The sequence below is a fragment of the Rhamphochromis longiceps genome, linkage group LG23 (assembly GCF_057381845.1).
Source record: "Rhamphochromis longiceps isolate RC_006_pf linkage group LG23, R_longiceps_female_GT1.1, whole genome shotgun sequence".
Lineage (NCBI taxonomy): Eukaryota > Metazoa > Chordata > Actinopteri > Cichliformes > Cichlidae > Rhamphochromis > Rhamphochromis longiceps.
In genome coordinates this window covers 25,772,316-25,843,459 of record NC_140578.1, presented here as the reverse complement: position 1 = coordinate 25,843,459, position 71,144 = coordinate 25,772,316, and the positions used below count along the sequence as shown (strand labels likewise).

The following is a 71,144-nucleotide window of genomic DNA, read 5'->3' as shown; positions in this document are numbered from 1 at the left end:
AGATTTCACAGCTGCTCTGTTCCCAACTTCTACTGTGTGACTGACAGCATTGAGTTTGAAATCCTCTTGTAACCACGTCTCTTAACAGGTGCCATTTATAGTCCTTATACACAGTAGGGTAATATTACGTTGAAGCACAGTACGTATCACTCCGCAAAGGCTCCTCGGTAGCCGTAATGCTCTGACAATCCATCAAGCGGTGCAGCACCATAGCTTACCAAAGTTGTACTAAAACATTTTTGACAGATTGCTGAGCGCTGTGTTCCACATAAAATCGGTTCGCGGCCATCAAGCACAAACAGAATTCATACATAAGGCGCGCTGTCAACTTTTGAGAAAATGCAAGGATTTTAGGCTGTGCAGCGCCTCTGGGCTGCATGGCGTTAGCGTGGTTAGCTCGTTAGCGTGGTTAGCTAGCTAACACGTTTACGGCGTCCAGCCCCACGCACGGCGATGTGCAGTAACTCGTTAACGGAGATTTGCCGTGTCCATCTTGTCGCTTCCTGCAGGTGAAGCGATGGGGGAGGAGGGGCGAGGCCGAGTAACGTTGCGTAAAGACAAAAGTGGACGAAAGAGAGGCAAACTTGCGGCTCCACAAGTATCCGATTGTTCAGTCTGACGTCACTAGCCGTGTCTGGGTCTAAACTCCGCTGCAGGTCCATATATCAAACGATCACTGTGGCATTACTGAGAGTTGAAAAACTGTCTAAAGTCTTCATCTTTAATAAAATGATCAGCGTTCTGCTCTACCAGGTGTAACAATTGAGTTTAACATCCAGGCATCCATGAAAACGGAATTTATGACATTTAACGGAGTTAGAAGTTAGCAGGAAGTTAGCTCGCTAGCTTCTATCTAAATACAATATAGCATGTCCTGACTGCGGGGTTTTGGAAACAAATTAAAACGTACAGCTCTGCTATCACTTCCAACATAAATGAAGACAGAAAACTAAACAGCAGTGACGTTTGTAGGGCTACTGAAGTTTGGCTAGCTGGTATATAATGATAATGACCGCTAGCGACACAGCTATGTTAGCATAATATAAACAAGCTAACTTTTTTTCCACTCGATAAAAGTTAACGTGAGTGTTCTCGGTGGTCAGGAACAAATGTAATCGCATGGCAGGATGCTGTAACAGGACCAAACTTCAGCCAGGAGAACAACTGAGATAATCCATCCACAATACGAGGTTAGTCATTCATATACTGCTGCATGGGCTGGGCGGTATACATCCTAAGGTTTTAAAAACTGAGCTTAAATAAATGATTAGCGGTAATAAAAGCTGAGGGAGGTCAACAGGGATCACTGACTGTTTTAGGAGCTTTTTGAGATCAAATCGAAGAAAATACATAACATTAAACATGTTAACAACACAAAAGCCATATTAAACGCAGACTACTTTAGACCCGGAAGTAGGATTCGTCGCGTCATCATTGAACAACCGGATAATTATAACGTAACATAGACTATATCGATATAAAGGATATTGTCACACCTTATATCTCGTATAAAAATATATCGATATTTTTTAAAAACTCGATATATCGCCCAGCCCTAGTGGTGAGCCTACTCAATGTAAATTACACACGAACAACATTAAGCTACTCACGCAGAGAAGAACGGCTGCTGCTGCCATCATCATCCGTCATCATTTCTGCTACACTGGCAGGGCTAGGGGCCAGGACTCTCCTCTTCGGGTTTTTGGGGGATGTTGCTAACTCCGGGTCCGATAACAGGCACCACACCCGCAGTAGATGTGCTCGGTGTGAGGTCTCGCAGCAAGCTATCAAATACGGCGCATTTCTCGGCTTTTAAAAAAAACGCTATGCGTCGCCAGGTGTTTCATCAGATTTGAGGTGTTACCTCCTTTGACAGTATCACAGTATCAGCTTAAAGCACTTGTTGCAGGCTGCTGAGTTTGCATCTTTTGCTGTGAAGTACAGCCAGACTTTTGACCGCTTCGCCCTGGGCGTTTTTAATCTGTAGCTCTGCTCTAAAAGAACGTACGTACTCTCCTCGGAAACGTAAAATGATTGGCTAGAATCTAAAGTGTATCACAGCTCAGGAAAAATAAAGCACCGAAATGTGCTTTTCGGTCTGGTTACTACCGTTTATGTCAGAACCGATACCGGTACCCATCCCTAATTACAGGACAGTCTAACTAAACTTTCTGTAATTTTACACAATTATGATGTAAAAACACCGACACGTGCAGTTGAAATTGCACTTCTTAGGAGGTTACTAGGGAATTATGAAAGCCCGAGGATGATTTCCTTATTTCTGTAACAAAAGCAGAGGGTAACTAAAATCAGTAAAATAAGATGACAGGGAATTATTGTCAATATAAAAATCGTATGAAATTAAGATAAATTGAAAATTAATACATAGTTCGGTAAAAGTGAATGAATCTTTTAACTATTAATTTGTAAACTCAGTAGTCGTCATTGCTCAGGGATGTTTTTGTTATGGACACAGTAACAATCAAAGATCTGAGAGACACTTTTGTAAATCCAGTTGTAAGAAATGGTCAATTTGTTGATCTCCAAGGGATTGTTCCCAAGTATTTGGAAAACACCCTTGCACACAGGCAATCCTTAAGTTACACTTACATACCAATTGGGATTCTACGGAGCCCCCCAGGGGACATGGGAGAAAAAAAAATTACGGAGGAAAAAAAAAAAATTAGGGAGAAAAAAAAAATTAAGACGGACTTTTGCGAGATCTCGCAATACTTATTGCGAGCGCTCGCAAAAGTATTGCGAGCGCTCGCAAAAGTATTGCGAGATCTCGCAATAAGTATTGCGAGCGCTCGCAAAAGTATTGCGAGCGCTCGCAATAAGTATTGCGAGATCTCGCAAAAGTCTGTACCATAGACCTCCAAATCAGCACTGAAACCTTAGAAACAACCACAGCGATGGAGGACACACACCCATTTGAGCGATTCATAGATTTTTACTTTGAGCTTGGACTAAACTATAAAGACATTAAAACTGTGCTTTGCATTAGACACAGTTTTCATATAAGCGAAAGACATCTGAAGAGAGTTCTTAGCGCAAGGGGACACACTCGCCACAAAGCGTACTCTGACCTGGCCGTCTTGGTTGAATTTATAGACAACCAATTGCAGTACTCTGGGCAGCTTCACGGATACCGATGGATGTACGCTAAATGCAGGGAACATGGACTACGCGTGAGGAAAGAGGATGTGCGCTTGGTTTTGAAGGAGCTGGATCCCCGAGGCGTCGCACTGAGGCAAGCAAGACGTTTCAGGCGGAGGAACTATTTTTCAAAAGGGCCGAATTTCATCTGGCACATGGACTCCTACGACAAACTGAAGCCATATGGCATCTGTATCAATGGTAGTATTGACGGTTTCTCGAGAAAAATAATCTGGCTTAATGCATACACAACAAATAGTAATCCGAAAATGATCGGGGGGTATTACATAAAAGCGGTGCAGCGTTTAAAGGGCTGCCCTAGAGTTGTGAGGGGCGATCTTGGAACTGAAAATGGCCATGTTAGAGGCTTTCAGCGTTTCCTTGTGCCCGTGGCTCCTAACGACACCCCTGAGAGTTACTTGGAGGGAGCAAGTACCGCCAATCAAAGGATTGAATACTGGTGGCGTTTTCTTCGCAGCCAGTGTCTGGAGTTCTGGTTATCCTTATTTGCAGACATCAGAGACAACGGGTACTTTGATGGTGGGTTTCTGGACAAAAACCTCCTTCAGTTTTGTTGCATGGGACTCATCCAGGTGAGTTAATAAAATCAAATCAAATCAAATCACTTTTTATTGTCACATCACATGTGCAGGCACACTGGCACAGCACATGCGAGTGAAATTCTTGTGTGCGAGCCCCACAAGCAACAGAGATGTGCAAACACAACAACACAAACGAGCAAAATACAAGAATGGCCAACCTGAAACTAATAAATATATGTACAATATATAATAGTGTATGCATTTCTGGATGTGTATACTAAATATTTTCCTACGTGTGTGTGTGTGTGTGTATACACATTTTTACAAATTAAATAGTAAAAAAAAATAAATAAATAAAAAAAAATAAAATAATAATAATAATAATAATAATAATAAAATATATAAAATATACAGAGTTGAATATGTGCAAAACAAGTGGCATTTATATACAGTGTGGAGTGCATAACGTTGAAGTTCCAGTAGTGAAGCTGAGGTGTCTATGACGTGTTCAGCAGTCTGATGGCCTGATGGAAGAAGCTGTCTCTCAGTCTGCTGGTACGGGACCGGATGCTGCAGAACCTCCTTCCTGATGGAAGCAGTCTGAACAGTTTATGGCTGGGGTGACTGGAGTCCTTGATGAAAATATGTTTTGTTGCGTGCCTGGATGCATGCGTGTGTGAGTGAGAGATAAAGGAAACTGAGGAAGTGAAACGTCTCCTGTACTCGTTTGTGGTGTTCCCATTATCACAAATGTGGAAGCCAACTGCTCAGCCTCTGTGTGGTGGTGGTGGTGGAGGACCCCCATCTTTTTTTTCGGGCCTCCGCTTTTTTTCTAGTGGCCATAACGGGTCACATTTGAGCATACAGAGTAAGCAAATATGTACTTGTAATGTGCTCAGATAATTTTAATAAGTGCTTACAGAAAGACAATTAATGTAGCCTCTAACTGCAATTGATTTACATAGGACAAACAGACCAAGCACTATGGCTCATAATACAATTACACCTTACCTGTTTGGACTATATTTTTATATTTCATTTTTACTTGCTGCCAGGAACGTTTGGGACCTGTTGGGTTGCACCTGCGCTCACATCATGTCACAAAATAAAATGTATAAAATAAAAAATAAAATATAATAAATAACGTGTTAAATGGGTGGAAATCCCTAGATCAATGTTTAAATTAACACTCACGCATTGACTCTGTCGGCTATGTTTTGCCATGCATGCTCCCTTTCTTTTGCAGCTGAGGCTGTGTTACTTTTTTTCTGCAAAATTTGCATGTTATCGGCATATGCTGCCATCAGAATTTCGGCCTCAAGCGCTGTAAAATACATTGACCGCGCCTTCTTTCCCTCCGTCTCCATGGTGACTCGCTTAATCTGTGCTCCACTAATAAGGGCTTTATGTATCCTCGTGCGCGTGCTTAACTTGGGGTTAAAGCAACTCCGCGTTGATTGAACTAATTGTTATCAGCCTTTCTGAAACCGAATATTCCGAGTTGGACAGTTCGGGGTTACTCAACCCTGAGTATTGTTTTTCACTTCCTGAAATAGGGCCCTGTACCAGGTTTAGGGAATGGAGAGACTTGCAGGAAGAAAGAGACAAGACAGGGAGAAGCGGGTGAGAGGAGCAGGGAGTAAATGAAATCAAAAATTGTGTAAATACTATAATTTAGGTTTAAGCAATCGGCCGCCTTAAGGAAGAGCTCAACAACCAAGACTACAGTAACATCTATGTTGTTTATGTTGACATGGCATATGAAATTTTCTTATCTATAATATTAACTATTTACAATTTGGAATTATTTCGATTGGGATATCAAAATAACTTACAAATACAAAATACAATGATCAGTGACATAAAACAAATTGATTATTATGAGGTGAGTAGATGAGCCAAGCAGGTAGTAATAAGACTAATAGTACTAATGTAAGATATCACAGCATAACAGTAACCGTAGTTAGTGTGTGAAACACTTGTACAGATGACATTAGGTAAAGTACATGATTACAAAAATGCACATGATTGTTTAAAAATAATAAATTGCATAAATCTAATAAACCTTCCTCTCAGTGAGTGAGTTGTCTCATCGTGATTTGCGTATATGTATATACGTACATGCGATCGCATTTCTTAAATTTCTGTATTCTTTTTAACAGGATGAGCTGGATGACACTGCACAGGTTTGGAATACACACTCCATCAGGCCATCAGCAAACATCAATATCCCCAGTGGTCGACCTAATGTAATGTATACATTACCTGAGCTCTACGGGACAAGAGACTTTCCTTTGCCCCACTGAAGAAGAACATGTTGAAATGTGTAAAACTGAGTGTGTTTTTCGACTGACCAAACCATGTGATATGAACTGTGCAATATCATCATGACTGAGTCCCATCTGACTCCACCAACAGACTCATATCAGGCTGTGAACTTGTACATGCATTTAAGAGAGAACATCATGGCATTAGTGTAAATTGCATACACTGCAGCAGAGAACATTACTCAAAATTGACCTGTGATATGTGCGAAAGCTAACTTCTGGATGTTAAACAGACTGTAAACTGTAAGCTTTCTAGTACACAGTCATTTATGAGAATATCTTATATAGAAATATTTATTGTTGTGTTCCAGGAGGGTCAGTGAACTAAAGTATAAAGGGGAGTCTCTGCCTGTTAATGATATTCTGAGTGTTCTTTAGCACAAAAACACTGTAATGTTCTGTCAAATGTTATCAAGTTCCATGTCTATGTGTATTACTTCGAATTACTTTAACTGTGTATTTGGCTTGATACATGGATCAAAACATAAGACACGTCTTAATTTAATGTGTTAGGAGTTTTAATGTACAGTGTTTAATCAGATAATGGTGGTTTATGTTGAGTATTTTGTAATAATTTTTAAATGGTGAGTTGGTTTTTATTTACACCATCTGTATTTGTTAATGATGGGAATGTTTAGTTGTTGATATTGGCTAGAATACTGTTTAAAATCGAAGAGATATGATATTATGCCTTGCTGCTTTATATATATTATAACGCCAACTGTCACATTGGCAGGCTACATGAAATGGTACTAAGGGGCATCATGATCTGAGAGGGGGCACCTTGGCATTTTTCTGAACTCCAGTTTCTCTGGCTAAAAATATAGTTATTTCATGTCATTTTTGCTTCTTTTTTTTTTTTAACTATTTATTCTGATTCCAGAAGAGCTTTAGTTTTTTAATGTTGGTTAAACAAAACTGAAAAAATAAAGAACTAAATAGAGACCTTTTGAACTCTTAGAATTTCTAATAGATATAAACATTCTTTTTTTGTCACTGAATTTATCTGAAGCTTATTTTATCAGCTGAATAACAAATTCTTTGCACCCACCTGTTCTGTTGATGAACAGCAATTTCATTCGAATGCTATTTTTGCAAAACTCACCACTTCTGAAAGGATGATGTGTTGTTGAACTACCGGACAAATAAACTGAAATCTAATCAATTTCTAATTATTTTTGGACTATGTAGTACAGACAACTAAAAAATTGCAAATGACAAAAGCATATCGACAACATCTGTGTATTGACTGCCTGTGTTCCCAGGCACTTTAATTTCAGAGAAAGGTAGACAGAAGTGCATAATCTGTCAAAAATGTAGCAATACTTTATAATTAACCATATATACTATTTAATCTAATTAGAAATCCTGGCCTACAATCTTGTTTATCCTAGAAACTGTTAAATCTGATTATCATTGCTTGTTAATTTGTAATTATATAAGACAGTATAAAGAATTGTGAATCATCTGTATGTCACATTATGGCAAAGTCCTTTCAAAAAAAAAAAAACTTGTGATGGCAATATGATTTTTAACAAAACAACTAGTAAACATTTTGGAAGCTAATCAAGGGAAAATAGGACTTATTGTTACAAGATGATGTTTATAGGCCACATCAGCTTTAAGAATTTGTAAACAGGGTCTTATCATTAACTTTCAATAACTTCTTTCGCAACCATAGTGACATTCTTTACTAATATTAATGGACTTTTCACCCTAAAATCAAATTTACAAATTTTTCTGTTTGCTAGCTGTAGTATTCCTTAATCCACATTGTTTTAGTGTGAGTTGCCCAATTTTCGAGATATTGACTGTACAAGCCTACCCCTCTCTTGTTTCACATGGTACTTAATGCTTAGTAGCAATGTCTTTATGTAGACCTTATGTAGCTTCATGTTGTTTTTCAACAAGGAAGAGATCTCTACAGCTAATATCTCCCAAAACTAGGCAACTCACGACAAAACATTCTAGATGGATAAACAGCAAGCCAATGTGTGTCACTGCGGGGTATGCAGGTGTGTTGAGAGAACGTACCCAAAAGCAGACAAGGAGAGAGAGAGGACAATCAACTTAAAACAAAAGCGAGCCTTTATTCTGGCTGATGGCTGGAGTAAAAGAAAATAATGACAATGTGTACAGCAAATTTTGATGTGATCTGTCCCTCTAACGCTAAACACAAACCTTGTTTTCAACAGAAGTTAAAGATGTGGTCATTTTCAAAGAATTTTAAACAATAAAGAGTCCTTGTGAAATCTGACCTAACATACAACTAAACCATCAGAAAATTAAATTTGTGACTGCTTGTTATACGGCTGAATATATCAAATGCTTCAATGACAAAATGAAACAAGACAGAATTTATGAACTCAAGGATAATCATACAAATAAAAATTACAGCTCTAACCATTAGTACACTCATCAAGTTCAAATGATGTCCATTTCAAAGTAATTGCTGGAAAGGACATTGTCGAACTCTGTGCGAAATTCAGGATAAGAACTGTAAGTGCATGGCACTTCAAGGGTAGCTCCACAGGTGTGAGCAACAGGCCTTCTGTTGAGCCCAGTTTCAGCATTAAAACACACCAAAATTTTGTCAACACATATCACAGAAGATCCTGTGCAGAAGCGCAGGATTTTTTCAGCTTTGGTTTCATCAGCGTTTTTAACATAACGCTGAAGATGGTTAAACGTTGTTTGTTCTCCGTGAGACAGCATGATTTTTGTTGCTTCAAATAGCTGCACTAGTCTTTTGCCTGTGGCCTTCTTTGTCTCATACAGAGATAACACACTTTCCTTGTCTGCCAGTTTCAGCTGCAGATGTGCCATGGGTGTGGAGAAGCAATCCATTATATACTTTGGCTCTTGGAGAATGGCCTTATGAGCCATTGTTTCAATGGCAGGCTGCATGTTGTTCTTAGGTGGTAGGAAGTGGGAACCCATCCTTGTAAAAAGGTCAAGCAGGTCCTCTTCATCATTTTCATCCATTGTGCCTTGGAGAGCCTTCTCAACAGCTGATCTCTCAACAGGAGGCAGATAGTTGAGAAACGATGCAATCAGAATGTCTACATCAACTGAGTCCATTCCGTGGATGCAGGCTAAAATGAAAGCCCTTGACAGCCTCACTGGAAAGACACCATGGTCTAGTAAGCCTTTCACCCATATCTGCCCAACTGCTTGCCATTCAGCCTCACTAAAGTCTGGCCTCAGCCTTGGAACTCGTTCATTTTCACCTTCACACTGTTCCAAAAATTGCTCCCAAAATGCAGTGTAAACCTCCCTTGACACCCCAGCATCATCAACAGCATTTTCATTTACAAAGTTCATCTTTAAAGTCACATTCAGAATGCGACTGTCCATAAATACAGCCAAAAGATCATCAACAACTTTTATCCTGCGAATTGATACATGTAGGGGGCTCTGTGGGTCTCCTGAATTTGATGGGGAAAGTTGGTTGCTTGAATCTAAACGCAAACCTTGTGCGATGAAATTCAGTCCATGGTCCTGAGTAAAAGACAAAACATGCACATTCCATAAGAAATGCAAATGAATTGTACAGATTACACAATATCAATGTTCTGAAAAAGTTTGAAATTTATTTGTCTAATTTTAGTGGGCTGTACATTCCCAAACCATGGTTGCACTGACAATTTATATATAACATTAACATTGTGGCCTGATGGATGTCCTTGTATGCCTCACAGAAAATTATACAAGTGTTCTTTACATGTATGAGAAGACTCACTTATGTGCAAAATAGGTAGAGAACACAATAGTGACACCAAAACAATGTCTCACTGCTGTGTTATGTAAATAATTTGATTTCAAGACTAAATTTCCTGTTTAATCTTATGTTAATGTAAAACACTGGAATTGTCTCTCAACTGACAATATCCTTTTAATTCAAATAGACCCACAAACTGCCATATCCTCAGAAAATAGCATGACATTTTTGGCATCTCTACAGTATGTAAAGGTAGGTGTTTATGGTTGCCTGAATTGATCCATCTTACCTGTGCAATCTGGGGTGCTTCCTCTTGTATTGACTGCATATGGGGTGTGGGCAAGCCATTAGCTGAAGACAATGGTAGCAGGAAACCATCCATAGGTAATCCATTTGTGTCGGCATTCTGAGAAGGAAGTATTGCATTAATTGACAACAGACACCTTAACCCTTCAAGATTAGAAGACTCTTCTTCAATCTTCTACCTTGGCCTATTCTAAGTCATGAATGTTCTTAAAAAGTCTGCAAAATATGTCAATAGGTCTTAAGAAATAGAACAAAAATACACCACTTTATTTTCAGCCTACATGTCTCACTTACAAGAGTAAAAAGACATATTACAGTGGAATTCCACAGGTTTTTATCAGATCTTGATGTACTTATTGCTACTTAAAATGTTGTATTACTGCTGCAAAAAAATCAAGTTTTAAACAAACAAGAGATGAATTCTGATTAATAGAAATTGAGCAATTCTTTCACAGTACTGTAAGTTATTTCTTTTAAGATCCAAAAGAATATTACAGAAAATAACACACATGCTTAAATTTTGTCCAAGCAGGAATGCATGATCAGCTTTTTTAAAATCAGAACTATGCAAGTTACTGAATTTGATTATTAATAAATTTCCATATTTTGTCACACTTGAACCATATCAACCACAACTGTCCATGGTCTTACCTGTCTGAGATCCTCACTGTTGACATAATTCAGGGTTATCACGACTGTGTCATCACCATCTGCTCTGACAAGATCCTCTTCAGGATTCCAACCGTATCCGCTTCGTCTATGTGTGGAAAACGACATTCCAAATCTTCTGGAAGTTTGGCCCAGGACTCTAGTTTGAAGGATTTGTTAGGAACTATACTGGTCAGATCAATAATTTCAGAGCAGTGGTCAGGGAAATCATGATCACTTGAGTCAGTCTGCTGCCGCTGTCCCACGACAGTGTTTTTAATGTCTGTTGGGGTTGAATGCATATGATGGGATTTTCCTGGACTTTGTGTTGTCACTGCCTCACAGAGTGATTTCAGTTTTTTTGGATTGGGTTCCATCTGGAAATTGTGAATCTGTGAACCAGAAAACAAACACAAGACACAAACGAAAATAATTCAATTATTTTTTCAGCAGCCAGTCATTTTGTACATGTTAATGAATACAAAGCTGTAAGTCTTTCACAGATGTATTAAATGTACCTTACCACACAAGTCAACAACAAATTCCTGGAATAATTTCATCCTTCAGAAGTGCAAATATTCGTAGATGTACATAAAGCACTTGAATAAGACAACTCTTTATTGCAGTTGCACAGTCAAACCTAGTACAATAGTACAACAAAATTAGAAAATGTCGCATGTTACCACCGAGCACTACTAAACACAACAAAATACAGTAACTTTAAAGTGATCATTATTTTTAATAATAACTTTCTTATTTTAACAAACCTGTTTGCCAGTGTCACTGTCAGATGAATCCCCATGTTCAAGTAGATCTGGGACAAAATCATCTGTCTCACTGTCAAATCCAAGTAATGTCACCGGTGAATCTTCTTCAGTTATGCTGACAGAAAAATCCTCTTCAGATGAGGACTGAACTGTTAACAGTGTTTCATCTTTCGTGCAAATGTAAAATCTCAGGAGCTTCAATTTGGTTTGTTCATAAAGTTTGCCAACAGTGTCATCTAAAGCAATCGGATTTTTTTTAAAATCACAGATATCAATGACAAAGTCTTCAACTCTCCCTTTTGGCGAGTACCCATCTGGAAAAAACAGGTCCTTTCCCATTTCCAAAATCTTAGCTACAGTTGTAGTTTTTTCCACAGTTGCATGTCTTGTTCCTCCACCATTTCTGGTTCTCACTTGACGGTATTCATTACTGCTTAAATGAAGCCATCCGATTTCTATTTTTCTGCAGGTCTTCTCTGCTGCAGTATTTCTCTGTCTTGCCATCCCTTCACTTTGCTTTTGGAACACACCTGATGAACCACACAGCACTCCTTTGGTTTTTGATCTTACTTTCCGTTAGGGCTGCTCAATTAATCGAATTTTAATCACGATTACGATCTGGGCTTTCAACGATCATTAAAAATGACTGAGCCGATTATTAGCCCCTCCCTCATTTATCCGCGACACCTTAAAGGCCGGTCCGTGAAAATATTGTCGGGCATAAACCGGTCCGTGGCGCAAAAAAGGGTGGAGACCGCTGATTAAGAAGACCCGAGGGAAGCTCGGAAAGCTAAGCAGAAGTTATTTGGAGAGGAGAGTGACTGCTGTTGGTTGAAAAGAGAGGTAAAAAAAAAAAAAAAAAAAACTTCAGTGGTGTTGCACACTATTTTATATTATTTTTTTTAAAGTCATTGTTAACCCTTTAAAGCCGGTCAGAGCAGCACGCTCCGTTTTGCGTAACTATTTTTAAATCCCTGTAGAACCTGAACCGTGTAAGCTAGCGCAATAATTTGTTTTGCATATGAAACCGGAGGAGTTGTACTTACATCTGATGCCATCAGCTTGTCCTCAGTCAGGGTTTCCTTCCACATAAAATTGCATAAAAAGCGCTTGCAGGAACAAAAACATAATATTCCAGAAACACGCTTTGCCGTTCCTATCAGCTGTTCGTAACACTTCCCACAGTGAAATGATGCACATGCTGTTTTCTTTGCAAATTTGCATCATAGGATTGTTTTTTGTTTTTCCTGCAGTATATAAAAATTGCTGTATCTCCAAAATAAAACTATGAAGACACTCAAAATAAATTTCCTGTGGTGGGAAACTATTTTTTGCAACTTTATTGTATTTAAAGTTTTGAGGGATAAACCTCTTAAATTTCTCCAAGTAGAAATATATGTAAAGAAAACAAAAGCGATTTTCAATTTTTTTTGTAGTTTATTGCACTTTTTTGCAATTTATGTAATTACTATGCACTTAATGCATACATATTATTAAAATATGGGCTATAACAGTTGTATTGATGTATAGCAACTTGAAATGCTCCCACAAATGGCACTACAGCATGTAAAAAAAATAATATAAGCTCTGGTGGACTTGGTTCTATAGTAGGTCTTAAAGGGTTAAATAAATATCGTCAAATAATCGTGATCTCAATTTCAGTGAAAATAATCGTGATTATCATTTTTGCCATAATCGAGCAGCCCTACTTTCCGTGCCGCAATTTTATCTCTTAGGTTCTGCAGAACAGTCTCTTTATCTGTGCTGTACTTAGTTTGTTGACAGAAGAACTGGACAGCTAGTCTGTCACCATATGTCCTTATGTATTTTGCCATTTGTCCATCAGTCATGACGGACAGCACTGCCTTATCCACCTGCAGACATAAAACATTAGAGAAATGGTATTAATATACTTTTACTCTAGGAAGCCACACTAGCACACATGGAATACTAACTGTATTAGAATAGAGTTCTTAATCACTGTTCATGATCATTATCAAAAGTTACTCTGTCAACTTCTGTCTTATTACTTTACTGTTGCTGTGTTAGTATTAGTATAGTAATAGTAGTAGATATTTATATATGTTGGGAGAAAACCCTGCAAAAATAAACCCAGGAGGAATAGAGACACAATGAGACAAAGTTACTTTTTTATGCTTAACGTGTACACGGGTGAGCTGCTGGAAACAACCCACAACCTTGGCATTTTTATAGGCACAAATCACAGAGACAGTGAGAACAGGATAAGAAAATAATAAACAGATAAAATAAACAACTCCATATATGGTGCTAGTCTTGTCAGCAGAGAGCTGGGAGAGATAAAACAATCTGAAACAATATGTCCCCGAAACAATATGTCTTTGCTGGGAAAGTCTAAAAAGACACTTCTAAACTAATCTAACCACAGACAAAGGGCATCTTTGTACATTTAAAAGAAGGTAAAGAAACATAGAATCATTTTTCCTGTAGCAATATACTACGTTACTAAAAAATATTTTGCTAGTAAGGTATAAGTAAGGTAAGTTCCACCAAGTATTTTGTGCCATGCTGTCCATGTTACCATGGTAATGGCACAGCCAGATAACAACATCCAAATTCATGGGCTGCAACCTCTTTTTTTTTTTTTTTTAAACTGTATTTATCACATTGTCCAAATTCATGGGCTGCATCCTCCTGAGGACGCTTTTGTAGACCGATTATGTCACAGCGATGCACCGAAGGCTATCCAATTTCGTAGACTCCTTTTTTTTTTATTTGTGTAACCCAGTGAGTTTACACGACTCAGTAATGCACTACAACATGTTATTGTTAATTGGGATTTATCATTACTCTGTTAATCACTGAGTTGATCAAAAATAAATCAATAATAAAAGATAAATACTATAAATATAAGAATAAAACCCAAAGAGTATATTTAACACCCCTACTGGTTAGGAAGGAACAAGCCCCGCCTTCCCCTGCTCTGTACCGTCACGTGCTCAGACACAGAGAGAGACGGAGGTGCACGAGACCATCACTGATTTTCACCGCCAAGCTTTTCGCTGGAAAATAACTATTAACTTGATAAATTGAGCAAATATCCATACCGGAGATCTGCATGGACCTTGGAGAAACGGACCTGATTTATTGTGAACATTTCGGACCTTGAAACCATCGCGGTGAGTCAGAAGCTGTTAAGCTAACCTTGAAGCTAAAAAGCTAACAAGAAGTTAACAGGGAATATAATGGCCCGATTTCAATGTTGTAGATCTGCGCGGGAGCGGATGAAGTGGACAAGATCCTCTCTGAGAGTTGAACAAGATCCTCTCTGAGAGTTGAACATTAGAAGTGTGCTGGTGAGTTAAACTGGGACTGGGCGAATCAGGCTAATTGAAAAGCTAACTAGCCTAATGCTCATAGCTGTAGCTGACCACGTTTTCACTGTGGGAGAACACACGGGGTTTCTCACTGAGTTCAGCCATTTTGAGCACTCAGCTTGTGTGCTGATGATGTTCTAGTATTACTTGTTGAATATTAAATGCACTAAAATTAGATGATGGAATAAGTTAATGTTGATCTTAAAGGTCATGAATCTACTTTATTTTGTTACATTTGATGCTCGAGCGGCACTGGATAGATGTCAGTGTGTATTCTTACTGTGCTGATACGTTACCACATACTGTAAAACTACAGCCTGTGGGTTTTTGTATATTCTTTTGGTAATTTTATTCTGTACATTGAGTGTAAATAATATATTGCTTCATTGCTATGCAGTGTAAAGCAATGCTCCTGTAATTCAGTTAAAGGGCAATACTGTAAAAAAATAATCTACCATAGTTTATGGTTTATTTCTGATTTCTGATAGAAATGTGCACCTTGACGATAGAATAAGCTGATTGTGATTTAAAGATTGCATTCATGATTAAGATGCACTGTATAGACTATAGTTAGAAATTAGAATTAATGTTTTGTGCTTGTTTTGTTATAGCACTTACATTATTTACATATGGCCATGTATATCATTAGAGTGTGAACTGAATTAGTAATAGTCCTGTTGTTTACAGGCTAGGTTTTTTTATGGGATCGTGAGACCTGGATCTCTTCCTGACGAGGAAGATGGCGAGCCTTTCCCTTTGAACCGAACCGAACCACAGCCATTCTGAGTTGGCCCAGAAGGGCAGGTTGCTCTTCTCTCACGAACAATTGCAACAGTGCGGTAGGACGAAATCGCACCAATCACAAACTTTTGACCTGTTGGATTTGACTTGACTGAACACTGACTATTAAGCCGGCAAGACTGACATATCTGAGCTCAGATAGGATTCTGACTGTTATTATTATTGCTGTCACTGTATTTTATTTTATGTTTTCATTCCTGTTCATAAAATGCTGTTAAATTGTTGCTAAATAGTTTAATACAATTCATAGCAACTTTACCTGTGGCTCCAGTCATTCTTCTCCACGCAACTCCCTTTATCCCTCCTGCGAATCTAGCTATTGGCCCATTCTCTCCATCTTACTTTAATTTCCCCTACCCTATCCTGTACTTGGCTACAGAAAGTGGCGAGCCAGCCAGGAGGGTTTGCAGAGTTGTTAGTCCACCCAAAATTTAATAAAACGATTAAGAGTGCCTGGAGCTTCACAGTGACTTGTATTTTTTTTCTACTGGTACTTTTACGTGTCCTAACCATGGAAGTTGTGAAAACAGAGAATGTTAAAGTTCAAAATGCTGTCTTGGTCAGTGGTTTAACTAACACAGACATTGATAAAGAAATAATTGAGTTCTTAGAAGCTTTCGGTCCTGTCAGTAGGCAGATTAAGCTACCAACTGGTGGTCAGATTATTGTGGAATTTCAACATGAGGCTACTGCTAAAGAACTAGAGAAAAGATATTTGCCTTATGACAGACCTTGCACTGTGAAACCTGAAGTTGTCTATCACGTTCGAGACCTAGCCAGTGCGTATAGCATTGAAACCAGCGCATCAGCTACTGTAACTTACCTGTCACAGCTTAAAGATGTGGCAGCACGAAGCAACCGATCGTTTAAAGACCTTTTGATGGATGAACTAGCTAAAATTGGGGAGTCATTGGGAGGGGATGTCCACACAGTTGAGCCTTCCACTGAACAAGAGCCAGTGCCCCACAGTGATGAGGCCCTACCTTCTTCTCCTTTAACACCCAATAGCAACCATGTAAGTGCCTTGAATACTCACCCACCGGCAGAGGCTGAGAAACAAACCCCTCAGATTCCCACCAACCTTTTAAGCACACCTGAAGTGCAGCGGGTTATTGTAGAGCACATTGTTAAAAGCAGTGAAGTCATTCCCCCACCAAACTCGCAATACAGACTGAAACCTTTTTCAGGGAGAGTTCCACATCCTCCTTTCGAAACTGACTATGACACTTGGCGCAGCAGCGTAGAGTTTTGCTTGACTGATCCCTCGCTCACCGAAACTCAAGTTGTGCGAAAGATTGTTGAAAGTCTTTCACCCCCTGCAGCGGACCTGGTGAAAGCTTTTGGTCCAAAAGCAAACCCCAAAACTTACCTTGAACATCTTGATTCTGCCTATGCAACTGTAGAGGACGGTGACGAACTCTTTGCTCGCTTCTTAAACACCAATCAGAATGGAGGTGAAAAACCCTCACATTACCTGCAAAGATTGCACACAGTGCTAAACCTAGTCATAAAAAGAGACGGAATTGCTTCTAGTGACATCAATAAACAGCTCCTGAGACAGTTTTGTAGAGGGTGTTGGGACAGCTCATTGATTGCAAACCTTCAACTTGAACAAAAGAAAGACGACCCACCTCATTTTGCAGAGCTACTCCTCCACCTACGCACCGAGGAGGACAAACAGGCAAGTAAAGCAACCCGCATGAAACAACATTTGGGGATCCAAAAGACTCGTGTTTATTCTAACGTGCAAACCACACGCTCTCAAGGTAGGAACGATTATGAGCATGAAATGGACAGCAATTCGTCTGACCTCCAGAAGCAAATTGCTGACCTCAGGTCTCAAATCGCACAGCTCAGAGCTGATAAAACAGAGAAAAGATCGCAGAAACTTCAAAAGGAAGCAAAAAGGAACCCAAGTACCAAAACTCAGAACAAGCCGGGACAGATACCACAAATTGCTGCAGTGTCAGCCAAACCCAAACCTGGATACTGTTTCAAGTGTGGAGAAGATGGTCATATCGCTTCCAGCTGTAGTAATGATCCCAACCCAGCATTAGTAGCAGCTAAAAGGAATGCCCTCAGACAGAAGCAGCGAGAATGGGAAATATCCAGACCAGTTGATGAGTCATTTAATTTAAACTAGAAGGAGCCCCTGTCGCGGGACAGATGGGTGCTAAATCTGAACCAAGTCCCACTGAGAAAAAGACAACAAAAGCCCAATGTGAAACAGCTAATGTTCACTCAGTGCCTAAACTTCCCAAAAGACTTGTGGGTAGAAAATGCACAGCCAGAGTTGTTATCAATGGCGTTGAATGTAGTTGCTTGCTCGACTCAGGCTCTCAAGTAACCACTATTGCCAAATCCTTCTATCAAGAACACTTACCTGATCATCCTATAAAACCCATCAGTGATCTCCTAGAGGTCGAAGGTGCGAATGGTCAGACAGTCCCTTACTTGGGATACATTGAGACGAGTATCATGTTCCCCAAAGATCTCGATCAGTCAGAGCTTGAACTATCTACTCTTGCCTTAGTTGTCCCTGACATTCGCTCAAACTCAGACACACCTCTACTAATTGGCACAAATACACTTGACCCCTTATATGAGCATCTTTGTGAGAACACCTTACCTGACTTTAAGGTACTCCCTTATGGATACCAACAAGTGCTAAAGACATTAGCATCCAGAAAAAGACAAAGTGACAGTGGCAAGATCGGCTTGGTAAAACTTCAAAGTAGAACCCAAGAAGTCCTTCCTGCAAATCAAAAGCTACTAGTGGAAGGTTTTATGCATGCTAGCCACGCTAAGCCTGAACAGTGTGCACTTATTGAACAGCCCACTACCGGCTCCCTACCTGGTGGTGTGTTTGTAGATTGTTGCCTTATATCTCTGCCAAAGCACGGACCTTATAAAGTTCCTGTGTTGCTGAGAAACGAGACTAACCATGACATTACATTGCCCACTAACTGTGTAATTGCTGAGCTAGTTGCCCCTGACTGTGTCATGCCATGTCCTGAGCCTGAGAAAGGCGACCAAAAGGTGTCTGCAACGTGTAACTCTCAGCAGCAGACTTCAACCTCAAGACCCCCTCTCAGTTTCGACTTTGGTGAATCACCACTATCTGAAGAGTGGAAAGAGAAGATAGCTGAAAAGCTAAACACCTTCTCTGATGTTTTCTCACACAATGATCTTGATTTTGGGCATGCCACACATGTAAAACATCACATCAACTTAAAAGATGAAACCCCCTTCAAACAGAGATCTCGCCCGATTCATCCCCATGATTACGAGGCAGTTAAAAAGCACTTACAAGCCCTCTTAGATGCAGGCATAATCAGAGAATCTGAATCTCCATTCTCATCACCGATAGTGGTGGTCCGCAAAAAGAATGGTGATGTGCGGTTATGCATTGATTTTAGGAAGCTTAACTTGCAGACCATCCGCGATGCCTATGCCTTGCCAAACTTAGAGGAGTCATTTTCTGCTCTTGCAGGATCTCAGTGGTTCTCTGTGATGGACCTTAAGTCAGGGTACTATCAAATCGAGATGTGTGAAGAAGATAAGCCAAAGACAGCCTTCGTGTGCCCCTTCGGCTTCTACGAATTTAATCGTATGCCCCAGGGAATAACAAATGCCCCAAGCACTTTCCAAAGGCTTATGGAAAAGTGTATGAAAGACATCAATCTGAGAGAAGTGTTAGTCTTTTTGGATGATTTGATAGTCTTTTCCAGTTCCCTTGAAGATCATGAGACCCGACTCATTCATGTTCTTGAGCGACTCAGAGAGTACGGGCTGAAACTCTCGCCCGACAAATGTCGTTTCTTCCAAACATCAGTCCGTTATCTAGGCCACATTGTATCTAGAGACGGCGTAAAGACTGATCCCGAAAAAACTGAAGCACTCAAGACTTGGCCGAGACCCCAAACCTTAAAAGAACTCCAATCGTTTCTTGGTTTTACCGGTTATTACCGGAGATTTGTCAAAGATTACTCAAAAATTGTCAAGCCCCTCACCTCCCTCACAGCTGGCTATCCTCCGAGACGAAAGCATAGTAAAAACCCACCCAGTGATCCAAAGTATCTGAACCCCAAAGAGCCCTTTGGTGATCGTTGGGGACCAGAGTGCCAGAAATCGTTTCAAACTATTATTGAAAAACTCACCACCTCACCAGTCCTTGGGTATGCTGATGCAAAGCTACCTTACCTGGTACACACAGATGCCAGTACAACCGGACTTGGGGCAGCTCTTTATCAAGTGCAGAATGGAACCACACAGGTTATAGCCTATGCAAGTCGTGGTCTATCCCGTAGTGAAGCTAGATACCCCGCCCACAAGTTAGAATTTCTAGCTTTAAAGTGGGCCATAACTGACAAGTTTCATGATTATTTATATGGAAACACATTCACAGTCATCACCGACAACAACCCATTGACTTACCTTCTGACCACAGCAAAGCTTGATGCCACGAGTTATCGTTGGTTGGCTGCATTGTCCACCTATAACTTTGACATTAAGTACAGAGCTGGGAGACAAAATCTTGATGCAGATGGACTATCTAGGAAACTACATGACAAACCTGAAGACGATCCAGTTTTTACCCAGGAATGTCAGCGCATTGATAAGTTCAGATCCCATCTCTTGTCCTCAGTCAAAGATGTCGAGCTCCAACTTCAATCCGATACCGTGATGGCAGCCTGTCAAAGATATATGGCTATGGATCAGACTGAACCCTCTTGTGCTCTAGTCCAGTCACTTGCCATGTCTGCAGGTGCCATTCCAGACATGTTTCAAGAAGAAGGCAATGATAACAATCTCCTAGCCTTACCCAGATACACCCATACTGATCTTGTCAACCTGCAGAGAAAAGATCCAGCCATTAGTAAAGTCATCAAGCTGCTGGCAGCTGACTCACGTCCACCAGCCGATACTAAGTCTGAGTCTCACGATGTTCTCTTATTTTTAAGGGAGTGGAAACGTCTTGACCTCCAAAATGACTTACTGTACCGGAAACGCCAGTTGGGGCCAGAGACCTTGTTGCAGTTAGTCCTTCCTGATTCCTTACGCCCTACAGTTATGCTTAATCTTCATGACAACATGGGGCATTTAGGGGTCGAACGCACACTGGAACTCATTCGGTCACGTTTCTACTGGCCAAAAATGGCAGTTGATGTCGAAAAGAAAGTGAAAGCTTGCGAGAGATGTGTCCGTAGAAAAGCCCTGCCAGACAAGGCTGCTCCTCTGGTAAATATTAAAACTTCCAGGCCCATGGAGCTAGTCTGCATGGACTTCCTCTCAATAGAACCAGACAGTAAAAACACTAAAGATGTCCTAGTGATCACGGATCATTTTACAAAGTATGCTGTGTCCATTCCAACCAAAGACCAGAAAGCCACCACCGTTGCAAAGAACTTATGGGAGAACTTCTTAGTTCATTATGGCTTTCCAGAGCGACTTCATAGCGACCAAGGGAGAGACTTTGAATCGCGTACAATCAAAGAACTGTGCTCTCTGCTCGGTATCCGCAAAGTCCGAACAAGTCCTTATCATCCTCGTGGCAACCCTGTTGAGCGATACAATCGCACATTACTCAGTATGCTTGGTACCTTGAAAGACACCGAGAAACATCACTGGCGTGACTTCGTAAAACCACTTACTCACGCTTATAACTGTACAAAAAATGATGTAACAGGCTATTCTCCTTATGAGTTAATGTTTGGTAGACAGCCTCGCTTGCCCATTGATATTGCCTTTGGCCTGCCACAGCCAAACAAGCCACAGTTGACTCACTCTCAATACGTCAAGCAGTTGAAAAGCTACCTCGAACAGAGCTACGAAATAGCCATCAAAAACTCCCAGAAAGTAGCAGACAAAAACAAGAAACGGTTTGACAAAATCATCCGTGAATCCACACTACATGTGGGAGACAGAGTCTTGGTTCGAAATCTCCGCCTGAGAGAGAAGCACAAATTAGCGGACAAATGGGAGCAAACAGTGTATATTGTTACCAAACAAATGGAAAACTTACCAGTATACACTGTAAAACCAGAAAACGGAGATGGACCCAACAGAACGCTCCACAGAGATCTGTTACTTCCCTGTGGATTTCTCTCACCAACAGAGCATGAACCCGAGCGAGTCACAAAAACTAACAGACCACGCACAAGACAAAGTTCAGCTTTGGAAGTTGACTCCGACCAAACACTTGAGGAAGAGGAAGATGAGTTTTCTTACCCTGAACCTCCACAAGTGAAAAACAGACATTTTTACCAAGTATGCGCCATACCGCCAACCCAAGGATTCAAACAAAACAAAGATCCTGTAAATGATAACGAACAACCTAACACATTACCGGACATGACAGACTTACCTGAAAAGGAAACTGAGAACGAAACTGAAACATACTTACCTGAAGGCGAAATTGGAAGTTCAACTGACACCAACTTACCTGAAATGGACCGTGAAACAGACCTACCTCAGACAGAACGTGAAAGTGAAGCAAACGTATCACCAAGTGAAAGTGACACAAGCCTACAAAATAACACACCAAGTGAGTCTGAAACAGACACTCGAAAAGACAAAAATGTTTTGTCGACCAGTTTGTCAGATTCACCGTTGTCAGAGAACTCAACTCATCAACTTTCACCTGAAAGACAAGTTGAAAACGATGATGAACCTGAAACCTTGCAAACAGAAACACAGATCAGAAGATCTGAAAGAATTCGCCAACCATCCCAAAGACTCACTTATCCTCAGCTAGGTAACCCACTAGTAACAGTGGTTAAATCACTCTTTCAAGGATTGAACAAAGCTTTCATCGACTCCCTTGCTCATGATGTTACCTATTCCACCAGAGCCATGCACGGGGACGTGCATGAGATTTAAGAGGGGAGGATGTAACCCAGTGAGTTTACACGACTCAGTAATGCACTACAACATGTTATTGTTAATTGGGATTTATCATTACTCTGTTAATCACTGAGTTGATCAAAAATAAATCAATAATAAAAGATAAATACTATAAATATAAGAATAAAACCCAAAGAGTATATTTAACACCCCTACTGGTTAGGAAGGAACAAGCCCCGCCTTCCCCTGCTCTGTACCGTCACCTGCTCAGACACAGAGAGAGACGGAGGTGCACGAGACCATCACTGATTTTCACCGCCAAGCTTTTCACTGGAAAATAACTATTAACTTGATAAACTGAGCAAATATCCATACCGGAGATCTGCATGGACCTTGGAGAAACGGACCTGATTTATTGTGAACATTTCGGACCTTGAAACCATCGCGGTGAGTCAGAAGCTGTTAAGCTAACCTTGAAGCTAAAAAGCTAACAAGAAGTTAACAGGGAATATAATGGCCCGATTTCAATGTTGTAGATCTGCGCGGGAGCGGATGAAGTGGACAAGATCCTCTCTGAGAGTTGAACAAGATCCTCTCTGAGAGTTGAACATTAGAAGTGTGCTGGTGAGTTAAACTGGGACTGGGCGAATCAGGCTAATTGAAAAGCTAACTAGCCTAATGCTCATAGCTGTAGCTGACCACGTTTTCACTGTGGGAGAACACACGGGGTTTCTCACTGAGTTCAGCCATTTTGAGCACTCAGCTTGTGTGCTGATGATGTTCTAGTATTACTTGTTGAATATTAAATGCACTAAAATTAGATGATGGAATAAGTTAATGTTGATCTTAAAGGTCATGAATCTACTTTATTTTGTTACATTTGATGCTCGAGCGGCACTGGATAGATGTCAGTGTGTATTCTTACTGTGCTGATACGTTACCACATACTGTAAAACTACAGCCTGTGGGTTTTTGTATATTCTTTTGGTAATTTTATTCTGTACATTGAGTGTAAATAATATATTGCTTCATTGCTATGCAGTGTAAAGCAATGCTCCTGTAATTCAGTTAAAGGGCAATACTGTAAAAAAATAATCTACCATAGTTTATGGTTTATTTCTGATTTCTGATAGAAATGTGCACCTTGACGATAGAATAAGCTGATTGTGATTTAAAGATTGCATTCATGATTAAGATGCACTGTATAGACTATAGTTAGAAATTAGAATTAATGTTTTGTGCTTGTTTTGTTATAGCACTTACATTATTTACATATGGCCATGTATATCATTAGAGTGTGAACTGAATTAGTAATAGTCCTGTTGTTTACAGGCTAGGTTTTTTTATGGGATCGTGAGACCTGGATCTCTTCCTGACGAGGAAGATGGCGAGCCTTTCCCTTTGAACCGAACCGAACCACAGCCATTCTGAGTTGGCCCAGAAGGGCAGGTTGCTCTTCTCTCACGAACAATTGCAACAGTGCGGTAGGACGAAATCGCACCAATCACAAACTTTTGACCTGTTGGATTTGACTTGACTGAACACTGACTATTAAGCCGGCAAGACTGACATATCTGAGCTCAGATAGGATTCTGACTGTTATTATTATTGCTGTCACTGTATTTTATTTTATGTTTTCATTCCTGTTCATAAAATGCTGTTAAATTGTTGCTAAATAGTTTAATACAATTCATAGCAACTTTACCTGTGGCTCCAGTCATTCTTCTCCACGCAACTCCCTTTATCCCTCCTGCGAATCTAGCTATTGGCCCATTCTCTCCATCTTACTTTAATTTCCCCTACCCTATCCTGTACTTGGCTACATTTGCACAGAAATGTACAACAATTCTGGCAATCTCTACAAAGATTCTATTTTAAATTCGTAAACTCCTCCGAATGCAGCAGACAAATGCGTCCTCCTTTTCACCTATTTTTTTTTTTAATTATTGAACTTTATTAAGAAACAGTATACAGAACATGTATACAACCAGAACAAAATTAACATATGCCAGGGGGTGTAATACAAAGAATTACATTCACTTTTCACCGAATTTGAAGGATGGGTCCGGTGTGTGCTTCGTGGCCCATATCCCAGAATTCAAAGTGCGGCCCAGCCAAACTCCAGTTTCCGGTAATGGCGGCCGTTAATAAGTTTTAAAATGACCGTTATTAATCTTTCTGGGTCACAAAATTTTTTTAAACACATTTCAGGGGAGAACGTGGGTGTATAAACTTGAAATATCTTCTCGGTTTATCAAGATATCGCATATTTGCAAAAGTGCTTCGACGTTTTCCTTGATGTCTGTTACCCACCAGCTCGATAGGTAGCCGAGAGCTCAAGGGTCACTAAAGCCGCCAAGAACGGCACAACTCGCGGCATATTATTTTCAGATCACCGCGGACTTTAGCTACTCAGGCTAAACTTAATATATAAAACACTTAGACAACCTAAAAATGTTAATGTTTGGCTTTTTTCAGTGTTTCATTTGTTCGTGAGTAAAACGGTTTGGCTGAGATTAAAGTTATTAGATTAAATTCGATAAAATAAAACTTTATTAATCCCCCGGGTGGGTTCCACATTGGTTTTACAGCGCTTAATCAACGTCACACAGAAAACTGATTAAACAGAAGTGCGAGATGGTCGAGAATTTACTCCAGTGTCGTCTTATATTTTAGATAGAAAGGAGCAGACGGACGAGCTTATTACACTCCACCGAGACAGCGGTGACGCTAATCAGAAGGCTAGACCGTCCAATTTCCCCAGCCGTTCTGAGAACCCGGCCCACGTAGACCACGAAGCCCGAGTCCTCGGGAGGATGCAGCCCATGAATTTGGACACGATTTGAAATTTCAAAACATATGTGCACTTAACGAGTTATGTTTAATGAACCTGAACATATTTACAAGAATTAACATTAAAGGCCTGCATATACGACCTCGGTTTTTCAACAAGTTACTCGCCTTTTGAACCGCGGTGTTTAATGCTTTGTTGTTTATACGTACTTTGTCTTGTTGCATGTGCATGATGTCGTCGTGTGGGACCTCTCTTGACCGCAAGAAATGTTCTAAATCCTCCTCCATGTCCGCACCGTATGGAGCCCCGTACCGTAGCACCGCACCCTTCAACTGAAACGCTATCAAAAAGGAGCGGGATCTTTTGCGAGATCTCGCAATACTTATTGCGAGCGCTCGCAATACTTTGGCGAGATCTCGCCAAAGTATTGCGAGATCTCGCAAAAGTCCGTCTTAATTTTTTTTTCTCCCATGTCCCCTGGGGGGCTCCGTAGGATTCTGCTAATTATCTAAGTAGCTGAAAAACTGATAGCTGATCAGTTTCACTTATTTAAACAGCGATTGTACTTTTTAACACCAAAAATGGAGTTTAGTCTTCAAGCCAATCATTCCATTCTTTGATCATTTTTACAGAAAAGGTAAAAGCATTTGAAACTGTTATGACACTGTATATTGTTCTCCAAAACAGATAATGGTAATTTTTCCTCTGTGTATTTCAGCAAACTGTATATGGTTCAGGAGCTCAAAAAATAACTTCAACCATATTTAAGTGCGTACCCACAGGTGTTCCTCAAGGTTCAATCCTAGGTCCTCTTGTTTTCTTTGTATATTAATGAGTTTCCATCTGCTTGCTCTGGAGCTAATATGTGTATGCAGATGATGTAATAGTGAAACTGCTGCTAAACAAGCGTTACGTCTGAATCATTCTCCTTTTCATTTAAATGCATCTAAGACAGCGTGCATCTTTTACCAAATCAAGTGGAAAAACCAAAATCAGGATGTTCTGAGTCAAATGTTTAGATATCAACTCTTAAACTTTAAGTCCCAAATAAAAAAAAAAAAAAAGATTTGTAATATAGTTTAATATTGACAACTTAAATATATATGAAATACGTTCATACAGCTTAAGTTACATACATTTTGTCCTCCATATTATTTTAGTATTATTTTGTTCAGCTCAGTTCCTTTACTCTTCATATAATAGATGCATTAAAAACCCATATCATGAGTTTAGTGCATTTATCAAATACATGAATTTGCATCTTTAATTAAATCAATGAAACAATATAGCTCCTCATTGATTTAGTTCATTACCACCAGGATAAAAAGAGACCAAATTACACATTTGAATAGAGAGGGCTGTATTATTCCTTTAAAGGATGTCTGGTCTTAATGCATTTTCTGTAAAGGCTGTGCAACAGTGGAAGATCACACCCATTAGTTTCAAAGATCAGAACACATTTTCAATGAAAACTGAAGACTGTTGAATGATAATGTCAGTACTGAGCTAAGTTTTACTTTAGCCAGTATGTCCCTTCTCCTTATATAAAATTGATGCGTTCTGATTCTAGTGTTCTTTCAAGACCCAAACTGGGACTACAGCTGAAAATTAGCTCATGGCCAACTCTGGTGCATTTTCAACTAATTTTATTAACATTTCCCAGTTTTAAAATTAAATGTGTAAACTTATTTACATTGAAACAGGAATCTCACCCCTTTGGCCCACTTAAGATCAGAATGTGCTTTCTTTGCACAGTTAAGCCTCAGACATGTCTATAGACTGGTCAGCAACCCCTTTAAAGCGTGAAATGCTTTAAACTTTATTCCAAATTCTAGTTTGCGTTCCCTAGGTGGTCACAGTTGTCCCTAGCGACCTGTCATGGTTCACCATTTGTAGCTTCATAGTCCTAGAGACCAAAGTTACAATTACTGAAGTAAAATGAAAACAAAGCACAGGAAGAACAGTTTCAATAATCTTTATTTCATAAAAAAGTCAAATCGGCTTATCAGATTAAAGAAAGTAGAAACCAATAATAATCGTTAGCTGGCGAGGCATTTTACAGGGGGGCGTGTCTTCTGACAAACTGACCGGAGTGACCTCGACAGGCAGTACAAGTTTACCCAAAAAGTCAAGAAGGCGAAGTTTAAGACCGAACAGGAGCCAAAACAATGAGCCGAGTCAATTTTAAAAAGAAAAAATAAAGAGGGGGAGAAAGAAAAGACTTTGGCTGTAGTCGCATGAAGATGAACCTCAGACTTATGAGCAGCAGCCACTGAAAATCAAACACGTTTTCATAATCCAAATTACATCAAAATGACCAAAGAAGGGAAGAGAAGGGGAGAATTTGTCATTTTCTGCTCCCACTGCCCTCCATACTGCGAGTTAAGGACCCGTTTTATTTGGACAAACTAAGCGTTTGGTAGTGGTGGAGGATTGTTTGCATTTGTGGATAAATAAACCGTAACAGGATGTAGAAGGAGGGAAAAGGGCAAAGACATTCTACTGCTCCTGCTCCTACTTTTTAAAAGAAAAACAAAAGAAAAACAAAGCTCGTCTGGCAATTGAGGTTTTAGTCCGCCTCCTCTTCCTCCGATTCCGACTCTGCCGAGAGAAAACACAAGAGGACGAATCAGTCAAGACGCTGATCACTTTACAACATCTTGTGAATGAGTAAAACGATGATTTGATTGTGATTGTCTTTAAAGTATTTAAGACCTCCTTTTTCTCATGACTGTACAGTCATTTAAAGACTGAGACCTTTCCCAACTACCTGGTTGCCTCCAGCACCCTGTGCATGTGAAGAACTCGCCACTAAAAACCAAACAACATGCAGTCATCCTTTGCTCCAGTGAATACATCAGGACTAAACGCTGATCTGGTTTCAGAGGATTTCAAACAAGAAAAATACTCACTCTCCCAGGATTAGAGACTGTTTGTGACGCCTGGCAACCATCAGTCACTAGAGAAACTTTTATTCTGGCCAGTTTGTTAGTGCTGGGTAAAAATCAGTAACAAAAAGGCTGCATGGAAACCCCTTGATTGGTGACAATTTGTCTCAATTGCACAGACAAAACCTGCAAACTAGGAGCAACTGAGACAAAATACTTGCAAACCACTCGCCAAGTGGGTGTGAAACTTTTGACATAAGCCAGAATTGGAGAAATTGAACTTGTACCTCAACTCTGCAAATATATTGCAAAAAAGAAGCAACCGATGACTTTAGAGGAACTTTTTTGGACTTATTTCAAGTTTCCCTGCCACTCAGGAATAGTTTGCATCTTCCAAGCAAAGTACTTGTAACCAGGTTTTTGGTTCAGCCCCCTCTTGTGATCAATTTCGCCAAACAACAGCTCGTTTGGAAATGAACATTTTCCCTGGTGATTGTCGTTTGCAAGATTGCCACTTACTCTAGGGCCATTTATAGAGGCATTTTGCATTATACTTTGGCTAAAGCTACAGCTTCGAGTTTTATAACAAACATCCTGATACACTAGCACAGATGGCCAGCCAGATTATTATAATAATTATTATATCGCGCTTTTCAATGCCACTATTCATTCATTCTCTCACTCACACTGGTGGAGGCAAGCTACGGTTGTAGCCACAGCTGGTGCTCGACTTCCCATTACATGGCCACACCACAGAGCATTTGTGGTGCTTCAACCAGTTGTGGACCGATCGAGCTCTGTTACCTGACATGCCAGCATCAATTACCATGTGGGTAGTAGTCATGTGACTGTAAAACATCTCAAGCATTTCATATTGACCTGTGATTGAGTCAGCTAACAAGCTAAAACAAAGCTTTAGCAAATTCATATATAGACTCCTTCGTTGTCATAAATACACTCAGGTACATGTCTATACATGCCTTTAATCATACAACGTGACAGGTGCATGTCTAACTGGCCTGTTCAATGCAGAGCTCCTTTAACCTTTTAGTGGCCTTTCAGGTTTTGAGCATATGCCATCAGCTCTGAACACAGCTCCTCAAAACACACAAAACCCAGGAAGTGCAGGTTATTTCTCCATCTTTACCTTCCTCAGCATTCTTCAGCCACTCCACAAATTTTTTCATCTGCTCGAGGAAAACGCTCTTCCCCTTGGCAAGGTGGGCTTCAGTGTACCACTTCAGTATGGCCTCTTCACTCAATACATCCGCTGAAAGAGAAAACAGGACTGTGAGGAGGGCGGGCACATTAAACTTCCACCAGGAGAGCCTGAAACCTTTGTAAAGATTCAAAGAAACAATTTACTGATGCTTGGTGAGAGTTTCTCTATTAAAAACAATCTGGACTTCTGGGGGAAATCTAAGACCAATCAAAGCTGAAGCTGTGCCAAGCCAGACTTTCTAGTGTTTGGGTAGCAAAAAAAAAAAAAAAAAAGACACCAAGCACATTCAAGAAACAGCTTTTTAAAGTCAGGAAATGGGAAAAATGACCTTTCATAAACCTAAAAGACGACAAGACAAGCTGTCACAGCCAAGCTTTTTCCTCCTGCTGTAGCACCAACCTTTATAGAGGAGCACCACGATCTTCTGAAAGGCCTTCATGAAGTGGATGTTGTCGTAGCAGTACTCCTGGATCTTCAGCAGCAGGCTGAGCTCAGACAGACCCTGGGAGGTGAAGGCTTTCAGCAGAGGGCTGTATTGCTGTGGAGAAAGAAGCCGCTAAATTAGAGCATGTAAAGCTGCAGGGAGCAATACTGTGGTACACGTGGAGCCGTTTCCTTTCACCAACCAACAGTCTGGGACAGATTGATTGATGTACACGAGCTTTAACAGCTTCTCATGCAGCTTTGTGATTTTCTTCCTTAAAAGTTTTCAGGTCGGTCAAACAGACCAATCACATTTATCCATCTAACTCTGAGTTTCAATAGCAACCAAGATACTTGTAGACTTCCTGTTGGGTTTAGAAGGCACAAAGATGCCTTTTCAACTTGGGATATTACACGAGGCCACTGAATTTCATGCAAGCAGATTAAAATCAAGTGCTGGGGCTCCTTTATTGAAATACTGTAGGTGGCGCCATAGACCCAATAAATACTACAAAACCTGCCTCTTGACTTTAAAATGCCAGCCTTCCAAAATGGGGTTTAGGGCATGTTTCCACTGAGATACATGTGTAACATCCCAAGATGGACAAAATGAATCAAATTTCACAGGTTAGTTTTGTAGGTGATGCTATTGAGGTGTTTTGCACCCCCACATGTGTTAGCCCCATAATAAAGTCTTCATTAGTCTTGAAGTTCATGGGTTTGAGGATGTTTAGACACTTGAAAAGAGAACATTTACTGGCAATAATAAATAGACGCTGTAATTTGGGGATTTATTGCAGTGAGATTGTTGCTACTGCTGGACTAGAGGCACAATGAACTAAACGGGAGGCTTTTATTTTGCAAATCTGCCACCAACTTGAAAATCCTGTTCAATTCAAATATTCCAAGGCTTTTACTTTGACGTAAGACATAGCTGTGGTTGCGGGATAAGCCTTCAGCCGTAGAGTCGCGTTTCCTGCACAGGTTCATTAATTAATAATGATGAATTAATCCCTTTAAGCGCTTTAACCACAGCTGTGCTCCTCGGCCCTGCTGCGTACCTTCAAGTGTTTGATGGCTTGTTCGGTCACGAGCTCTTCCTTCTTGTTCCATTCCACGGAGCTCATCACACTAGTCCAGATGATGCTGATCATGGCCTGCTCAGAGAGGTTGGCCTTCTTCATCTCCTCCCTAGTGAAGGCGATAATCTGAAGGAGGGAAGGCAGCGAGGTTAATCACACACGTCAGTCACTAATGAAGCACACATCTGTTTCTGTGCTTTTTCATTCAGAGAAACTGAGTGGCGCAAAAACAGAAGTGTTAAAAACCTGTTGTTCAGAGCTCAGTGTATATCTTTTATGATAAATTAGGCATTTAAATAAGTCAGCCTGTGGCCTCACCTCCTTCAGAGGGTCACCTCGGGACATCTGCTCCTGGAGCTCCTTCTGCAGCTCCTTGCGGGCGCCGATGGATTGCTGGTTGCGGGCGAAGTCAGACAGCTCCTTCAGCCCGGCGTCGGTGAAGTACTTCGAAAAATGCTCGCAGCTCCGTTTGTTGGCCGGAAAGAGTTCCTGAGGAGGAGAAGGATGTTCACACACCAGTGAGACACTGGCAGCAGGAATGGGTCGACACGTGGCCCCTGACTTGTGTTTTTGCTTACCATCAGCCTGTTGTCCATGCCAACTTTGCGAAGACTGCCAGCAACAGAGTTGATGTCCTTCTCGTTGATCCATGACTTGAACAGCTTGACAGCGAAGGCTGCAGAAACACCTGGACAGAGATGACACAGGTCAGAGCTTCTTCTGAACACAAAACCAACTCCTTTTTTAAATTAATTTGACTGCCCTAATTAATGTTAAGCTTCCCAGGGAAGCTGTTGCACACAAGAACCACAGAAAGTGTCAGTGTTGCAGGACGAAACCACCAAACTGCTGCTGTCACTGATACCCGACCAGCTTTCTGACCGTTTCTGAGCCATGCATCTCTGCAAACCCAGACTTAAGACGTTTGTCCTTACCTTCTTTGACGAGGTTCTCGTTGAAGAGACTGTTCAGGATGGAGGCTGATATGCTGCCGTTGGCCAGCAGGATGCCGGTCAGCATGGCGAGCTTGTTGCGCTCAGACTCCGTAAACCCCTTTAGAAACAGCAGTAACTACAAAGAGAACGCAGACAAGTTTAATGCATGTTTAAGCTTGAAAAACAAAAACTGTGGGCATACTTACATCCCTAGAGATGTTAAAACTCCCTTCCACTAAAGAAATTTCTTTCCAGACATGTTGAGAATAACCTTTTAAGCAAATCAAATCCAGGGTTACCACACATTAAAAGTTTGTATTTTGAGCTTCTGTGGACGGTCAAGAGTTTTAAAATGTTTGTATCAGCAATAAACTAGTGTAACTTCATGGGGCTGCTGTGACACCACGCCTGGGATCACTGCAATGCCCTTAACATCATTGAAAAGTGCACAGTTGTTTCCAAATCCCATTAGATTTTATCAATTGTGCAAACCGTTCAAGAGTTGCGATAAAAAGGCCCAACTTATCCCCAGCAACAGGTGGGTCGTTTCCCACAGAGCTGCTCGCATTTGCGGAAATGTAAGGGCACGTGAAGAAAAAGCACCTCCTGTGGTGTGAAAGAAAACAACGCACACCATGCAGCAATTAATTTCTTATCCCATCAGTGGACATCAGCTCCATCTTTGACTGCAGTCTTTGTGCTTATGGCACCAGTTTTCTACAGCAGGACTTAAACTCCATGTATGGTGTCACACACCCATCCTACGCTTCCTAGTACTGTGCTTACAAGCATAAAATAAGCACCACATAATGATCCAGCGGCACAAAGTCCTTGACTACACTGACAGACCCGACAGCCAAGCAGTCGTTCCCATTTCAGCTCTTTGAAGTGGTGCACTGCAACGCAAATTCAGGCTTGTGGATGTCACTCAGACACGAGCAGACAAAGTATAATCAAGGCCCAACCCCCCAATTACTGGCAGTCAAAAACACCTCAAACAGCCCGACCACTTAAAGGTATGATCTGGTGCTGCAGTTGTACTTTCAAAGATCATGGCTGCTGAAACTGCTAGCATCCAAGATGGTGCAGCTGGGAGTTTGTCCAACCACAGGAACAGAGGTTCATGAGAGCTGACCAACTACAAGGGCCGCAACAGCAGCGAACAGACTGCTCTAAAGTTGGAGCACATTAAAAGAACAGGGGTAGCAGAGGCTCAGCCTTCAAAATAAGAGCATGAAAAATATCAGTTAATCAATTTTGACTTTAGTCTTGTTTAGTCAGCTTGTGGGAAACTCAAAAGTCCGCAATTAAAACTTTTAACACCAATGAAATTTTATTTTTAGATTAAGAAATTCAGAAACTTTTAAAACATCTACAGTACATTATGTACTTCGTCTGCTGCATAGTGCCTTGCTTTGGGGGAAAAAAGTTTGTTATCTTGAAAACAAACGAAGGGAACTGCAATCAACAGCTGGCAGCCTCTGCCTCAAACCGTTCCAACCAGCTAAGCCCAGTTTGAACTTATCCCCTTATCAGGATCCAGTTATTGCTCACCTTCTTGATCTCCTCTTCGAAACCCTTCTCCAGGTACTTGTAACGCCTGATCAGCTTGTTAAAAACCTGTTTATGAGTCAAAGAGAAGAAACGGCCTGTGAGCATTACCTGCTTGTCACGCGTGCTTCATTTTTAAAACGCATTCATTAACAGGGACCGACCTGAGCATATGCTTGCATTGTCTCCAGGTCTTCTTGTGCCGTGAAGAGGCAGTACTCTGTGCGGGTCATGTCATCAGAGAGAGTCCCTCCTGGGGCTGCAGACACACATAAAAAGGTAAATATATACATGTATTACACACATTTCTGCACACGAGTGACGACAAAACATGTCGCAACTCACCCAGCATCCCGCCAGCCACCAGGATGTCAAAGAGTGTCTCTGCATAGCGGCGGTAGTCAAGCTTGGCGCCAGAGGCATCGAGGAACTTTGCGACCGCTTCCAAATCAGTGCCAGTTTGATTCAAGCCTTGTACGATACTTTCTTGAAACTGAGTAGGGTCAAATCTCTCCTTTTCATCTGTGGGAAGACAACGACACACAAACGTTGATTCAGAAATGAAAGCAGAGTGTGGAACAGCAGGGCTGGGGATCAGTGGATCCAGGAATCAGCACTCACCTCTTTTCCTCGTTTTGAAACGCTGGCCTGTTAGCGTTGGCTTTTGCTGCTTTTGATTATTCATAAAAGACACCCTGAAAGAGACGAGAACACACAGAGTTAATGTTTAGCTGCACAGGCAACTCATCAACGGGCCCTGTAATTATGTTTTCTCCTCCCAGCACCTGGGCGTAAGCCGGGTTATCCACACGTCCTGTAACAATGGGCTGTGTAGAATGACTTTAGAGTCTGCTGGTAATTCAAAAAGCTGGTGGCACCGACCGGAGATGAAAAGTTTTTATTGTAAGAACTTAGTTTCAGTTTGTTTTCAATCAGTTTACTCTCTGGGAGTTTCCAGAGTTGGCTTATTCTTTTCAGTTTAGTTTTAACTTAAAACCTGTTCAGTTTCAGTCAGGCTTTTATTTCTCTCACTTTAAAGAGAGGATAAATTTCAAAAGTAATCATGAATATTTGAAGGACGCTGCGAGTCATACAGGAAGGCTCATGGAGTTAAATTATTATCAAAATGGTATTTTTGGAAATGCATTAGTTCCTATTTAACTAAAACACATTCCCCCTTTCATTTTAACAGGGTGTAAAAACCCTTAAAAGGTACAAACAATGAAAAGGCCCGACTCTTTGCCCGCGATGAGGTTCATTGTGAAAGTAACCAAAGTGTTATCACAGGACGAAATGTTCCCTTGCTATAGCAGTCAAAACAAAAAAAGTGCACACTCAGCAAAAAAAGAAAAACAAACCTAGTAGTGAAGCAACAATTTCTTCATTTTAATTTACTTAAATGTTTTAAAGTCTGAGTTCTTCAGCAACAAACCACAAAGGCCACAAATCATGCTTGTTAACCATGTCTTACTTCCAGACAATGATAAAAGTAACCACATTGTTCCTTTAATTCATGGATCAGTGTTGAAAAAGCAACACGGTGATAACAGTAACGATGAATAACACCCAGTTTTGATCTTTTTTTGAGCCACAAACACACAGTAGCCTTTACACACTAATAACCCACTGGTTTAGAATAATAATAATAATAATAATAATTCTGGGACATTTCAGCCAGCAGCATCTGTACATCCCTGAGAGAAACTGCAGTACTACACTGGCTGAAATGTTCCTTCACTGTGTGGGAATCAGTCAAACTGAGTTGATAGAGATAAGTAGAAAAAAGAGTGCAAATTAGGGAAGGGAAAAAAAGACCAGCTTCCAAGACTTCAGCTCAACATTTAGTCCCATCAGCTGACAAAACAGGGCAGTAAATGTCATCTTATTAACAGATAACAGCCAAGGGGCTGATATTTCTTGACGCTTTTCCCTTTCATGTCCAATTTCCCCCCTCCATTTCTACCAAAGAGTGTATACATGTTTGAGTATTTAAACCCATGACACCCCTTTTCTTTGCAGTGATGGCTTCATTTCCCTCCTAAATCCCAAACTCTCTTCTATCCAGGCTCAGGGTCCGTCAACAGCTGGATTAATGTCAAGGAAACTCACTGTGTAAGTTATTTTGCTGTAACTGAGACGTTCACGTGCCTCTTAAGATTAAACCAAGTAACGTGTATATCTGTAACCACTGCCTTCACAAACACAGAGAACGTTAGAAAGTATTTAACTCTAAGAGATGCGCATTTATCAGTTTTAAATGGCAGTGTAGTTAACCACTATCCGCGAGCATGCAGTTGTTTAGTTTTAGCTGTTCTGACTTCATTTATCTTACTCCAAGGAAAGCCTCCTTAATCTATTAAAAACAGCCTGACATAATACAGATTTAGTTCAAAGTAAATTAAATCCAGCACGGCTGCTTTTCCTCCCCCCGGGCTTTGACTAGCTACTCACACAAAGGTGAAGGAGTACTCGGCAGACAAAAGACAATCTGCGGGGCTATAAAGGTGGATGCTGGGAGGTGGAAATAACCAGATGTATCAGCACGACACTGCTTAATTCAATCACAGTACACAGGTGTGACCTCAACGCGAGCACGTTCCACGGATATTTCCCACGGATAGCTTTCCGCTCGCGAGCAATGAGGGATTTTCTGAGCAGCTGGCTAACTGTGGATTAGCACAGGCTAACTCGAGGCCTCGCCATGCGCCGAGCAAGGTAGCCGGGCCCGCTAGCACGCTAACCACGTTTGATTACCGTTCAGCCTCGGCTCACGCACGCAAGAAAATTCACCGCATCAGCACCTCATCGACTATAAAACACAACCACCTGTCGAGCTGTCATGAAAAAAAAACCCCATCCATAACAACAACAAAGCAGAGCCGCAATCTGCTCTGTAATGGAGCTAATGCTAAGTTAAAATTCGCCCTCCGGCGGCGCCCATGATGGCAACATTCCCAGGCCGAACAAAACCCAAAAAGCAAAATTTCCTGCCTTCAAACAGGCCACATCAGTACACGCAAGGAGAGGGCGGCGTGGGAACCGAGGCGAGGAGCCGGAAAATGAGAGTACTCACCGAAATTAATGCAGATAAAAAACGGTTGTGAAGCCGAGGAATGGAAGCAAAGTGTCGAGTATCTGAGCGGCCCAAACAAAAAGACCTTCCCGTCAGGACTTCCGCAGGCTCCGCCCGCTGCGCATGCGCTTTTTAAAGGGGATTTCCTTTGAACAAAAACGTTTAATTTACTGATACAGAAAGCTTTTTCTTTGTTTGTTTGTTTTGAAATACATTACAGTATATTTATGTAGCTAACCCTTGCGTGGTCTTCCTGTTTTTGTTACTCAGCCAGTGTTAAGTTATTGTGTTATTAAATCAGTGCATCAATAACAATGTATGTAAAAATACATAACAGATGTTTACCACATACATGGTTCATATTTCAAATATGAAATGCTGCTTATTTTTTGTGATAAAATGTAACTGAATAACAGATGTGAGTGAAAAAAAAACATGTTTATCTTGAAAAAATATAAATGAACTTGATTAGGAGCAGATTTATGTCAGTCTATACAACATAAACAGTCTGGATATGCATTTCTTGCACTTTATCCCTGTATAGCAGAGATGTCAAACATAAGACCTAAGGGCCAAAATCGGCCCATCAGACTCCAATTTGGGACCTAATTAACAGCACTGGAAAACATGAACGAAGGTGTAAAGTTTTATGTTTCATAAGCTTTATGTTTACTGATAACGATCTCCCACATGGCCATTCATGCTATGCCGAAATAATTAGATAATAGATTAAAAAACCTAACTGGTAGAAAGTTCCAATTTTTTCACTTACTACACATAGGGTAAAATGTGCCGGGATGCTGGAGCACAAACGAACAGCAGGCCACGCAGGGAGAGGACAGAGTGAAGGGAAAAAGTACCTCCATACCTTTATGGCATGAACACCACCTGTGTGATATAAATGCATAAGGCTTGAAGTCTCTGAAAATGTGTTAGTCGATTTGTTCTTCATGGAAAATCACCCAAAGGGAAGTATTCTGTGGCTAAAATAAAAAAAGAAACTAATTTCCTTTTGGTAAACAGTGAAAATAGCTCACAGACCCAAACACACTACATATAGGTTCATTTATTAATTTATCATATACATATATGCACACAATAAACATATGATTGATATTTCCAGGTGAAATTACATTCCCTTTCATGTTCCCTACATATTCTAACATTTTTCCCTTTATCAGTGTCCGATCACACCAAAACCTCGATTTTTATTTTTTACTTTTGCACTGGTGTGTTTCTGGTCATTGTCCTGCTGCAGAACTCAAGTGCTCTTGATCTTCAGGGCATGAACTAATGCTCAGACATTCTCATTCAGGATTTTCTAGTAGAGAGCAGAATTCATGGTTCCATCAATTACAGCAACTCATCCTGAAGCAGCAGAGCAGCCCCCGACCATCACACTGTTGCTGTGAAGTTGTTTTATGTCTGATGTAATGGGACTCAAACCTTCCAGAAAAGTTCAGCTTTTGCCTAGTCAGTCCACGGGATGTTTTCCCAAAGGTCTTGGGAATCATGAGGATGTGTTTTGGGTACAGGGTGAAACGAGCCTTTGTGTTGCCAATTCAGCCATATTTGAGCCTTTTTAACATAATTATCAAAGAAATAATCCAACTTGCTGTGAGGCAAACACCATCACGCAGTGTTGGTGAATGAAATTCAATTACTGTACAAGTAATACTGTACAGCTTATGGATGCAACTTACCAACTAGCTAGCTAACTGCTGAATAAAGTATCACCCAAATGCAGTGTTTTCTAGTGCAGAAAAACAAACAAAACACAGGATGGCAGCAAACAAAAAGCGTCAAAATGCAGAATTCACCCGAGGATAGTGCAGTTGCTACTTCCAGCTTTGATGCACGCACGCACGCACGCACGCACACACACACACACACACACACACACACGCACAAATTCTGCTGTTCTAATTAAGTTTCAGCCAAAGACAAAAAAAAAACAAAAAAAAAAAAAACGTATTGTTCCGATAAATCACAAGTGTCTGTGTTACATAAAAGTTATGCCTTCAAATAATCCAGTAACCCAGTTAGAGCGTCTGTAGTGAGTAATCCATTACAAATGTTATTCTGTAAGCTCTTGAAATACTTCACCCTAAAAAAATTTTTTTAATTTACTTTTATAAAAACTAATAAGATGCCAAATTACAGTCATTTATCTACATTCCTAAAGAAAATCATTTTCTTAGAGGTTGAATGTTGTGCTTCACTAATTTCTCACACTGTGCCAGGTAAACTTTAGTAATATAACATGACTTCAGTTTGTTATTTGCCTGATATACAGAAATATTTTAGTTATAGGCAAATATGGCAGAATTTAAGAAAGAAAAGAGAAAAAAAGTATTTGTATTTATGATAGGTTTACGATGGTTGTGTGGAAGAGCAGAGCAGCAGCTGCTCAAATATGCAGAACCACCACACCACAGTCAAAGCCACTTATATCACATTTTTTCTCCATTCTGATGCTCTGTTTGGAGTCCAGCAGGTCGTCTTGACCACATCTACGTCCCTAAACATGCAGAGTTGCTGCCATGTGAGTGGCTGATTAGGCATTTCTTTTAATGAGCAGCACAACAGCTGTAGCCAGTGAAGATCATCCTTGTGGTGTGATCATCCTCGTGTACCAGTCAGCATGGCCTTAGTCTCTAAAGTGACTTTGAGTTAATCCTTAGTTTTACAGAGACAAAAGGTGGATTTTCTTTGCTTTATTAAACATAATTTATGTTTTCCCTTCTAAATCAAGCATTCAAGCACAAAACAAATCAATGCCTTCAGACAAAACCAAAGATCAAGTGGACGATCGTCTCACATTTATGGAAGCCTGTTTCCGCCACTTAAAAAAAAAAAAAAAGAAAAAAAAAGAAAAAAAAAAAAAAAAGATCCATAACTCAAAATTCTGAGTTATTTTCTCAAAATTCCGATTTATTAACTCAATATTCTGAGAAAAGCAACTCGAAATTTCGAGTTAGCGCTGCCAATCAGTAATCTACGTGAATGACGTCATTTCCTTGTTACCCGGAAGCTGAAGCCCTCAGCTACAAATGCTACAGCTAAGCTACCGGTATTACATCCAGTCGTGAATGCACAGATTGCTGAGTGTTTTCAGCCTGGCTTCACAAATGATGAAATCCCTGTGTTATTAGCTGAATCACATGGTGTTACTATCAGCAAACGTATTCGCAAAAGCGCCAATTTGTTGGGATCCGTTTTTGAGTGCGCGTTCCTCTGCGCGATATGCTTCCGGGTAACAAGAAAGCGACCTCATTCACGTATATTTTTGATTGGCAGAGCATTTCCCATAACACAGAATAAATCTAATTCAATCACAATGTTGATTCTTTGTGTTTAAAATTAATAAAAATGAGGAACACGTCTGCAGGCTGAAACCCACTCGAGTGGCCACAATTCTGGTTACATTTGGTAACAGAATAACTAAAAAAAAGATATCTATAAAAGATTAAAAACTAACTGCACTGTGCATGTGGTGGACCACCACAAAAAAAGAAAAAGAAGAGAAATGATCATCGGACTCTGTGACAGATTCTGTGCAAGTGAAACATGCAGTCTTAAATCAAAGGAAATTTGACTGCACAACAGCGTTAACCGTGTGTATTTGACTCAGTGGGTAGGTGTGACGTGTGCATCGCAGTGATTTGTGTTTAGCTTCTGAAATCTTAAATTCAATGATACAATAAAATCTGTAAAGGTGTTAAACACTGAAGTGGATTAAAAGCACCTTTGCCCCGCGGCTGGTATTTTTTGCTACTCTAAGTGAATTTCACCTGATATTAGCTAAAAATGATTAGTTTAAAATCTTTAGTTTGATTCAGTCTCAGATGTCCAAGGCCCACGGCTTGAAAGACCCTGGTTTGCTGGCTGGAACCTGGAAACAAAAAGAATAGGAATTAATGTGTAAAGTTTTGGTCTTCAAAACAGTTCTGCACACCATCATCATTCCCACAGGTATGAGCTTCCTGCCATCACTCACAGTGGCCTCTCATTAATATGAGCAGAATGTGCTTAAAGTTTATGTGACAGCTGAACTCCTCGACCTTTCCTGTCTGTAAGCATAAATTTACAGTTACAGGACCTGAAGTTTACAAACTGTCCCGTTTAGGCGAACTCCAGATTGTGTAGCTGACATGTGTAGTTACCTTCTGAGTGAATGGGGAGGCAGAGGCTAAGCAGGCCCTCTCTGGTGTTGCAGGGGAGTTTAGAGAAAAGGGTCCCTTCAAACCAGAATCGGAGCGAGCAGCAGCCACGGCGTCTTTGATGGCGAAGAACACCGAACTGCCCAAGAAGAGGGTGGGTTCTCCAATACCCTGCACAGGAGACGAAAATCAGCAACGCACCAAGTACAATAGAAAACTAAAAGACTGAGGTGTTTGGAAGTAATCTTCCTCCTTGTGTCTGACCTTTGAAGAGTAGATGGCGTGGGGGTTGTCAGAGTCGGGCAGCAGGTAGACGTTAAACTGCAGCGGCACATCGCAGACCGCCGGGATCTTGTACTGAGACGGTCCTCGAGTGTACAGCAGCCCGAAGGGAGAAAACTTCAGCTCCTCCAGAGTGTAGAGACCCAAACCCTGCATGAACGCTCCCTCAATCTGAGAGAAGGGAAGAAATCAAGGAGAGAGACGTTAATTACTACGCTCTGCTAAAAGTTGTTTTTTTACTTAACTAAATTCAGCTGTTCAGGTTTTAAAACACTGGGTGAAATGGGTGCAGCCACTTACTGAACCGTGCAAACGGGCTTGAGTATACATATCGACTGGGGGGGTTTGAACAGTTCTAACAAACCTGAAGGTCAGCTCAGGTAACTTTTGGCTCTGGACCTCTGGTTCCCCCTTTTTAAATGATTAAAATTGCCATGGTTTGGTTGCAGACAGCCCTCCGCGAACCTGGTTCTGCCAGAGTTTTCTCCCTGTTAAAAAGCAAGTCTTTTCTTTTCCATTTACACCAAGTGCTTACCCACAGTGGGTTGTTTGATTGCTGAGGGTTTCAATGCATTATTGTAGGGTCTTTATCTTACAATATAAAGCACCTTGAGGGGATTGCTGTTCTGATTTGGCACTATATAATAATTTGAACTGAATTACTTATTTGGTGTGACCACCTTTATTCTTCAGCACATTCTGAACTCTCTTAGCTTTGTCGTGTCTTTAATAAGGGTGGGTTTTAATGATGGATTCTGGCTTGGATAACGTGATATCAATTCATTAAAATCCTGAATCGATTGTTTTATACAAATGTATTTTGCCCAAAATTCCAGAATCTCAGGTGAAACGTCACAAAATTTTGACAACCACCAAACATTTAAAACGGTAAATGAGAGCAGCTACACGGGTTCTGCACAAAGACGTAAACACAAAGCGCGGACCCGCGGATCAAAATCAGTGAGATGTGGCTTTCTCACCGATGGCACGGACACGGTCGGGGCTGAAAGCCGACAGCTCGCTGATTCTGATGTTTTGGCGGGTCCGCGCTTTGTGTTTACGCCGATTCTAAAGCTGTTAGTTTGATCTCTCTCCAAACAATATTGACTGAACCAGCAGCAAAAGAAGATCCAAACTAAGCTTCACATAAACATCGTTTTGAATTCCCTCTGACTTTTACTGTTTTGCATCCACCACAAAAAAACAACAACAAAAAAAACAAACAAACAAAAAAAAAAAAAAAAACAACCCACACTTCATGCACAGCTCTCTCTCTCCCTCTCTGTACTTCAAGAACAGTTTCCCGTCTATCCCTGAAATCTGTTTTCTGCATTATTCGCTTGCTTGTTACGCACAAGACTGTTGTTTACAGCGCTGTCGGCCGATGTTTTTTTTCTTTTCCTTTTACTCACTTCCAAAAAGAAAACCTAATTTCTGCTGTTCTATACTGAACAGATTTAAACTTTGTAAAATTATACAAAATGCAAAACGCTCAGCCGTGTCTCTAATAAAACCACTGTAACTTCAGAGGTAATGTTCATAAGCTGATTAATGGTTTTCTTTCGTTTTTGATGTACTGCAGAATATTTTTATAAAATCCCAGGCCAGGAAAATCGCCCTCATGTTTTTCTGTGTTTTATCTTCAGCTACTTTGACACAAAGGCCTCTGCTGTGACGCTCACACCTTTGATAAAGTCTTGCGAGTGTCAGCTTCCTTTTTATAGATACAAAAATATGTAAATGTACTGATCTGAATTATAATATTTCTGACTGTCTGAGGCAAAATTTCCCAGATTCAAATCAAACTGAATCGAATCGATTCAGGACCTTTTGAATCGGAATCGAATCGATTCTAGAAATCAGTGACGATACTCAGCCCTAGTCTTTAAGTAGTCTTCAGGAATAGTTCTCCAGGCTTCTTGAAGGACATTCAAAGCTCTTCTTTGGATGTTTCTGCCTTTTGTTATGTTCTCTGTCAACATGATCCCACACTGCTTCAATAATGTTGAGGTCCGAGCTCTGGGGAGGCCAATCCATGACTGATAGTGCTCCACTGTGTGTTTTTCTGTCCAGGTATGATTTTACTGCTCTGGCAGACCTTCAGAAAGCCCAGAGAACTATTTCTCAAGAACACAAATTCTGGCTCCAGTCTTTTTCATGCTGTTTACATTGTGTTGGTTAATGACACTGAAACAACTGCCAGGCAGTCATGCAAAGATGTAAAATGGCCGTAGGTCTGACCTGGCCCATGTCCACAGATGGGTTCACACTTTTGCCGATATCCACTACGATGTCAGTCCTCAACGTCTGCAAGAAGCACAAACATGAAAAGAAAACTAAAAAAGGATTCCTTTATTTTCTGGCAATATTCCTTCTGTTTGCAGCAAGTGGCATTCAGAGTCGAGACCGTTCAGACAGACCCTGTATTCTCCGGTGAGGCAATCCAGCTCCACCTCGGAGCAGCTCACTCCGTAGGTGTAGTAAGCATAAGGCTGGCCCTCCATCTTGTCCCAGTCGACGTAAAGGTCAGGACCTCTGAGGACAAACAGGAAGATACAGTCACTTACTGCTACTTCATCCATTATGGGTGTGGGGGGAGATTTCTATCATACTTGTAAAATCCAGTCGCTGACAAACTGATCTTCTCCATAAATGCTTTATTGGCCTGCGTTCAAAGAAAAGTTATGTTATTTAAATGCTCCAAATCTAACAACATCATTCAAGGATTTTCGTACCCAGCTCTCCCAGGTTCCTTTGGGGTTCTTCTTTCTGATTGGCTCCAGTCGCTGGTACAGAATCTGGCAGGCATCTTTGACCGCCATGCCGTTAGCATCGGTACCAAAGGACGCAGCAGATGGGCAAGTGTTGGGAACGGTGTTGGTGCTGGTTTCACTGATGTAGATCTTTGAGGGCGGGATGTGAAGCTCCCGGCTCGCAATCTAACAAACAGAAAAAGCCAGACCCCAAAAGGCATAAATCTGGTGTTTTTCTGCTTTTTTGTAATAATACTGAAGCACAAATCTGGCCAAAGACAGACCAACAAAACGAAAACAGCAGTGACACAAACTTTACAGTATTTTTAATGTTCATCCTCTTAACGTCAATATCTGCAAATGTCTCAAAACTACAACCAAACCCCCCCAAAAGCCAAAAATAGTTTACTGAACATTTCTGATACATAAGCCCATAATTAACACCTGCTCATTGCAGCCACAGATGTCCCGTGGTGCGACCTGGCCGGTGAAATTTGCACCTCAAACAGTGCAACTCTCGGGAACTATTTTCAGTGGCGGATAAATTAGAATTGGTGCCCTTTTTGCATTTGTGGCAAAACGATGGTGGAAGCGAGCATAACGGGAGGTAAACCTTTGTAAGCAGGTAAAAATAAAAATCGTGTCTACCGCTTCACCAGTGTGCTGCCTTCACATGTTTTCAGTGCTACAGTTATCTCACGCAGATTATCCAAATATAATGGTGTTAAACATTAAACTGGAAGGCTCTAATGCAATATGCAGCAATACCGTTAAGCTGTTGTTGTTTTAATCCACCCAACAATTGTCTTCTTATCTTTTAAATAGCATTAAAATAAATGCATTTATCGTGTGATTCTTTAAGTCTTTTTATGCTTATTTCTTGATTTTGATGCACAAAATGATTTTATTATTTAACTATTTTTAACATATTCCTAATTTATACATCTCGACGTGCTATTTTTTTCCCCATGTACTCCATTTATATATTTACATTGTACATTTATATAGCTCAACATGTGTTTCTTATTATATTTATAAGATTTTTACATGCATACATTAACACTAATTAATTTAAGTTAACCTTTTGGAGTGCATTTTTTTTTTTTTTTTTTAAAATACACAAATACATGATATTTTGTTATATACACATTTTTTTGTCGTTTCCAGTGAGGTGCTTCACACAGTACCTGCTGCATTTTCGTGTGGACTCCCTGACCCATCTCCGTCCCACCGTGACTCACCAGAACCGAACCGTCTTTGTAGATGTGGACCAAAGCTGCAGCCTGCCACAAACAAAACTGAACTAAACAGAAGCAAGCGGCTACTGAGCTGACTGCATGCAACCTGCAGTCGCGCAGCCACAGCAGTAACAACTACAAAGAAAAAAAAAATACCCAAAAAACACAAACATAAAGACCCTGAAACAGGCTCTTGTCTTTACACACAGGACTTGAGCAGAATTGGCTCTTTGGCTTCTGTAAGCTGTAAAAATCTAAGATATATTCTTGCAGTGTGTCATTCTGCAAGACTTCACGGAGTCATTGTGACATCACAGGGTGTCATGCAGTGTTGTGCAGCTCTCTCCATGCCCTTTTGCATGATCTATTACTAGATATGGCTTCTTTTTGTATGGCGCCAACAATGAAGGCAAAGTTTTTGCTGACTTTCACATCAGCAAAAACTTGTGAACATGAGCACAAAACTCTGGAAACTCCAAGCCTGCGGGGACAGAATAAGATCAGACCTGATTAAGGAAGCCATCTGAAAAGGCGATGCCATATTTGATGGGGATGATGGAAATCCCCCTCTTCTTCCAGCGGTTCTGCTCGTTAAACTGCTCGATGGCGCCACGGCGGGCACTGTAGTCAGACCGGCGCTTGCACTCTTCCCAGCAGCGCAGCAAGTTCTCGGGGTTGAACTCAAACTTGTAGTGGGTGGTCGAAGGGCCCCTGTACATGTTCATCTCCCGAATCTGATGAAGGATTTTAAACATTTAATTAGATGCTGTTTTGTAAACCCGGTCGAGCTCGTGGCAGGAGAGGTTGGGGCGGAACCTTGTCGGCGGGGCATCCCAACACCATGGCAACGTCGTTGATCATGTTCTCCACGATCAGCAGGCCCTGGGGCACCCCAAAGCCCCTGAAGGCAGTGTTTGATGGCAGGTTGGTCTTGCATGCGGTGCCGCGACCTCGCAGATTGGGGATGTTGTACGCGGTGTCCATGTGGAGGACCATCTTCTCAGCAACCTGCAAACACCACAAAATCCACTCTTACGTTCTTTGGCGTTTCACTTACATTTATCTCCAGTAGCATTTCCTTTTTCCACTTACCAAGGGAGACTCATCTACAGTGTTGCCACTGTTGGCAAAGAACTGGAAATCTGCAGCAACAATCTTCCCATCATTCATGAAACCCACCTGAAACAAACAGCAGTCAACTCCCAGGATGATGACGAACACAAGTCAACAACGCCTTTAAAACTAAAAAGTTTAAAGATCTTTTGGTCACAACCTTTCAAAACTGAAGATGAAATCCTTTAAAGCCCACATTTGTAAACCACCAAGAAAGTAAGAAATGTAAGACAACTCTTTACAAAAAATACTGGAGCTACCGCTCAACCTCCTAGTAGATACACCTATGGTATTGATTTAAAACTCCTACATCGCTTCTTTGAGTTACTGGAGTCACAAACTTAGGCATCCACGTTTCACGCCTGCTCGGTAGAGTGCAGACAATACCACATCAGCCTTTACAGCTGAGAGACAAACACAAACCTCTCTGCAGACTCTGCTGCACCTTGGTTCTGTCTTACATCACACTGTTTGAATAATTAAAGCGCTGGAAGGCTCCCCTCACACAAAACACTCAGAATCCTAACCAATAAATAACGATACCAAGTATATTTGAAATTCAAAAGTAATTTTCTTAAAAACTAAATAAATAAAATAAAATCAAAACAGTGGGCAACACCTAAAAAATTAGAAGGTATATCCTGTGCGCTTGGTTGTACCTTATATTTTCCCAGGGTGGGATGTCGGCCTCCTGTAATGAGCATGTCCTCGCCGCGCTCCAGGACACAGCGGACGGCACGATTGGTCCTTTAAACAGTTATAATAAAAGAAAACAAAATGTAAGAACTTTCCAGCTTCTTTTTCTTTATTAATGTCTCTTCAGGCCTCAGTAACACAGGTCCAGAGAGTGAAGGTAAGCGACCCTTAGCAACTGCCAGCTGTTAAGGAAATTGCTGTATTCCCCACTAGTTGGCCAGTGGCTACAGAGATGGTGCTGAAACAAAAATCTACTTGCAATTGCTTTGGTAACGTAGACCTTTTACTTTGAAAGTGAACGGCCTCTGTCAGATATTTGTGGCTTGGAGGTTACCGACCAGCCTGTGTGAAAGACTTGCTAATCCTTTGGACTCACTTCCAAGCAGCCACCGAGGTGATAGAAGCCAAAACTGAGGTTCTGGTGACCTTCCCTCCAAAGGCTCCGCCCACTCTTTTGACATGACAAGTGACTCTGTTGGATGCGATGTTCAATGTCTCGGCAACAGCATCCTGCACAGAGAGATCCAACCCACCTGCAGCTCTGACTTGTCTTTTATGTTCAACATGTGAGCACTGGTGAGCCATTACTCACTGAGTAACTCTCAGGTTCACTGACACACACCTGCTCCGTTTACCTGAATCAAAGTTGGCCACTGAGTGGAGATGTAAACGTTGAACTCCATCTCCTCGCCGACGGGAACCACCAGCATGCTCTGCGTCTCCATGTAGAAATGCTCCTGGCCTCCAATTCGAATCTCCCCTGAGGAGAAAACATGCAGAGTTTAAAAAGAAAAAGCAGACGTTGTTCTCAAACAACTTTTACCTTCATAAACCTTGTCGACAGTTTTAAAGGCTTCAGTCACATCTCCCCTCTGAAGCAAACGTCGTGGTTCAAAGTAAGATGACTTCTCGACGGCTTCCTGTCACAAAAAGTGTGACGTTGAAAAGTTTACCCATCTGCACTTTTAGCATTTTCTCCAGTGAATTATCAAAAAACAGAGCAAAACACCCCGATGTAAAGGAACAGAAACAGTTTTACTACTCAAACTATAGTATTCCCCATGATGCAGATGCTCAAAGGGTAAAAAGTCAAACCTCGATGGTGAAAATGGGATCGGGCAGGTCTTCATAGCTGATCTTTACAGCTGCTGCTCCTCGTTTGGCGTGCGCCTTTGTGTCGGCGACCACCGCACATATCATCTGACCGATGCACGACACCTGCAGATATGGTGAGTGTCGTAATTTCCCCATTAGTGTTTAAATGTGAGTAAAGAGCAGCGGGTGCGCAGAAGGCTCTACCTCGCTCTCGGCAAGCAGCTCCTCATTATAGCCGCAAGATGTGCGGACTTTCTTCCCGGGAATGTCTTTGGTTGTGATGACGTCGACAACGCCGGGAAGCTGTAGGGCTTCGCTCACATCCAGCCCTCTGTCAGACAGCAAACATCAAAATATCAGCATGAAAACACCAGAAAGAGCCTCTTTTTCCTAATGTAAATGCACTAAAGCTCGTTATTTAAAGATAATTAAACTCAAAAGCTCCAAAGTGAAGTTTGTCTATGTTGACTAGGGTGGGGCGATTGGATGAACATTAGTCCAATCGCTCATGCAAGTTAGTCGTGTTTGAGAAGTTTACCAGGGTGATTTATTTATTTGCCCATGAGTGAGTTTGCTAAGAATGATGGAGCTAATAGAAGCAGTCAACAGAACCCCCCCCCCCCCCCCAAAAAAAATAAAAATTTGTGTATTTTTTTTTTAAAAGCACCCTCTTTCAACTGCGAGCCACTGCACCCTCTTCAGAGTGCGCCCAAATGCTTGTTGATGGAGCTGCAGAAGCTGGTGATAGCCAAGCATACTCAGCCGGATGGTGGACACGTACATACTCATGTAAGTTAGTCGTGTTTGAGTGCTTTGCTCGCACTATACGTCTGCACAAGCAGCACACTGCTTTGATTACATCCTTTTTCATCTGGCCCAAACACCCCCCCCCCCCAAAAAAAACAAAACAAAACAAAAAAAAACATTGGCAACTTTTTTCTTTAGTGTTTTTTTTTACGAATTAACACGACTTGACGCGATTAACAATTAAGCCAGCTGGAGCGCAGACTGACTCAAAATCCCTGAAATGTCTCCGTCAATGCATTTTGGGAGTTCGTCCGTTCTGTGCTCCAGATGGGTCGAGTGTGTTTAAAAAAAATTTAATTGTGATGACCATGCATGATTACATTGCTCCGCCCATCAAAAAGTCTGCGCATACGCGAATATATCGCCCACGATTGCTGGACTCACAATTGCCGGTTGGAATTTTTTTTTTTTTTTTACATATCGCCCAACCCTAATGTTGATTGCAAAAGTGAAACCAACAATAATGCGCCAAACACTGCAGTTCCTCTAGTGACCACTTGAGGCGGACTCCAAGCATGAGTCAGTCGCCATAGAGTCCCATGTTAAAATGCCTGACTTTACAGCAGAATTAAACATCTTTACAGCCAGAGACAAAATGTAACTTTACTCCTTCATAACTGCGCAGGCATGATTTTCTTTAACATCCCATGTCCAGAATATCCACCATCCCTCCTCTGCATATGTGCAAACCATCATCTGGCCCCCTGATGCACTGCCTTGTAATCTCAGTGACTCCCAATGAAAGTATTAACATCGCCAGATCTGCTGTCTGTCTTTTTGTTAGTGACACCATCTGTCTTTGGAAACAAAGCATGACCAGGAGCACACACACAACAAAACCTAGAGGTCATCGCTCAGCTATCGCCATCTGGTGGTCTTTGGATAGAATACAGGTTTTTAGATAGCTTTGCATTGCTGATGTGGAAGCCATGTTTTAAGGCTAACGTTTTAAAGGTTAAGCAAATCTGTGTCCATCTGGCTGCATTGCTCTGCCTTTCCTGTCACTTCCTGCAGCTGATCATGGTCTTCATGTTTCCTGTATGCATCCATTATTTTGCATTTCTATTGTTCGCGCAAATGTATGTCAGTCCACAGCCCTGTGGAAGTCCTGCTGACACAGCAGGAAACCTATTATGCAGTGCAAGCAACAGAAGAATCTGCTTTTTAGTGCTGCCTGTGTGAAGGGACCATAATTACTTGTGATCATGAACAAGACACCTCCTGTGGCCATTAGAGGAACTGTAGTTTTTGGCTTTTCCTTGTTGGCGTTGCCATTTGGTGCTTACGTGATCTTAGCGTGTGGTCGGGAGCTGGTGACCACCATGAGGAAGAGCTCGCCCTCTATCTTTGGGAGGTCATCGCAGTACACAGCCTCGCCTGTGGCCTGGCTGATGGCGGACCGATGCATCATGGGACGCCCTACTGCATCGTGGTTACTCTGGTCCTTTGAGACAGGCTGATGAGGAAGAGGAAGTAGTCGTGTTTATGAAGAAAGCACATCTGTTTTTGAGTTAAACCATTCTGAAAGCCATTTTGTAACCTGGAACTCCTGCAGGCCAGGTTGGATCTCTCTGGGTAAAGGTTGTATCTTCTCAGGGACCTCGTCTGTGATCACATTCTGTAAAAACAAATTTAAGTCAGTTGGATTTACCACATTACCCTGCACTATTTCTTTAAAGTAGATCTCTTTTTACCATTGCTTTCAGCTTGTGCAGGACCTCCAGGTAGAATTTGAAGAGCAGACTAAGAGTCAGAGACCTACGAAACTCCACCTTCCCTCCTGGAGCTGAAGGAGGGAGGGCCAGCTCTTCCAGAAGGATGTCGTAGGCTTGGCCGAGGGTCTCGTCGTCCCACGGCCTGAAGGGAAGAAAAGCAAATCAGCACAAGGTGAGAAAGTAATGAAGTAAAGTAGAGAGCAGAAATTGAGGGGAAAACAAAGAGACCTCCTGATGATGGCCTGGCAGGTTTTGGCTGCACTGACTGTGGTCGGGCCCATCCCTCCGTAGTAAATACTGACATCCTGAACCACTCTGGAGCTCTCTGAGAACATCACCCTCATCCCGGCTGTCACGGTGGCGAAGGAGGCCTCCTTCCTCGGTGCGTGGCGTAAAGCCTGAACAAACTCCCCCTGCAGGTGAGACGAGGTGCAGCACTAGTAATCGTTTTCTCTTTAGCACATAATCTATGACAGACGCTCACAGCCACACAGTAAAATATGTGTCACCAGTGTGGAGGAGACGCAGCATGTTCTTACAAATAAAGAATAAAGTTGGTGTACCTTTCTGGAAAAGGGGATGAAAACGGAGACGACAATCTCCTCCGGCTGCAGGATGACTTTCCCAAATCCCACGAAGAAGTCCTGATTCAGGGGAACCTCTCGTCTTCCTCCTGGTGAATTCATAGAGTTCAAGTTGCAGTTTGTTTATTCATCACTCATCTTGATTTTTTTTTTTTTTTGGACTCACCGCTGGAAATCACGCTGACTTTGCAGTTGCCGGCAGCCAAAATGGGATTCAGGTCCGAGTTGGGGTACGCACTCACGATGTTTCCTCCCAGAGACTAAATGCAGACACATTAAACTTGTACTCAGAAACGAGAGGAGATTATAATCAGTTTAAGTTTTAATTCAAGGCTTTGAGTTCTAGTTTCTTTGAAGCCAGCCCTCTTGTCTTACAGTGCCCCCTCATGCCCACAGCGAAGATATTTCTTCTTTGTCTAGCTGATTTTTTGCATGACGTCTGACCCATGAGGAAACGTTCACTATATTGCAGTAGTATTTCTCATCATCTGCAGTAGACCTTCACTGGCTGAGCTAGCATGAGAGCAGCTGTGCCCTCAGCTTTGGCCACTCAGGCACCATTTAAACAATGTTAGACCGATGCATGAAACGTAACATCTTAGGAGCTTTTTACTTTCAGTTCTATGGGAAATTTAAATGTGGTGTTGGTTTTTTGATGTTGTGCAGCAACTGTTTGACTGGTTATTGTTAACCGGTTCCTGACACCCCAGTCACAGCCGTGCGCGGCAGCTGCAGCCATTACAGATCGGCCCTGTAAAATGAGCAACGGGCTCAGAGTACCTTCTGGAATAAGTGCAGAGCACTACAGCTCAGCAAAAAAAAAAAAAAAAAAAAAAAAAAAAAAAAAAAAAAAAAAAAAAAAAAAAAATGCTTATATGCAACAAAAGCAATACTTGCACCATCGCCTCACAGCAAGAAGGTCCTGCATTAGAATCTACAGTGGGGGTCTTTCTGCATGGAGTTTGCTTGTCCTTACCAAGTCTGTGTGGTTTCACTCCGACTCCCTCCCAGAGCCCCACGGTGTTCGGTTAACTGGTGATTCTAAAGATGTCAATGTGAGCATGAACGGTCGTCTACATGTTGGCCCTGTGACATTGAAAACAGATAGATGGGTACATACATGGGCGACCGTGGCTCAGGGGGTTGGGAATCGCATCTGTAACCGGAAGGTTGCCGGTTCGATCCCTGGGCTCTCTGTCCTGGTCGTTGTGTCCTTGGGCAAGACACTTTACCCTACTTGCCTACTGGTGTTGGCCAGAGGGGCCGATGGCGCGATATGGCAGCCTCGCTTCTGTCAGTCTGCCCCAGGGCAGCTGTGGCTACAACTGTAGCTGCCTCCACCAGTGTGTGAATGTGAGAGTGAATGAATAGTGGTATTGTAAAGCGCTTTGGGTGCCTTGAAAAGCGCTATATAAATCCAATCCATTATTATTATTATTATTACAGGCTTAAAAATCATTTAAAAATGGCTTCATTCTCATGCTTTAGTCAAGCTCAACTGGATGAACTCCAACAGGCTTCTGCACACAAGCCTTCATCAGGGAGTTTCATATTTCACAAAAACAATGAGCCTTTTCTGCTCGCCCTCGGCTAAAATGCAACATGTGGTGAGAGGAACGCACCAGCACTGATGCAGTGTCCACAAAGCAGCAGTCCACGTTATTCAAACTTAAGTCTATGTTCCATAAGCAAGAAACCACAGTGCCAGTTACAAATAATATGAATACATCTCAAACAAGATGTATTAAATGTTCAAATAAATATGAGCAAATATCAACTGAGGATCCTGTATCAGGATGATGTTAAAACAAAATCCTATGAATCTTTTAATTCTTGCTCTTTGTAATTAAAATTAAATGGGACTCTTTCACAGCGGCTGGTTAGTGCTACAGCAAGGGTTAATTTAAGCGATGGAAACAGGATGTGGAGGAGGGGGGAAAATAAATCTAGAAATGAAGTAAAACACAAATAATAACAATCAATCAATTGCACATGTGCGATTTCTCCTTACAGCGACGTTTCGGATCTGCACACTTCCCAGGTTCCCCAGCTGCCGGTTCAGTGCTCTGAACACCTCAGTCTTCTCCTCCGGGAACTGAGGAACCAGCTTCTCCAAGACAGAGTGAAGCTCAGACAAACTGCAGCCCGCTCCCACCCAAACGCCTGCAGAGAGGAAGCACATTAACCAACTTTATCTTTCCTTTAAATACCTCTTGCACACCCTAAAATAAACTCATTGCCTGTGCATGAACACCAACAGAGGGCTGGAGCCTCAGCTGAAGGTGTAGGTTACCCACCCTGTGGCGTCTGAGAGACCTCGAACAGCCCCTTCACTCTGGTTGGAGAGATGATCAGCGGATGTAGGATGCCTTTGAACTTCATGTCTGGACCTTCAGCACAAAGCAAATACAGCGGGTTAAAACGATACACTTTATAAAAGCAGGAGTCTAACCAGTAATTGATCTTGTTTAGAAACCTGAATTTGATCAAATAATGACAAAGAAAAATCTTTTCTCCATTTCCACTCTTTAAATCATGTTAGAAACACCTCAGAGGGTGTTTTCTGCTGACCTATGTTGGTGTTGCCCATGACCAGGGGAGCTTTGGGATGTTTGGCCTTGAGCTGGATCAGCTCCTCCAGAGAAACCGGAGACACCCAGGTGACCCTCTCCCCATGAAAGGTGAGTGTTTGAGGGCTCGTTGTATCTGCCATCAGCTGTAGTGAAAAGGGACATTACTGTAGCATCAATAGTTTAACTGGAGCTTTAGATACTCCTGCACCAAACCAGGATGTAAGTGTGAATTTTAAAGACCTTCCTCGTGTTGCCTTTGATGACTTACAATCAGCTCTGGAGGGAAGATCAGCTCCTGTGTTGGATCCAATGGCAGAAGATCCAGTTTGTCAAAGAGCTGAGGCTTTTCCTGCAGACAAGAAAACAGAAAGAAATAAACCCGGATTAACCCCCGTGTGCCCTCATGCACCCCTGACAACCTCAGCATGCCTGTTACACTGTTGATCAGGTGTTCAAGAGCAGTGCATAAAAAGAACAGCAACACCAAAGCTAATGGCTTGATTGAGCAGTTAAAGGTCAGAAGAATGTGCTTCATTAAAAGCAGCAGCAGTAAAATGAGAGGAAAACAAGAGAACCCCCCCCCCCCCCAAAAACACAAACAAACAAACAAACCAAACAAAACAAAAAACTCAGGTTCACCTGCTCAGGTTCATCACCATTTTTCTCTCCATTGAGGCAGCAGTTTGCAGCACCATTGGCTTGGCAGCAGTTGGCTTCCTGTTGGCATCAACGTATCAATTTGTTTATACTCGTGTTCTCACATTTCTCTCTTTTTATATAAATGTGAAAAAAATTGCCTAAATTAGAGTGTACCTGACAGAAGGTCCTGCAGCCTTCCACAATGGGTCGATATCCGGTACACCGACACAGATTACCTGAAGAAACGCCACAGTGAGTTCATTTTACTTCGATGATAAATGTCATCAAAACATATCAAAGTTTTCCCCAACAAGAAGCCGTGAATTATAAAAACACGTGCGACTCCAGCTACTCTTTGCAACCTGGCTTTGTTCACTACCTGCAGATCACACATGAGGGTAGGAACATACATCAACTACAAGGCAGGCTCTCATGCAATTTTCCCACCCTCTCTCATATTACTGTATAAAACATTTTCCCTAACTGTGATGTCCAAGTGAGGTCTGACACAGATTTTCACCACAAGTTTTTAAGAGTAACTAGTTTGCTGTCCAGGCATGAAGCCGAAATGCCACGTTCACGGAGAGGAGAGGGCCTCAAGAACACCTGCAGATGCAACTCAAGACTTAACCCTTTAAGGCCCACCATAGAACCAAGTCCGCCAGAGCTCACTTTTTTTTTTTTTTTTTTTTTTTTTTTTTAAAATAAACACACTGTAGTGTTTTTGGGAGCATTTCAAGTTGCTATACATCAATACAACCGTTATATCCCAAATTTCAAAAATATGTATGTATGTATTAAGTCCATAGTAACTACATAAATTGCAAAAAAGTGCAATAAACTACAAAAAATAAATTGAGAATCATCTTTGTTTTATTTTGTTTGTTTTTCTACATATTTCTAGTTAGAGAAATTTCAGAGGTCTATCCCTCAAAACTGTAAATGCAAAAAGTTGCACAAAATAGTTTCCAACCACAGGAATTTATTTTGAGTGTTTTCATAGTTTCATTTTTGAGATACACCAATTTTTATATACTCCAGGAAAATAATTATTATAATGCAAATTTGCAAAAAAACCAAAAACAAAACAAAACCGCATGTGCATCAAAATAAACCATTTCCAGCAGTGCAATTTGAGTTCTAAGCATCCCAGGAACCATACAGAAAGGCATAAAGTCAAACATGACTTTTATAAACAACAATAAATCTTATTAAATTCCCTGTAGGGAAAAACTATGTTTCCCATGAAAATGACGTCACTTCTGGTTTTGGCAGTCGATGGCGGACATGTGATAGTTCGCGCTAACATTTACTCCAGCATAGGAAGTGTTCTGAACAGCTGATCGGATCGGCAAAGCGTGTTTCTGGAATATTAGGTTTTTGTTGCTGCAAGTGCTTTTTATGCAATTTTTTGCAAAGCTATATGTGGAAGGAAATGACCTAGCGCAAGCTGAATGCATGAGATGCAAGTCCTCCGGTTTTATGCAAAAAAAGAAAAAGAAAAAAGAAAAAAAATTATTCCGCTAGCTTATGTGGTTGCAATTCTACCGGGATTGAAAATAGTTATGCAAAACGGAGCGTGCCCGCTTCGACCGGCCTTTAATTAATCATCTTCAAATGTTTTTAAAAATAAATAAGCTTTACACAAAAAGTATTTGCGCAGGGATAGCAGCCTGGCACCTCCTCCTCATGCTGGTCACACACTAATGTGGAATGGCGTCCCATTCTCCAACCAGCATTTGTCAAAAGTCAGCTCAGGGCTCGCAAAATCGCTAGCCCGACGTCCCGGGGCTAGCGATTTTTCCAGTCGGGCTACCAAAATCTATCTCTGCCCTGCCCTTTTGGCCTATCGTAGGAAGGAAAAATATATGTCAATGCTTTTGCATTCTTTCAGAAATGTAGCTGGGTAATTATGTCATTGGCATCGGTGAGCCGCTGTCAATATGTGACATATTGAAATCGCGTTTGAATTTGCGCTTGTTTTTTTGCTTTCACTTTGCAATCGTGCGAACTGTGTATAGAGAGCGACAGCACTGATCTGTGAGTGATGATCATTTGTGCACCAATTCCTCTGACATCGTCTTATCAATCGTTAGCTTACTATGCAAACATGACAAGTGAAATCTCCCGCAGCTTAAACATGTGAGAGGTTGATCGCGCAGAGAATCGCTGAGCTTATGTGAGTCCGTGTGTAAAAGCAGCAGGATATATATTTTAGTTCTGCTGAGCCAAATAAGACAGGTCAGGGTGAAGAAGTGACAGCCAAAGAAAAGCTTACCACAAAACGGAGAAGTTATGACAAATCAGACTATAAGGCAAAAAGAAAGTGCAGCTTTATGGTTTCATGGACAAAAGAATTTCTGTGGCTGCAATATGATGAGCTAAATAACCAGGGCTGCACATAAGTGGTCCGCAGGTGCGCATTCGCTGTCAAAATAAAAAACGCGCACAAGATAAGAAGTTGCAACGCGTGTTTGCGTACATAAGATTTTCTGGAGGAGGACAGACATTTGTTTAGAACTCTTAAAGATGTCGAAGAAGCTCCTTTAAGCAATTACTGTGATGTTCCTCCACCTCCAAAGAAATGTCAGAAGGAGTCCGAACCACAAAAGAAGCACATATTGCTCAGTCTGCAATACTGAGCAGTAATTGCAAATTACATACTTAAAATAAACCTGAAAATCAGTTTAAAACAGCGTACTATGTTGCAAAGAGTGAACTACCACTGGCACAATTTAGCAGTCTTTGCAAACTTCAAAAAGCAAATGGCCTCGATCTTGGTTCCACTTGCCTCTTACCTGTGACTTCAGTGGAAATTTCAAATTCAGGATCTGACACAGAGTGATTCATGTCCTACACAGTTCTTACTAGGGCTGGGCGATATGGCCTAAAATCAATATCACGATAAATTGAGCAGTTGTCCATTTATCGTTATCGAGGTTGATAACCACCCCAAGTGCCAAAAAACAAACATTTTTTTTTCCATTTGATGGGGCTGTGGCAGGCAGCATAGTTCCTCCAGTTATTTTGATAATATTATTCCCCCTAGACCTATTCATTGCAATTATATTATTACCACTTTAAAGGACTGTAAAATGTCACTGAAAATAAATGAAGACAATAGTAGCAAGTACTTTTAGTGGTTAAGATTTATTAACTGAACAAAATAAAAAGTGTAGGATACAATATGTAACCATGCTCTCTAAAAAAAAAAAAAATGTGTATCCCTTGTAAACAAAATAGTTTAATAATAAATATGTTTCACATTGGCTATTCACAAAGTAAACAATGATTGTGCAAATGTAATGCCATCATGGACAAAGGCCTCTCTGCTAAGGCCTTGAGGTACTATAACTTGTAAACAAATAATGTCAAACACAAATGTCAATTGAACACAGAAAAAACTATAATAAATACTAAACACTGCCATGTGACTAGTGAAAACTATAAACTCTTAAACAAAAACATTAAATAGTGCTGTTTGCAAAAAACTTCAATAGAACACTGATAGTTAAAATTAGGCAGGGCTTGAACAGGGCACTTCAACAAGGGGCAGCAGCAGACTTGGTATCCTGAGCGGTTCAGTCAAACTACTGTTGTAGATGTTTACCTGAGTAGTGTTTACTCCAGGTTCTTGCTAAGAAACACAAGCATATTGACCATGTCAGGTTTCAGGCAGGATCTGAGGCATGTCACAATGTTTCCTCCAGAACTGAAAACCCGCTTGACAGCTTTCACAATATTTGGGCCGTTGTCAGTTGTTATAGCAACAAGGTCCTCTTCACTGATGTTCCATGCAGACAGCATCGCTCTCAACCCCTGTCCAACCATCTCCCCCGTGTGATCAGATGGAAAATAGGCCGTCTCGAGCACTCTGGTACGCAGCTCTCATTTGTTGTCGATGTAATGAACTGTGAGACTAATATACGGCTCCATTGCACGGCTGGACCAGAGATCGGATGTGGCTGCAACGTGCTTAACGTATCTCAATTCAGCAGCAACCTTTTCCCTCTCTGTGCTGTACATGCTGGGAATGATAGTTTTTGAAAAATATTTTCGTGATGGGAGTTCATGAAAATAATTGACAAGAGATATGAAGTGTCTGAACCCGTTGCGTTCCACTGTAGCAATAGGAGCCATGTCTTTTGCTATGTGGTAGCCTATAGCATTTGTGATTTCTTGCCATCTTTTTGAAGTTCGCTCATATAGTTGAGTACTAGCAAATGCTTCGGTTATTGACCGCTGCCTGGTGGAGGAAGACGTTTTTGCTGGTCCTCCTACTCTCTTCTCGCTTTGAGCTTTTTTTATGTCTTCGAATTGAATCACATGGTTGTGCTGCGTGGCGGAAGAGGTTGGTTGTGTTACCTTGACTTGACGCAACAGTCTTTTTGCAGAGTTTACATTTAACAATTTTTTTGATCAATATCATCCTTGTTGAATCCAAAATGTTGCCAAACGATTGATGATGCATTTTTTTTGTTAACAAGCATCTCCTCTTCCTCCTCCACCAGCTCTACCTCCGTCGCTGCTGCTTCAACATTTAAATCGTCCTCCATTTGTTCACCCGTGTCTCGTCTTGTTACAGGTAGTAGAGTCATGTGACTCCACCCCGTCAAGTCTGTAACGTAGCACAGCGTCTTAAAGGGACATGAACATCGCCAACCTGCACATGCCTTTTCTTTTTTTTTTCTTTTTTTTTTTTTAAATACCGAATTTACCGACATGGGCAAAATGACGTCGATGAGAGTCATAAATTTCGGTAACGATAAATTTTTGATATATCGCCCAGCCCTAGTTCTTACAAGTTCATAGAAATTTCTGTTCAATCAGAACCAAGTATTTGAGTTGATGATTGTAATTTTTATACAATGTTGTAATTTGCATTTCAACAATTTTTTGATTAATGTTTTGTTTCCTTTACAATATTATACATTAAAGTACAATATTGTAAAGGAAACAAAACAGGAAACAAATCAATCAAAAAATTGCTCTTTTTTTTTTTTTAAATTCAGGCTACTTAAATTTATTTTGGGCTACCAAAAACTGAAGAGTCCCTGCCTGAAGGGCTACCAGGGATTTTGAAATTTTGCGAGCCCTGCAGCTAGTGTGACCGAGTTAGTTATAAATAAACTTGACCTGCCAGCCAACACGCCTTACCTGACTCCTACAGTCTGGACATTTCTGTACTACAAATCTTTTTTTATTCATCTCAATAAATATTCCCATAATTAATACTGGATTTCTGATTTTCATTAACTACAAGCCATAATCTTCAAAATTCAAAAGAGCCCCCAAGAAAAAAGTAGAATATCTGAATGCTTTTAAGTCAGAGTGGTTACTCTCCTAAAAAAGTACTGTGTGTTCAGCTGACTGGAGAGAGTGACTGTACCATTTACTGACAGGAAGGACAAAAGTTGGGCAACACAACTATTCACCGTTACATGTGACAAACTATGACAGCAGAAAAACAAACAACTCAAATGAGAGTGAACACACCAGCCAGAGCCTGGGTGATGTCGTCCATGGTGGGCTGCGGTTTGTTCCTCAGCAGAGTGTACGTGGACATCACCATCCCCGGAGTGCAGAAGCCACACTGGGAGCCGTGAGCCTTGGCTATTCGCTCCTGGAAGGACATAACCACAAACCTAACAGTTTATCTTGTGTTTGCAGTTGTTTTTTTCCCCCCCCCACTTGGTTTACAGTTTGTTTGCATGTAAATAAAGTTGGCCATTAAAATGTAATCACAGAATTAGCCAAACAACTCATCAGGAGGAATGTTTTGGAATAAAAGCGAACTTTCCAAATAAACGTAGATGACATAAATAACAGGGGTGTCCCTGGAACTGACCTGCACTGGGTGGATCCTGGTCTTGGTGCTGCCAATGCCCTCCACTGTGGTGACTGCGGCTCCGTGGAGCTGACAGAGCGGCAGCAGGCAGGCGTTGGCTGAGTAATGGCTGATGGTACAAGTAAAGGTGACTTAAGGCAAGTATTAGCAGATTAAGCAGTAATACCACTAAAACAACACTACATGCACCTGTACTGTTTTCTAAAGCTTCTTCTCTACAACTATCTCCACAAAGAAAAGACCTGCACAGAACACCCGAACTAGGGCTGCTCGATTATGGCAAAAATGATAATCACGATTATTTTCACTGAAATTGAGATCTCGATTATTTGACGATATTTATTTAACCCTTTAAGACCTACCATAGAACCAAGTCCGCCAGAGCTTATATTATATTTTTACATGCTGTAGTGCCATTTGTGGGAGCATTTCAAGTTGCTATACATCAATACAACTGTTATAGCCCATATTTTAATAATATATATGCATTAAGTCCATAGTAACTACATTAATTGCAAAAAAGTGCAATAAACTACAAAAAAAAAAAAAAAAGAAAAAAAATCATTTGTTTTTTGTTTTTTTACATATATTTCTACTTGGAGAAATTTAAGAGGCTTATCCCTCAAAACTTTAAATAAAAAAAAAAAGTTGCAAAAAATAGTTTACAACAGGAAATTTATTTTGAGTGTCTTCATAGTTTTATTTTGGAGATACAGCAATTTTTATATACTGCAGGAAAAACAAAAAAACAATCCTATGATGCAAATAAAACAGCATGTGCATCAAAATAAACTATTTAAAGCAGTGCAATTCGAGTTCTAAGCATCCCAGAAACAAATTCAGAAAAGTCAAACATGACTTATAAAAGCACCAGTATAGGCTTTTAAGGCCTGCAAGTTTAAAAAAAAAAAAAAAAAAAAAAAAAAAAAAAAAACACACCAAAAACTTCATTTTCCGCGAAAATGACATCACTTCCCGTTTCGGGCAGGAAATGACGTACATGCGATAGTTCGCGTTGACGTCTTGTTCAATGTGGGAAGTGTTACGAACAGCTGATCGGATCGTCAAAGCGTGTTTCTGGAATATTAGGTTTTTGTTCCTGCAAGCGCTTTTTATGCAATTTTTGCAAAGCTATATGTGGAAGAAAACCGTGACAGAGGACAAGCTGATGGCATCAGATGTAAGTACAACTCCTCTGGTTTCATATGCAAAACAAATTATTGCGCTAGCTTACAAAGTTCAGGTTCTACAGGGATTTAAAAATAGTTACGCAAAACGGAGCATGCCGCTCTGACCGGCTTTAAAGGGTTAACAATAACAATGTATTGAATAATGACATTAAAAATAATATAAAATAGTGTGCAAATACTGATAACAGTGCAAATGTTTGCAATATAAAAAAAATAAATGAAAAATGTAAACATCTATGTTTAGTGAACTTTGCAGTGTTGCTCTGTGGTGCAGCTACGACACCGTAGCAAAGTTTACACACTGTGTCTACTTGATCCACGTCTGACTCCGCCAACCCATAATGTTTCCACACCACTGAAGGTTTTTTTTTTTTTTACCTCTTTTCAACCAACGGCAGTCACTCCTCTCCAAATAAATTCTGCTTCCTCGGTCCTCTTAATTGTTGTGACGTGTGTTCGAAATGCAGAGAGGTGCGCTCGATTTGCCACACGGAGCAGCGCGAGAGTAAAGCACGAGGGAGGTGCTAATAATCGGCTCAGTCATTTTTAATGATCGTTGAAAGCCCAGATCGTAATCGTGATTAAAATTCGATTAATTGAGCAGCCCTAACCCGAACCCACATCTTCAGGACAAACCAAATGTTACTGTCAACATCCCAACTGTGCATCCACAGGGAGGGGCTTCATCTGTTACAGTGCACACAGCTACTGTTAGACCTACTAGCAGTAAGTACAGCACCTTTTATTTTAAAGTGATGCAATGTGGACCAGTATTACCAGTGTTTCCACTCTGCCTGCTATCGTCTCAGCACCACCTGCACTAGTCACAGGAAAATATATTATAGTTTGTGATACTAAGTATAAACATAGCTGAGCCAAGTTCCAGCTAAACTAACTTTTGGATCCAAAACCGGAGCCAGAGCTGGTGGAAGGATTCTTTGACAGCTAGGACATGTTGTGAAACAAAACAAGCAGGGTGAAACGTTCAAGAATATAACCCCAAACTAATCCAGAGATTCTACTGGATGCAGGAACAGCCCTCGTGCGTGCCACGAAGGGAATTTTTCAGCCACAGTGAAGATAATGTGCGCAAGTAAAATACCAAAATGATACTCACCATGTCTGTTTTTTTTTTTTAAAGATCTGGGCCCGTATCCCTAAAGATTCTGAGAATCCTCTCAGAGAGCTCCTAACTTAACCTAAAAATTCCTTGCCAGGAGTTTTAGCTTAGAAGTGATTCCAGAACATTTTCAGTGAACTCTGAGCAAGGAATGGATGGAAAATCCTATCTTAGTGAGGAGGTGTGGTTGACCCCGTTGCTAGGTATGAGTCATCATTTCAAAAGCCGTGATTGGTTGATCCTACAAGTTTGATGGAAATGAGCTTTTGGTGATAATGAGCAAAGGATGTACCCTCAAATCAATAAACATATTATATACTCTAATCTTATGCTGACTGTAATTGTAAATAATATTTCACATTCAAGAAAATATCTGGAAAATGAATAGTAAGCTGTAGGGGTTATAGCCTAACATTAGAATCTAAAATATGTGAAAACTTAAACTCATTACACCCTGTTCAAATAATGATTCGTGTCTTATTTGCTCATAAATATCCTAGCTGGCATATTTTGTACTTTCACTCCCATATGGACCCCGTTGAAAACAAGATTGCCTATCTCAAGAGGCTGTCCTTAATGAAGTAGAAATCACAACGTTACAAGTCCAGTGTGGTCTTAACGAGGGTAACACGGCTCAGCTTTTAGCAATGTCTGTGATTGCAGACCCAAGTCATCACTGCTGCATTGTTGCATTTTCCCAGTTGCCAAATACCTCGGGGTTGTGATTACTTTAGTCTCCGGTGTAATAGCGTTGTGGCGTCGAGTTGGTGAAGTAATTGCATCTCTAAGGAGATCCACCACAAACATGATTCCTGCACGATCCAATCTGTAGCATCTCAATAATTCCCTGTCATCCAGTGTTTGCAGGACATCTCTCCTGCCTCTTCTGTTGGCCATTTTGTGCAGCTGCTTAGGGGAACTCCTAAGCCACTAAAAGTCCTCTTCCCTGCTCTTAGCAGATCTCGCCTTAGGAGCCCTTTTAAGCGCTAGGAATCTTGAGGAATAGCTTTTATATTAACTGGGATTGTCGTGTCACTTTTAGGGGAAATTCTAAGAAAACGTCATGACTCTGAGAAGTTTCTTAGAATTTGGCCGCTAGGAGCCACTTTTTGCACAAAGATTCTTTAGGGATACGGGCCCTGGTGTGGTGCAACTCCAGGCCTCAAAGGCCGCTGTCCTGCAGGTTTTAGACGCGTCCTTGATCCAACAGAGCTGATTCAAATGGCTAAATTACCTCCTCAACATGTCTCGAAGTTTTCCAGAAGCTGGTAATGAACTAATCATTTGATTCAGGTGTGTTGACTCAGGGCGATACCTAAAACCTATAGGACACCGACCCTTGAGGCCTGGAGCTCCCCACCACTGCTTTAGACCGTGTAATAAGGCTGATTGTGGCAAAAAAAAAAAAAAAAAAAAAAAAAAAAAATCCCCTAAACCTGACAGCTTTAAACTGTTCGGTGGTTTTGTCCTTCATTTTTAAAATCTCTGTTCAACATCGTTTCAGATTCCTCTCAGTGTGTGTCCCATTATCTCCTCCTCAGCTACAGGAAGGTGAATGAGTCAAACAGACTGTATTGTTTCATTGTCAGGGAGGGAAGTGACCATTAGCCAACAAGTTCAGTGTGGTCATCCATACCAGGCTTGCTCATTACAAGCCAACACTTACACTCTCTCCTGTTTTCTGCAAATCTAATTTCACTTAAAGAGGCTGAGAGACCAAACAAATTGATTTTTCCAGTCCTAAGGCTGACGTTGTGCCCAAGTGAAACATACACTGACAGCAGCAGATGTTCAACTGCACTGGCATCTTTTAGCTGCTCACATATTAATCATAAACAGTGTGAAGTTGGTTGACAGCACAGAACTCACACTTTTTCCCCCTCGATTATATATTTATGGACTCTTCTACAGTGGCATGATTCATAGTTCATGTATTTGATACTGGCGCATTAAGGAGTCCTTCAGTTCTTCCCCTGAAACAAGCCATTTAAACCCCTGTCTCTATGAGACCCTAAAAGGTCTAAAAACACTGAAAGCCAATGTGCAGATTAAAAAGTAGGAAAAAACTTGAGTATTTAGAGCAGTCTGAATCTTAAAGTTCATCTTAAACTTTGATATTTGCATTAAATATGCACAGACAGCCACAAAATGACCAAAAATGGGGAAAAAAAACAAAAACAAAAAACCCCCAGCAGTATCAGGTGGTGTGACGTCATAAAGGATACATGATGGATTTCGTTGCAGGTTGGTAGCGCGACACCATAACTGTGCACGCTCCACAGCCTCCTCCGCCGCAGCCGTACTTGGTTCCAGTTAATTTCACTGAAGTCAACAGTCAAGGATAAAGACAAGTCCACCGAATGCTTACAACTAAGGTATTAACTAGGGCTGTCAGCATTAACACGGTCATCACGATTAAATTTTTTTTTTTTTTTTTTTAAAAAACACACTCGACCCATCTGGAGCACAGAACGGACAAACTGCCTGAAATGCGTTGACAGACATTTCAGGGATTTTGAGTCAGTCTGCGCTCCAGATGGGTTAATTGTTAATCGCGTTAGTTGTGATGACAGCATTAACGCGTTTAAACCGCATTAACGCGTTAATGCCGAGTAACCCTTACACGGGCCCAATCTGCATTAACGCGGATTAGCCTGTTTTAACGCAGCTGACAGCACCAGTATTAACATTTAAACAGCGAAGGTGAACTGAAAACTGGTCTGAAGGATACTCTTCTGCCTGAGGAAGGGCAACAGCATCGTCTCCGGGTCGGCATGGTTCTCAGTCACCTGTTTTAACAGGACCAAAGAAAATTAGTTCTAACATCTGCATTTATTTTGCTTATACAGTGCTGGGCAAAAGTCTTGAGCCAGCCCTCATTTCTTTATACTTTGTCACCAAGCAGCCAGACTATCCTGTAATACTTTAAAGCACTCTTGATCAATATTTCTCCTGGCTCTCTAAAGGTCTTTCAAAGCTTTTCTTTGGACACTGACCGCTTTTTCACTCGACCTACTCCCAGTATGTTCTTTTGGTTGTTAAGCCACTTAACACCAGCCTACAAGTCATTCAAGCATTTAAAAAAAATAAATAAATAAAATAAAACCCCACCAGAACCAAGACAATATGGCACCAGGAGAACACACCGAATCGTTTCTAAAATCTCCACTGGTAAGACTTCATAATCTGTGTGATTTGAATATTTTATTAACCATGTTCAAAGTCACATGTGGATCACTGCCTGCTATCTAAGTGATAGTTAAGAGATAGAAAACTCCATTTGTGTCGGACGAGAGGAGACAAAGGGCAGTTGTTACAGTGTATCTGATCAGAAACAAGCAACAAGTGAGGGCACGTAATCGGCACATCTGCCTGTGGAAGACGTGACGAGGTACGTCAAGCACTAAACAGATTGTGTGTTGAATGTACAGCACGTTTCTTCTGCTGCCTACAGCTTAGATGACGGTCAGTTTAATGTTAGAGTAGAGCTGGGCGATATAAGATTTTTTTCATATCGCGATATGTTTTTTTTTCGATAACGATATATATCACGATATAAGCCAAATAACTATACATGTAAGATTTAAATGTGCTGTTGCTCACAAGTACAATGTGAAATAATCAGCAGCTTGTTTTGATTTAAATATTTATTTCCCATAATAAGTTAAACAGGGCAGATGTACTTAAAATGAGGCTTCAGTTTAGGCAAAATAAAGGCAAATATTACAAACTACACAAAAGGTAGCCGCTAAAGCATTTAAGTTTCAAAATAGAACAAAACAGACTAAAGTGTCAGTTCCACTTAGAAATAAAATATTAATTCTAAAAATAAATCTTCGTTTATTTTACAGAAGAGACAAAATTGACTAACTTATATAATATTGCTTTGGAAGCGCTGTCTGAGAGAAATGTTTATGTCCAGGGAGTTGGTAACGAGGATCCAGTACCTTAATTAGCTGCTTGAATCCTTCCTTTTCGACCGTGTTTATTGGTATCATGTCTTTAGCAAGACAGTAAGCTATGGCATTCGTTATGTTGCTATGTCTCTTAGCTTTTATGTCATATGGTAAGACGCTGGAGAAAGCCGACTCAATTGACTGTTGCTGCTTCGCAGGGATTCCCCTGGTTGTTTTCGATGACGAATTAGCGCTTTCAGTCAGAGATTGAGCGTGCTTTAGTGGGTGGCACTGCTTCAGGTGATAAAAAAGGTTTGTTGTATTTCCAGACTTTGTGGGAACATGCTTTTGGGACAATTTACAGTGCGCGTTACTCTTTTTGTCAGACTTCAAATAGCCGAAATACCTCCACACTACAGAACTTCTCTGGCCTTTCCTTTCGACAATCTCTCCGGCATTGGAACCGTCATCGGTGTTCTCTTTGGTAACCTGGTCACCCAAGCTCTCGGTTGATTTTTCCTCTAGTCGGCACACTCATTTCCTCCATTACCCGGCCGGCATGGCGGCTGGCTGCTTCCCAAACAAATACACATGTGCGGCTTGGCACTTGAGCTGTACGTAACAAGTTACGTGACGTGACACTGCGGCTGTGATTGGTTCGGCTCTGCGCTACTTAATTTGTATTGGCTATTCATTTTTTTTTATAAGAGAGGAAGAGAGAGAGAGAGATGAGGTCTATCGCAATAGTTTCATTTTTCTATCGAGAAAAAGTTATTTCGCAATACATATCGTTCTGTCGCCCAGCTCTATGTTAGAGTTTTATCTCTAAGAAGAACAATAATATATAAGACAGGTGTAACATGGATGGATGTAATCAGGGGCAACAGTAACTGTCAACTGCACCGATGACACTTTACTGTGAAAGTTTACATTTGACATTTAAATTAATGTGCATTTTTATGATTAAATAAAATTAATCACCAAGCTCCACTTGTTAAAAGTAGAATTAAAATCTAGTTATAGGCTAAACATTTAAGCTAACTTAGATATTTCTACAATTATCACTCAGTTTGCTTTCGTTTTTGAGCTATAAGGGGTCAGCATGATGTATTTTACTGTCACATGACTTCTTGCATTAAAAGCATTATAATGTTGCCATCATTAGTGAAAAACTATTCAGATTATTCACTTTATTGTTAGTATACAAGCACAAGGAAATCCGCACCACTAATTTATGGGCAACCCAACAGCAGCTCAGAGAAGTTATAGTTTTGCAATTTCTAATTAGTTTTCTTTACTTTTTTGTTTCTTTTTGAGTGTTTAAAAAAAGAATTTCATTTCATTTGTCCAAAGTCTACTGTGAGGATGAGTGGGGTCAGAGGTCATGCTACGTGAACACTGAATGAAGCGTTTCAGGTGATGGCAGGCAGCTGGGTGCCAACAGTGCAGTCATCTGCTTTTACTACCTGCTGCAGAGCCCTTTGTTCAGGTGCAATACCACACTGGTGGTTACAATTAGGGCTGCCACAAACGATTATTTTGATAGTCGACTAGTCACAGATTATTTTTGCGAATTGGACGCACCAGCAGCATCTGCTCTTATATAACTATCATTAGCTTACAGCTTTAAGTGTTTAAGGTATGTGCTAACTAAAAATAAAGACATGATAGTTTATTAAATTTTAATGAAATTTGCAGATTGTTTCGGTGAAGTTTAATAAACTCCTTGCTATCTAAAATATAACAGGACACCGGAGTATATTCTCTAACATTTCACACTTCTGATAATCAGCTGTCTGCTTGACGTTTATTCAGCTGTGTAAAAACTATAACTTTGACCTCAGCCAAACAGATTTACTCAGGAACAAATAAAATACTAAAAAAAAGCCAAACAATAACATTTTTAAGTTATCTAAGTGACACACACACATATGTGTGTATGTGTGTATATATATATATATATATATATATATATATTTTTTTTTTTTTTTTTTTTTTTTAACCTGAGCAGCGAAAGACAGCGGTGTGTTTGAAAACGATCTGCCGGGAGTCCGGTGTTCTCACAGGCTGTAGTGAGCCTTGCCCCCGGCTAGCTATCGAGCTAGTGGGTAACAGACGTCTCTGAAAACGTCGGAGCGCTTTTGAAAATATGTGGTGTCTTGATAAACTGAGCAGATATTTGAGGTTTACACAGCTACATTCTCGCCTGAAAATATGTTAAACGTTTATTTTGTGACACAGAAAGAGTAATAAGAGTAATATTAAAACTAACTAGCTGCCGCCATTGTTGGAAACTGAGCTGGGCCACGCTATGAATTCTGGGACACAGCTGCTTCTTCGGGGTTTAACGGCAGCTGGCATCCTTTTATATGCAGTGCTGCCATCTTCTGTTTCAGTCCGTTATTACACTCTTAAATCCTACTACTTATTCCTGCCTCTTTTGTGATCTTACAAAGCTTCAAACGACGCCTCGACTATTAAATTAGTCGTCGACGATTTTGATAGTCAACGTAATCGTGACTAGTCGACTAATCGTGGCAGCCCTAGTTACAATAGAAGTCGGAGAGGTATTGACCTGTTACGACCTGTTCAGGAGGTGAATAGATTCAGGGACTTCTTTATCTTACAGGCGGTTTACAGAGACCTCGTCAGATCCTCAAGGATTTCCAAGCTTGTTACCTGCTCGACCTCAGCACCACTGATGAAGACGGCGTCCTGTCCACTTTTCTTGGACGTCCTGTAATCCACCATCAGAGTAAAGGTTGTTGGTAGAGCACCATGCCTTCTAATGTTGGATCTCCTCTCTGCAGGCCACCTCGTTACTTGCCAGTCGACCTACAACTGATGTTGGATGGGTGGATGTTGGGCACACGTGTCTAAATAAGAAGTGTGAACTGGACTTGACAACGTTGAAGAGCACCTGTGCTTTGGTTGCACATCCTTCCAGCTTGAGGTATGTTAGGGCGTTTTCAAACCTGTAGCTTGTTTACTCTGGTCCTAATCAGCTGATGAGTTTGTAAACTTGTAGCTTTTGGTTAATTTTTTCTCTGTGTGAAAACAAAAGTGACCTCCAAGCCAACCAAATTGCGTCACTACAAACCACGTGAGAACACCGAGTCCGCTCATTGGCCGGATGGTTTTGGGGCAGGAGCAACGAAAGTGAGAACAGGATGAAGGCGCTGTGTGAGAAAACTGAGGATTTACGTTCCTTTCACAGCTGGTTGCTAGCCCGTATAGACCTTTGCACATCTAAAGCACCTCCATGCATTGAGAATACAACGCATATGGGACGTTTTTAGCTCACATGTGTAATGTACACCTAACGATTACTGTGTTCACACCTGCATAAATACACTGCAAGAGGTGGAAAAACGACTTGACACCGCACGTGTGAAAGCACCCTGAGCCATAAAGTCCTGCACCGAAATCTCAGGATCTTGTTTTGAGGCCAAGATGGAGAAGTTTGAACGGTGTGGTACACAAAGAAACTGTCGCTCAGCGTGAGTCAGCCAGGTGTTTTCTCTTTGATTTGCAGAACTTGGCCTGCTTTCAGTTTTTTTAATGCCCATTTTGTTTCTCTTTTACAAACTCGTAAGAATATGCGCAGTCCTGTGTGTGCTTGCACTTATTCTGCACCTTACCTTTTCAGAACCAATATAGATGACAGCTTTCTAAGGTCTTCTTCTTCCTGCATTTTTGTTCACTTCGCAACATGTGTGAAGGTCATTACACCTCCAACTTGCAAACGTTTTACTTTAACTCACCTGTGCTTGTCTAAAAATGATATTAAGAGTTTTGCTAACAGCAGCGCGAGGTAAAAAGTCACCTCGGAAATTGCTAACTGTGCAGATTTTATCTGTCAGAAAACAAAACGGTCGCTATGATAACATTAAAAAAACTCTAAACCTACCTTTTTCCCGTTGATAAAGAAGCACAGAGCGTCTCCTTGTTTTCCTGCAGACATCTTTCAAGTGCGTGACTAAAGACCGTGACGACGACTTTATCTCCAGGAGGTAGCTCAGTACCCCTTAGCGCTTCCGTCTGCCGACACTTTCAAAATAAGATGCTTTATTCTGGTTTCTTTGTGTAGCAACTCTCTCTTGGTACACTTCAAAGTGACGTGAAACCCAATTAATTAAACTTAATACAAATGAACTAAACTCAAATTAATTTGCATGTAATTACTTATGTTTACAATAGGACATAATAATTTTTTAGAAATAAAATTTCATCGTTTTGAGCTTTCTGGGTGTTTTGGTGAATTGCATAAGCAGTTGTGAAATTTTATTTAGTTTTTTTTTCCTTTCTGGAAAACAAAAAAACATTTAAAAAGAATAACTCAAAGCTTTAAAATGAAATAAGACTTGACTTCTATTCCCAAAAAGTGGTGTTTTTCTGACCCATCGAGTTTCAACTTGCAGGACTGACTTGTAACTCCCGAAGTATTCCTTAATTGTTAAGTTTCTTATTTATTCATTTTTTTATTTTTTACTATGAGCACCTTTTAAACACTTTCTCTTGCACATCCAGAGATGAAACACATGAATGAAATCTGATGGAAAGTAAACAAGGCTGTAAATCAAATATTTTCTTAGGGTTGCCTTGGACTCTGGTCATAAAATGAGAAAGCAAAAAACTGTATCAGAATTGAGCATGAGTCCAACACCAAACTAATAAAACAATCTGATACACATATAGCAGATTTACAAAAAAAACTTTATAGCCATACAGCAATGACTGACAGTGGCAAATAAACATCAGGTGATTCGTGACCTATCCTTGGCCCTTACATTTATTTCTGTTTTTGTTAATCATTTATAGATTGGTCTTTTTGCACAGTCATTCATTGCTGTTAATACATTGTCATCGTTTCTCAGGAGGAGCAGATAAGAGAGGGAAAAACCTAGTGTTAGGTAAAGAGCCACAAGAGGGCGCTAGAGGTAAGGAAAACATTTAAAGAAAAGCTGCAGAGGAAAATCAAACGTGGACAA

General features: G+C 40.9%; 3 protein-coding genes and 1 pseudogene across 6 annotated transcripts; 1 reads left to right on the top strand and 3 right to left on the bottom strand.

Annotated features, from left to right (window-relative positions):
• The first annotated feature begins 2,819 nt into the window (after positions 1-2,819).
• On the top strand, positions 2,820-7,160 carry LOC146642064 (uncharacterized; annotated as a pseudogene). Its single transcript, XR_014909630.1, has 2 exons — positions 2,820-3,752; positions 5,864-7,160. The product of XR_014909630.1 is annotated as an uncharacterized LOC146642064 (transcript).
• Positions 7,161-8,098: 938 nt separating this feature from the next.
• LOC146642063 (uncharacterized) lies at positions 8,099-11,610 on the bottom strand. Of its 2 annotated transcripts, XM_085399454.1 has the most exons (5): positions 11,471-11,596; positions 11,227-11,343; positions 10,707-11,095; positions 10,039-10,155; positions 8,099-9,529 (listed from the first exon to the last, which is right to left on the bottom strand). In XM_085399454.1, exons 3-5 carry the CDS (start codon positions 10,830-10,832, stop codon positions 8,453-8,455), a joined length of 1,320 nt encoding a protein of 439 aa, XP_085255580.1. In that variant the 5' UTR covers positions 10,833-11,095; positions 11,227-11,343; positions 11,471-11,596; the 3' UTR covers positions 8,099-8,452. The 2 variants fall into 2 exon arrangements, with proteins under 2 accessions (XP_085255580.1, XP_085255579.1); XM_085399453.1 differs by lacking the exon at positions 11,227-11,343 and having other exon boundaries at positions 11,471-11,610.
• A 15,616-nt stretch (positions 11,611-27,226) lies between these two features.
• bzw1a (basic leucine zipper and W2 domains 1a) lies at positions 27,227-36,582 on the bottom strand. Its single transcript, XM_085399456.1, has 12 exons — positions 36,442-36,582; positions 33,990-34,063; positions 33,714-33,890; positions 33,533-33,627; positions 33,372-33,437; positions 31,818-31,953; positions 31,461-31,570; positions 31,201-31,371; positions 30,862-31,008; positions 29,777-29,915; positions 29,303-29,425; positions 27,227-27,868 (listed from the first exon to the last, which is right to left on the bottom strand). Exons 2-12 carry the CDS (start codon positions 34,051-34,053, stop codon positions 27,837-27,839), a joined length of 1,260 nt encoding a protein of 419 aa, XP_085255582.1. The 5' UTR covers positions 34,054-34,063; positions 36,442-36,582; the 3' UTR covers positions 27,227-27,836.
• A 910-nt stretch (positions 36,583-37,492) lies between these two features.
• On the bottom strand, positions 37,493-70,193 carry aox6 (aldehyde oxidase 6). 2 transcript variants are annotated; one of them, XM_085397353.1, is made up of 35 exons: positions 70,064-70,180; positions 68,833-69,029; positions 64,989-65,046; positions 64,483-64,579; positions 59,948-60,056; positions 59,596-59,722; positions 54,274-54,335; positions 54,100-54,177; positions 53,729-53,809; positions 53,459-53,603; positions 53,185-53,277; positions 52,899-53,050; positions 51,054-51,147; positions 50,867-50,976; positions 50,532-50,716; positions 50,283-50,445; positions 50,129-50,206; positions 49,875-50,044; positions 47,986-48,112; positions 47,782-47,904; positions 47,510-47,606; positions 47,322-47,446; positions 47,063-47,196; positions 46,650-46,737; positions 45,970-46,056; positions 45,694-45,885; positions 45,384-45,611; positions 44,827-44,922; positions 43,622-43,825; positions 43,499-43,551; positions 43,307-43,421; positions 43,128-43,193; positions 40,869-41,057; positions 40,608-40,775; positions 37,493-40,336 (listed from the first exon to the last, which is right to left on the bottom strand). In XM_085397353.1, exons 2-35 carry the CDS (start codon positions 68,902-68,904, stop codon positions 40,286-40,288), a joined length of 4,017 nt encoding a protein of 1,338 aa, XP_085253479.1. In that variant the 5' UTR covers positions 68,905-69,029; positions 70,064-70,180; the 3' UTR covers positions 37,493-40,285. The 2 variants fall into 2 exon arrangements, with proteins under 2 accessions (XP_085253479.1, XP_085253480.1); XM_085397354.1 differs by lacking the exon at positions 68,833-69,029 and having other exon boundaries at positions 70,064-70,193.
• Positions 70,194-71,144: the final 951 nt, after the last annotated feature.

Excerpts from the sequence above, each read along its gene's own strand:
- aox6 (XM_085397353.1), bottom strand. The coding sequence starts at position 68,904 with ATGGTGGATTACAGGACGTCCAAGAAAAGTGGACAGGACGCCGTCTTC. Across the intron at positions 50,207-50,282 it reads TGCACAAGCTGAAAGCAATG|AATGTGATCACAGACGAGGT; the intron begins GTAAAAAGAGAT and ends TTGTTTTTACAG. Across the intron at positions 45,886-45,969 it reads CTGTAGATGAGTCTCCCTTG|GTTGCTGAGAAGATGGTCCT; the intron begins GTAAGTGGAAAA and ends TGGTGTTTGCAG.
- bzw1a (XM_085399456.1), bottom strand. The coding sequence starts at position 34,053 with ATGAATAATCAAAAGCAGCAAAAGCCAACGCTAACAGGCCAGCGTTTC. Across the intron at positions 33,628-33,713 it reads GGTGGCTGGCGGGATGCTGG|CCCCAGGAGGGACTCTCTCT; the intron begins GTGAGTTGCGAC and ends GTGTGTCTGCAG. Across the intron at positions 29,426-29,776 it reads CGTGGTGCTCCTCTATAAAG|CGGATGTATTGAGTGAAGAG; the intron begins GTTGGTGCTACA and ends TTTCTCTTTCAG.
- LOC146642063 (XM_085399453.1), bottom strand. The coding sequence starts at position 10,832 with ATGTCGTTTTCCACACATAGACGAAGCGGATACGGTTGGAATCCTGAA. Across the intron at positions 10,156-10,706 it reads ACAGTGAGGATCTCAGACAG|AATGCCGACACAAATGGATT; the intron begins GTAAGACCATGG and ends CTTCCTTCTCAG. Across the intron at positions 9,530-10,038 it reads AAGCACCCCAGATTGCACAG|GACCATGGACTGAATTTCAT; the intron begins GTAAGATGGATC and ends TCTTTTACTCAG.